Source organism: Schistocerca serialis, chromosome 3 (assembly GCF_023864345.2).
Source record: "Schistocerca serialis cubense isolate TAMUIC-IGC-003099 chromosome 3, iqSchSeri2.2, whole genome shotgun sequence".
Taxonomy (NCBI): Eukaryota; Metazoa; Arthropoda; class Insecta; order Orthoptera; family Acrididae; genus Schistocerca; species Schistocerca serialis.
The window spans coordinates 844,756,732-844,828,820 of NC_064640.1; the positions used below are offsets into that span (position 1 = coordinate 844,756,732).

Here is a 72,089-nt window from a genome sequence, read left to right on the forward strand (position 1 = left end):
GTTGCGATAATGGAAACTGACGCCATTGTTCTGTCCATGTCTTCTTTGATCGAACTATCTTCCTTCTTCCTCATGTATCTCTGCTAGGTTTTATGCGAAAATTAGGTACCGCGAGAGCCTGATTTCGAACTGAATGACTGAATGGATACAAAGCAAGAACATGCGAACTCTGTTTATTCCAAGCGCTTTTCAGCATCGCATTCGATACTTACCCGTTCTCTCCATTAAGATACGCAGGCAGTCGTTAAGGTGACTTAGTCACTTATATAATTACAACGTGTTTTATTCACCTTCGAGTCCTTCCTTAATATTCTTTCACTGGAAATGCTTTCTTGTTGACAACAAGAGAAGTGTGAAAACATATCACCTTATAAATTTCCACGCTTTAAAGTTTTTCGAACCTATTTCTAATCTCCTTCGCTAGTCTGTTAACTGAACAGTGTTCAGCTTTATTTCAATAGAGTTTCAGGGAGTGTCGCTTCAGGTATTTCAGGTTCAAAAATGCTTCGATCAACTGGGAACACACAAGATTTTTTCTCGGTGCAGACGACTTTGAGGAAGTTCTGAAATTATCTTAGAGAACTCCAGTGTCTTCAAAATGGCTTCCAGTCCATCGTGCGCCTTTCAAATTTTCACGTACCAAGAGCACTACCAAAGATGAAAATCATATTAAGTGCAGCGAAAGGGCTCATTTTCACTTTGGGCTTAAAAACTGGAATTCTTCAGATGTTGTTTACGATACTTGTGTACAATAATGTGAAGGCATCGCGAGTTGTTCATGACTTTGGGAAGATCTATAACCTTGACGTTGCAAATTCAGCGAATTACAGTGAGGATCAAACGTGAAAATTGGCACACTTTCATCTACTGCTGGTCTAGAGGGAATACTGTGTACCCATTCAACCTTTTGAGCTTAGACGCTACTCTAGAGTACAAGTGTATGATCAATGTTTTTTTATTAAAACTTTAACTATCTAAAAACCTTAATAACCCTTTATCCATTACATTCCTCGTTCTGTCTCCTAATACCATATGATGTTCATAGAGTAGCACTAGGAACGTACCATAAGTAGAAAACTCGTTCTTTTGTGTTCTATCGACGTTCAGACGTGCAACATTGCCGTATACGTGTAGTGGAATTCTACAAATGATTCGTGAAAACTTCACAGTAAGCTACTATGTCATAGTCTGCTATAAGCCACGAAGGAAGTACGCTTGACATACAATTTATTTCCGAACTGCCATTTCCACGTTTCGTTATCTTCAACGATTCTCAAATCAATTTCAAAAGGCATTTTTGTAAAAAAAATAGCCAAGGAAGATATAACGTGGCAACCAGAACCCGTCAGTAGCTTAGGAAAAATTCGAAGCTTCGCGTTTGTAAGAAATGAGCCGTTGGGAGATGTTAAGACCAAATATAACAAGAGGAGTGAATGTGTCTTAAATAGGAACCAGTGCTTACAGGCAGCCTATTTCCTAACACCCAGACATTAGCTATACATCACCAACGGTCAATTCAATGACAGCACAGAGCATAATCTGTTTCCCTTTATCAAAGATCAAAGCGAAACATCAGACTTTTTTTGAAGAAGAATCGGTTTTGTCACCAAAAATTTCTGAGCTGTAAATCTTCTATACTGCCGTTATCTGGGATAGTTCTGAATAACGTCACAGAACTAGGTGTCGAAGTTGTTAACTCACTGGTTTCGTATTCTGGACTATCGATGTACAATCTGCAAGGGGCCGTTCAGATTTAAAATTTCGTAGATACCGTAAACTCTAGAATCTCATTCTTTATAATGATAGGTTAATACTTCTGAGTATTTAAGAAGTTGCTTATAGCTCCAATAAAGTATTGGATATATACTTGTTGCCATAGCCATAAATCTGTTGAATGAAGGCAACATCGGACTCAGTTACGCAATTAGTTGCTGCTTTCATGTATTTTCCCAGAGCATGAAAATGGCAGCGAACCGACTTGGTGTGATACTATTCGGGGCGGTTTCACAGATAGTTGTTGTAGTCAAGGTGTGAAAGAGTTTTTTCCCGCCTTAAGTGCAACAACCGTCTGTCAAACCCTGTCGACTGGTTGTGTAACTAAAAAATATAAAGCCCAAGTGGAAAACACCGCCTTCTTTACTACTTTTTTGTCTCGTTCGCAAAAAATTAATTTTTGGTTCATTTTTTTAATCATCTGTTTACATATTTTAATTTACGAAGAATTATTAGTTACATACGGCCATTAAACTTGAAAAATGAACACTAACAGGGAAAAAGTTAATGTATGGTTTATTTGAGATTTCTGTCAACTAAATCGCTGCTAGAAAGGATGCTTTGTAGAAAGTCCATGTGCCAGCGTCTGTGAGAAGGGTTGTATGTTGCAGTGTTCTGACAATGCCAGAAGCGAGTTGCATTGATCTTCCATCCAGAATTCCCAAAAAATCAGTATGGTACATAATACAATTACAAAATTTGCAATGTTATCCTGCTTTTAGCTAAAATGTATTTACAAGCATGCTGGTTGTATTGAGAGATCAAAGGCCTCACATTTCACTATTTCCAAATTTAACAGACGATAATTTACACATTCGAATCTTTACAATTCATTACAATGCACGATCAACTAATTTAAGAAGCCATCAAATCACTTTTTTAAACGCACTGTTATGAATGGTTTTTCCCTATTTTGGGAACTACAGTACACTTCTTTCGGACCGACTAAGTTCTTGCAGCACTTCCATTACCACACAGTTTTCTGCCAGTTAAAAAAAAAAAGTCCATCTCACCAAACTGACATACGATTATGTAGGCCTACAGCTGTAGGAGGCGTACTACTCTCCACAAAAGAAATCAGCTTGTACATATCTATATATTCTAACATGAACTTTTACGATGTATTTAGACATTAGATGTGCTTCTCTGAGACTGCTATGAACCGGAGTCGTAAAATACCGATATCGTACGTCAATATGTGAGACATTGTCGCGACCTGGGAATGAGTTTTGGGTGCGCCACAGGAGGTAGCCAGTGCCACCTGTTGGCTGACGCACGCACCATCATACGATTTACGCGCCGCTTCTCTCACGCTCCAACAACAACGACGCCGCCTTAAAGTTGCTCCACGTTAAGTCAAGAAACTGATATGCAGCCGTAGTTTCGACTAGCTGCTTCAATTAAAGAAAATTTTCACTTACATAGGGCAATATTCATTCATGGAGCAATAACGCAAATCATGTAAGAGTCTTCATTTTTCACCCAGAGTTACATGTGGGCTAATTGCAACAGAACTTAAACTGTGTAACATTTTTTTGTCAGTTAGTCACTACCACACACCAAAAAAAGAAAATTCTGGTAAGAATTTTTTGATTAATATGATTTTATGAAATTAATTCTATAGTGCGAGGAGGCAGAGCGGGGTTGGTCTCAACTTTGACTGGTTCCAACCCCGACAGCAAGTTGGTCTCAGAACAGTGTAAACTCCAACCTTGCTAGCGAGACGCCGGGCGCCTCACTGCCGGCTGGTATCGCAGTAAGACAATAGCGATGTGGGCAATCAGTTCCGCCACAATGCCTTTCGGTATGACTAACTCGTTCTCTCGGCGGTATTTTCAGTTGGGAAGGAGTCCCTGGGGCCCCCAACATGCGCTCGGCTATACCATTGCGCCAAAAAAGGCAGACCCTTACCCCCACCTAAAAGAACGCCTGCCATTGGACGGCGCCGCCAGCCAATCAGCGCGCTCGTTCTATCCCGGGATCACGTTGCAGAGCTTTATAGGCGCTCGCATACTAGGCCCTGCCGACAGAACAGCTTTCGAACGTAAGTGTAACAAGTGCTGCCAGGTGATTGCTGTTTGGTGTGTGTGTGTCTGTCTGTGTGCTCTGCGGAGGGAAGCATCGGAGGATATTCAGTGTTCTACTCGGACCCCAGTGCTACCAACGTGATCCGAGTGCTGTGTGCCCCACGCAACATCACACTTCCTAGCTCTCGCTATACGTAGAGTCTGCTTCATTATCATCGTGTAACTAATAATTCTGCAACTTTCACTTCATCTATAACAACTTTTACATAAGTGTCTTCATTAGACAGGCACTGATTAAAAAGATCTCGCCAGCTTGGATTACAAAGTGTCTTCACTCCAGTAATTTGACATGGAAGCTGGGCGAAATCCTTAACAATGTTGAAAATATTGTTATATTATTAACAAACCTAACCCACAAAAATTTTAATGAAATAAGATACCGTGTGAAGATGACAGGTTATTGTAATGTGTATGTCATTGCAGTTTCTTTTGCCAAAAAATTGTCGCTGACATTCCTCCTTAATGAAATGGCTAACTGACCCACTGTTTATATGTCGCATGCATTAAAACGTTTTTAACACTATGTGTAAATACAAGGCAACAGTGCAAAGTGACAGTGCTGTTTGATGTGTTATTTGTGTGTTATAAACATTTGCATAGGTTTTTAATTTTGTCTACTACTATCACTGTGACACACACACACACACACACACACACACAGTCGCAAACACACGCACACACACACAGAAAGTAAGGAGATCAATTTGCGTGTCATCGCGGTGTTTTTTAATGAAGTGAATGAGATTCATCAACCATTACAGATTATGCGAACTTGATGTTTGAAGTCTTAGTATTAATGTTGATGAGATGAACTAACAGAGATCTCGATGGTATGGACGTCATTTTAGCACCTTGCAGTTTTGGTTTTTAAACTCGAGATAATTCAGCGCCTCGATACTATATTTCTTCCCAGTGTTGCGACAAAGGCAGACACATTTTTCTCCAATAAACTTGTTTCTCCGTTCCGCTCATGTTATTTATAATGCAGCTACACACGAAGCTGAGATAGTTGGTACAATGATGTTGTTATTTTCTTAAGTAATGGGAGACATATTCAGGTAAAACAATACACTTAGGATGAGTTTTCACCCAACGTCAAGCTCTTTTTTGTTTATACAGGAATGTTAGTCTGAAATTCGAGAATCTGGTTAAATACGAAGACTGAGTTGGTTTCCTCACAGTTGAGTATGAATGAGATATCGTTCATAGCAGCGACATTAGCGCCCTTAGTAATAGTTTCTTCACGTTTTTGCATCTCATGCAATAAATACCACTTGTGGGTATGTTAGAGTAATTGAGAAGCAACCTAGGTCATTTCATCATTAGTATCTTAGTGAATGAAACCGATTTTTGGAGTAATATAGAATCGATCCCAGTTAATGAAAGCATGTAATACGTGAGTAATAATTATAATTTATCAAAAACATTTCTTCATTGGCAAATTAGGAGAGACAAATAATACAAAAATGTTTCGGTGTGCAGATTGCCTATTTGTGTAACGTTTTAATTACTTAGACATGATACAGTTTTATTGTGAAATACGTAGTAACTCCGAACTTTATTAAGTTGGTAGTGTTCACCTCAGTGCTTTCAGAGATCAATATGTTGGCCTAAAGCGAGAGGTGACATGATGTAGCATTCGACTTTAGTATACTTCGTCGATCGAAAGACGTTTTATCTTCCGCTTCTATTGTCACTCGTTTCGTTTCTCACCCAGAATTTTATTCGGTCTTCAGAACCACAATGGTTAACTTCACTGTTCAATATAGTTCCGATAGGTCACCAAAAGGATTTTAATCGCCTTCTAGCAGCAAATGACAATAAGATACATGGGATGTCATTTTTCTCCCAGCCACGAGCATACGAACAATTAGCCGTTCCATATTCCAGAAAACCAGAAGGTAGTATTGTACTATGACTTTGGTCATGGTGAAGCGCACAACTGCGATTCTTATCGTTTTCGAAGCGGGGAAACATTTCGGGAATAAGGTCAAACTTTATGCACATACGAGGGTACAGAAACCACGAAAGTACACTGCAGTTCTTTTTTACAAATTAATCTGCAGATATCATGTCAAGATCAACGGACAAACTGTTGTTGTCCATTTACTCGCTGATGTAGAATAATTTTGAAATTGAGAATGGTAGTTACCAGTTTTCCGGTGGTTGTAATGTTAAACTAAGACATGTACATAGGAAAGAAAAATACAGCTTGTTTATATAAGCGAAAATATTTAACTGCTAATTAGTTTCTGGTTTCATCCTGTCGAGGAATATCTGAAGATGTAATATGTTGACTGATTGCGAGGAATTATATTTGGCACTGCTGGGCGGATTTGCAGTGATTTTCTAGCTATATTAATGTCCTCTTACAAGTGCAAGACTTTTATTTATATTAGAAAAGGCTACTAACCGTGGCATTTGTGCGGTTGTAATCGATGTCTCATCGTTGGCGCGAATCGATTCATTGCTACGGACATTTTTCGAACACTTCGTCAGCGCTATGCAACACAGAGTCACGAGCGCTGAATAATTAGTACGCCACGTATCACAACAGGTAGGCAAATGTTATCTGTTATGGGAATAATCACAGCTACTCTGTAGTAGAGATGAAATTGTGTGTTGCATATATATGTATATATTCATTGTGGATAAGTAAATTGCTGCGTGGTAGCTCTGGTAAATCTCACTTAGAAATTTCTTTGAAAACTGAATATGGCGAAGAGCTCGAAGATTTTTTGTTTGATCCAGAGATAATTCAGTTTGTAATTTAAGCAAAATAAATACAACACGCAGTGTTAAATTCGCATTAAGGTCAGTGTGCCTTGCTGGAGTTTTGCGTGCAACATAAAAATGGAAATAACTGTTGCCTGTGGAAACGATGGAACTGGCGTTCCTCAGGGTCGACTGAGGTATCGAGTGCGCTCGACAGGTTCGACCTGCGCGCCCTCTGCGTCGCAGATATCGCCACCACGAAAACAAAAAACTCTCGACGGAAAGCGACTATAGGCGCGGCGCCCGAAATGGACTGAGGACCTCTCGTCTAGAAACGCGTCGCGTAACGTAATACATCTATATATAAAGATTGGCAAGTCAATTGGTGTGACGGGCGAAGAGGTGAGGTGTGAAGGGATAAATACATTGGGGCCGCGACGGCGCAACTGGCACCTGCGCAGTGCGCGCCCGGCCGCGCCCAGAAATAGCGCAAACAAAAGTGCGCATACCCACGTCAGCCCAACAAGGCGGCCGAAAGCCAACACCGCAGGCGCCGCTATTTATACTGGCCGCACACCGCACGCCCACACCGCCTCACGCCAACACGCCTACATTTTTCCGGGAAATTCAGTGTCACTGCCGCGCATTCCTCTGCGCTACCCGATATTTGGCGCACGGGAGAAGGGGAAAACGTGCCCTCAATTTAAAGCGACTGACGACCGCGGCTCAGTCAGTACGACTGCTGCTTGCTGCTGATAGGTACTGTCACTGCCCCCATTTTGCAAATATCGTTGTCTCTATTATAAATTTTAATAGCCTCGATCGCAGTATGATCCAATAGTAACTAGATAACCGGCTTCGGTTGACCGATCGTCTTCAAATCATGTGAAGGCGGAGTACACAAAAACTGATGTAACTACGTTATCTTGTTTATTCGAAAGGAAGCGTATCTGTCACACTGTCGACGTGCCTTCATTGAATTAGCACGGAGATATGTTGACAGTGTGACAAATACGATTCTGTTCTGCTAAAAGAGATAACGTAGTTTTACTTCAGTAAGTTTAAGTGTCCTGTCTTGGTAAGATCAGAAGATAGTTGCTGGTCAACCGAAACCGGTTATCTAGTTGCTACTGGGTTTTATAGCTATCGAGACTCATAAAATTTCTAGTAAATAATACATATCGATATGTCTAATTCGTCTGCCTATGTCATGTTTTGCTAATCGTGTCTCTGTCCCACTGGCGAGTCCGCTTCGCTCCTTTCCCCCATCCATTAGCTACGTAGACCCGTTATTATCATGGAAGCATTACGACTAAAACAGCGTTTCTTGTATCATTAGTCCACACTTTGAAGCTACGCTAAGCGCGAGAATCACTGGAGCAATTTATCGCAGCTGCGCCACTATTTAACTCTTATTTCCAGTTTTATTTATTTTTATAGACGTATCGCCCGGTTCGGTCATGTGTTATAGATGTACAATGCACGGAAGAAACCTCGTGGATTATCCTCTATTTGCTCTGGCGCTCTTGATCAACTGTCTTAACCCATTTGGGTAATTGTTTAAGCTTTATACCAATTAGATCATAGTTGCCACAAAACTAATATCGGAATCCTCGTAGAGGGTCGGTCCAGGATGTGAGACGGCAACCTTTCACCGAAAAATCTGGTCCCTGCCGTTGCTCTTTGCGTATGCAAAGCACTGAGGTCGAAGAATGACACAATCGTGAAAGTTATTATTTTTAAACTTTCGTACTGTTAACTTCCTCTCTCTGTTTGCCCGCCTCGATCCGCAATAATTGGTTTTCGCGTTGCTATGCACTACTTGCAAACACAAATATGCACTGGTCACAACTGTGAATTAAAACCAAATAGTTAGGATCGGAGACAATGCTCTCCATTGTTTGGAGGCCGTTTGAACGCATTTCATTGCTTGGTACGGGATTTAATGTTCCTACAGCTGTCATCCCGTATGCGTCATTGTGATGGGAATAATGAGGAAGAGAAGAGTGAGTGATGAGCATATGATGTCGTCTGTTATTCATCGCTATGAAAACTTCCTTCAACATGTGAAAGAGAGCATTTTGGCCAGGACTCTAGACCACTTGTTACTTGGAAGGGCCCACGCCTGCCAACCATTAAACGTTGTCCTGCGTTGCCCGGCTGATATAACTCACAAGTGTTCCCAACAACTACGAGAGCATCTTATAAAGAACCTTCTACAGGATACTTATCTCGTGTTTGCGCCCTCGTGGAGGCATTTCACCTTAATAAGGAGATCTTGAATTTGATGTTAAGGAAATAAAATATTCCCTGATGGGAACCGTAACGTGTGAGTTGTGTAGGTACTTCACGACTTACGTCCATTCCAGGAGCAGTCTTAGTGCTAGACCATAGACTCTCCACGCGACATCTCGAAAACCTAGCGGATATTCCACACTGGCTAGCTCAGAGCAGAATAAAGGAGACAGAATGATGCATATTAAAAAAACCAACCTAACTTCAGTTTCATTTTCAATAGTGCTATGTTAGTGTGAACTACTGCGAGGCTACTGTTAGCTCCGCTAACTTCTAAGATTCTATTGTTGCACTACCAGAAGGATTTACACTGCTGAGATAGGAAAGAGAGTTTCTTTTAAGGATTACCTCATGTTCGCTAACAAAGTGCAATGAGACAAAGTTGGTGCTTTCAGATTTATTCTGGAGTCGGCCAAATTGCAGTGACTGTGAGTGTTTATTGTGGTGTTGCAGGAAGGCTCCAGGGCTGTTCCACGTGTCTGTTAGCCGGTCCGCCGCTCTCTCAAAATGCCTGGTATGCCAAAGAAGACGGAGGGGGAGGACCCCGACCCCACCCCCTACCTGTTCGTCTCTCTGGAACAGAAGCGCATCGACCAAACCAAACCTTACGATGCGAAGAAGGCATGTTGGGTACCCGACGAGAAGGAGGGTTACGTGCTGGGAGAGATCAAGGCAACTAAGGGCGACCTGGTAACGGTCACGCTGCCTGGTGGCGAGGTACGTACAACGGTGCTATCTCCTAAAAACTATTGTATAACTCACTGAAATCAATTCAGATTTATTCTCAGACATGGCACCGGCCATTTCAGTTTCCATATATATTTCTTTGACTATTTGTTTCTACATAAAACAGAAAAAGTCACCTTTTAACGTAATTTACTGGATCTTACGTTTCATTCAGAGCAAGCTCCATAGACAGGCAACATGTATTGCTTGCATTCGTGGCACAGCTAGTGACCATCGAAACTGGCGCATCGTTGAGTGACAATGAGGGACTGTTCGCATATCACGTCACCGTGAATGGTCTCGTGATATGCAGTCCAACAGCTTCATTCGCCGACTATCCCGTCTAGTTGCAGTGAACGGTCTTCTCACAATGTGGTCGTTCACTGTGCCCTGAATGCAGGCAACACGTTATGCCTCGATGCGAAGCTTTTCCTAACGCACGTTCACATGTACGCTAAATTACATTTGCGGAATAATGCGTCATTATTTAAAGTTATGAATAAGTTATTTTGTCCTGCAAATTGTTTTCTTCTTTGCTCCGGCTTGGTAATGCACTGCAGCAAGACAGAACTGACTTACTTTTGCTGAAAATCTTTGAAACGTGCTTGTAAATAAATACTTTTCTACACGTTGTGTATTGTTTGAGACAAAACTAATTCACTGACGAAATCTTCTCGGGATATCAGCCGAGAGCAGTGACATCTTGTAGCACAATTTCAGTTAGTTTTATATTCGTTATCTTAAAGTGACGATGACGAGTATGAAACTCGTTGAAACGTTGCTACAAGACGATACTGCCCTCGGCTGATATCCCGAGAAGATTTCGTAAATGAATTATTTTTGTAAAATACATATATTGTAGAATCCAAACTGACGGTAAAACTCGTTCAAAATATATACTGTTCGTGCCGTATCGTACAATAAACATCAAATGTATGAAGGCTTTTGTTTCCCATCTTTGTGCACCAATGACTCGAAGGAATATACTAGCTACATTTCACTTCAAAAATTTCACTAATAGTTTTCAGTTTTACGAAGTGATGCATCTGTGTAACATACGTGGTTTCAAATTTAAGACAATACCGGACAAAACATGTCTCTTCACTGTTGTTGTTATGAAGCGTAACGCAGATACAGTTTGCAGTTCTGTCATGCTTCAGGCCTCATTAAAATTTGTCATGAATGTTATCCCATGAGAAAACTATTTTGCGTTAGGAGAAAGTCCTCAAGAAGGATCAGCTATCTCAGGTGAATCCGCCAAAGTTCGAGAAGGTGGAGGACATGGCTGACCTGACGTATTTGAACGAAGCCGCTGTTTTGCACAACCTCCGGCAGCGGTACTACTGCAAGCTCATTTATGTAAGTGGCGCCTCCCCATCGGGGGGCGCTTTTTGCTTTCTTTTTCTTGTAACTCATCTTGTGTTTTTGTCTTTCTCTCTCGCCAACAGGAGAAGAACTTCAAGAAGGAACAGGTTTCTCAAGTAAACCCCCCTAAGTATGAGAAATGCGAGGATATGTCCAACTTGACATATCTTAATGACGCTTCAGTCTTGCATAACCTGAAGCAACGATACTACCATAAGCTCATTTACGTAAGTCGGTAACCTCTGCTGTTTAACCCTATCCTGCACATGGAGCATGCAACGAAGAGATCTCCGTGCACAGACGCACGCTCTTCCGATTTCCCAGACTACCTGTACGTTTGTCTTGCCCCACGACAAATCCTAGCCGTTTCCCGGAATTGCGTTTTGGCTAACCCCATCATAGCTGGGCAGCAGAACGCAACTGTGGTGTGAATTTGGTGGCCGGAGCAGCGCACATCGACCGTCGACTGTTCCGCGTATAAGATTTACTGTCGATGAATATCTTCCGAGCTTTCAACCAACCTTCACCGATAGCAATAGTACTATTGAAGTCTTGCTACAACCGATGCAGTATATTTAAGACACGGTTCTTCCGTGTGTATCGGTGAAGGGTTGGATGAGTGCTCTGGAAGAACCGATAATGTTTGTTTGTTTGCAGCCAACAGTAAGACACTGGAAACGTGGCTCTGTTGTTGTTCCTTTCACATGAATCCTTTCTAATAACAACACTTTCGTGTTCTACTGCTAGAACACTTGTTTTTGTTCTCGTGTGTGTAAGCGGAGACTTTAAATGTTTGAATGTTTATCCCTTTCTTTTAAAGAAGAATACTCGGTTTTTATGAGTATGTCTCCCTACCTTTGTGAAGCAGCGCCCGTAAAGACACGGGACAGTTACTTCAATTTTAGTTCCCGTGTATTAATGTCTTTTGTGCCATATGAAGCGTCCCTGTCACCTTGCGGAACCACTCGAGTTTCAGTGTGGCAGTTGCGCTTCTAGTCCTTCTGTTGTTAAATGTGTCTATATTCAGCGCCTCAAATACCAGACTGTTTGGACGGCACTGGCTATTTATGTTAATGCACGTTATGATGTTCGTGTCTGCACCTTCTGACAATATGAGTTTCAATTTAGAGTTTAGACTTTTTGTGTTTTGTTTGGTTTTGTTACATGTTTGTTGTGAGACTTCTTTCTACAAATTACGTTTAATTTTCACAGTACTATGAACATATAAGTTACCACAAAGCATTAATGAATATTTTGAGCAGAAAAAACTATTGTGTTCTTGGAGGTAGTAGTGAAGCTCCCACCGGTTGAACAAAATTCGTTTTAGAAAAGTTTCATGTTCATGAGGATTTCTTGAAACCATAGCATACATAACTCATCACCCTTTTCAACAAACTTTTTTTAAACTTCTTTTAGACCTACATTTTTTACTACCAATATAGAAAGTTCCTTCTTCTTCCTTTTATTACTGTATACTTTATATGAAGCATGTGATGTGGAAGGTAGATTTCTAAAACAAGATGACGTGTTGGTATTTGGGTTATTGAGTCATTTCCACAAAATATTGCACATTACGTTCTTTAAATATTTTGTATTCACTTTCTATTATGCCATACAAACTAACAGTAATTTGTTAAGGAGGGTGTAATATTGATTGTGGCACATCAAAACATTCGAGTTGCCTGAACTCGTTAAATATTTATCTTCTCATGTTTTGTAGAAAAAATACTTCTCGTATTGGCAAAACTTTTTAGCCCAAAGCAAAACAATAGGATATTCCATTAAATGGAGTACAATATGTTGCCCGTACTCTGGGGACACACTACCTCCCACATTATCCTACATGTTGCCTCGTTACGCAGCACAGAACACTAAGAGTTTAACTGAAACAGGTAGGATATGTATACATATGTGTGTCTGAAAGCAACTGAGGAGCTGAGTTTGTACTTTCCATGTGCAGACCTACTCCGGCCTCTTCTGTGTGGCAATCAACCCCTACAAGCGCTTCCCTGTCTACACCAACCGCTGCGCCAAGCTTTACCGAGGCAAGAGGCGTAATGAAGTGCCACCCCACATCTTTGCCATTTCTGACGGCGCCTACGTCAACATGTTGACCAGTAAGTATATAATTCCTCTATTCACCATAGCTTTAGTCTATGTACTTTACGCAGATACTTAGCGGCACGCCAACTAGTTTCCAAATTCAAAGTATTTCTCTCGCATGTGAAGATAGTGTACACTCCCTACGTAGTCGTAACAACTAAATTCTGTATATTAATCTGCAGAACATACATCAGTTCCATTTGTGAAAAAGAGATGAGTTTCCAGTGAAGGTATTAACTTAAACTCATAAGCAATTAAAACATAAGTTTTGACCATTGTAATAAGCTTAGAACATCGCTTTTGCGTTCATTTGTCGACGTAGGTGTTTACTGGCACGCTGAACAATTGTTAATATGTATCACGCGAGTATAGCGTCGTATGTCTGAGCTAAAACACAATGCATTTTCATTAAGCAAAAGCGTCGCTCACGTAGCACACGAAACAAAACTTAATTTCTGGTGTCATAGCGTCCCATACTGGAGACTCTACGCTCTTTCACACAAAACAAGAGTAGTGCAATATACATTTCGTATCCTATACTCCCTGAATGCAGAATCAATCCTGCTATTTCTTACCAAGCTGTCGTGCGCCAAACTTGCATAATCTTGGAAGGCTGAGGCTGCTTCCGACAAATGATACTCTCTCTATGCTAGTAATTTCATGGCAACAACAGCAAAAAACAAAGTCTGTAGTTACTCGTACGCTATGTGTTTCTCACACTGAATGGAATAAGTAGAACAGCTATCTACAGAGTACCTAGCCACATGTCATGCCATACTTTCTGAAATAGATAACTCGAATCTCAAAACATTGTAATAATTATTAATGAGCCACTGTCACTGCTACATCTTGCGCTGTGTGGTGGAGTGTATTTTGTATATGTGTCACTTCGCCCTTTACTTGTTCCAAGGAGGAACATTTGTTGCTAAGCTTACGTGTAGACTCGAATCTCTCTAATTTTACGTTCGTTGTTTTTTCTCGAGATATCTGCTCATTCCGTTAAGCATTTTGATAGTCTACTCGTATAACAAACCCAAAGTACAGTAGGAAATACTAGATGTAAAACTGAGTAAAAGTCTGTTAATATGTTCTAACTTTCTTCTTTTTTCGTTCTATTTTACAGACCGTGAAAACCAGTCTATGTTGATCACGTAAGTATCTTTCATTATTTCCAACACAACAACATTTTACAAGCTTTATCAAGAAGCAAACATACTGTCAAACAGTAACTTTCAAATGAATTGTAGTTCTATGCAATGAACTGATTGCTTTCAATGAATTAATTAAACAATGTGAGTTTTCACGACTGGATTCTGGGACTTCTGCTACGGTCTTAGACATACTTTTCATCGAACGTTTAGTTTTCTGCTACATGACAGACCTTCAGAGCCTGTGGAGATTAAGGTTCAATTCCTTCTAAGTATACTGCTCGGAAAATATGTTTCTTTTCCACGTTTCACTGCAGTTCTCGCTAATTCTGCAGTGAAAAGTTTAAATGAAACATGTTTTCGCAGCAGTAAACGTGCAGAAACTGTGACATTTGTCCCCATAGCCTCTGATAATGTTTCCCGCAGCAGCAACCAAATATTATGCAGAAAAGTGTAGCTAAGTCCCAAGAATCTCACGTTACCATAGAATGGACACCTATTTTGTTATTGTCTTGTTGTATGTAAAATCCTCCAAAGTTGCTATTTTGTGTGCAGTTTTGAATAACGCCCAGACTCATATTCAGTCAGTCAACGGATGTGTTTTTAATTCCTTAAGATCAAATACAAGGAAAAAAAACTGTGTACGTATTTTCCCTGCCGAAAAATGTAACATATTTTTTTTCTTCTTGTCATCCACAGAGGAGAGTCTGGAGCAGGAAAAACTGAAAACACGAAGAAAGTAATTTCGTACTTCGCCACCGTCGGTGCCAGCTCGAAGAAAGATGAACAGCAGTCTTCGAAGAAGGTAAAGCAGGACCATCCTTTGAACTACGTTCTCGCTTCTTCTGAGTCGTACGGCCGCTAAAACGTCAACCTGTTATTGTCTGTTTGCAGGGCACACTGGAGGACCAGGTCGTGCAAACTAACCCGGTACTTGAGGCGTTCGGTAACGCCAAGACCGTGCGAAATGACAACTCCTCGCGATTCGTAAGTTTATACCATTTTAGCTCTTAACGAATATTTTCTACTTTTACGAAAAACAGCTGACTGATAACTCTGTCTCTATCTCTCGAACAGGGTAAATTCATCAGAATTCACTTCGGTCCTTCTGGAAAGCTGGCTGGAGCTGATATTGAAACATGTAAGTTACGCCTTAGGCATTTGCCGAGAGTTTTAGAGACAGGTCTCGATTTGCCTAATTATAGCAACGGATAATAACTAATCACTAACTTCCACAGATCTGCTGGAGAAGGCCCGTGTCATCTCACAGCAGCCCTTGGAGCGTTCATACCACATCTTCTATCAGATGATGTCCGGCGCTGTCCCTGGCCTGAAGGGTACGTATGAGTTTCCGTTAAACTCCTCAGATAGATATATTACAACATTTGCTATTTAAAATGGTATACTTTAACAGTAAAAACGTATTCAAGCCATATACTTCAAAAACATAATAAGTGATACTGTACTGAATTGAACTCTAATAGAGCTAAGTGTAATTAAGCCATCAATCCATATACTTCAAAAACATTTAAGTGATACTGTACTGAATTGAACTCTAATAGAGCTAAGTGTAATTAGAACTGAACGTTGAAATATCTTGCTTTCATTCGGTCTCCGTCTCTTCACTATTCAATTATTCTTGATTACAAACATTTTTATTGAATATAACCTGTTTTTTCCATGTCGCCGGGTGAGGGAATGATTACAATCGCGTAATAATCAAGGTTAAAAAATTGTGAGTGTTTGAACTGTCTTTCACTACAATAATAAAATGAAAGTAATATCACTTCTTAATTGCCCTCATTAAAAAGTGCACTATTTACAGAAATTGCCTTTTTTTTTTAAATCGAGAACTTTAAGAGAATGATTGTCATAATGGTTATTTTTTGTTTTAAGTGCGACTTGATTCAGCAGTTGACAGTAGATTCGAGTCTCTAGAAGGCGCATATAGTATCAGGTAGAAACAATAGCTGCAACGGAGGAACAAGACTATGTGTTTCTTTTGTGTACCTTGTGATAATGCATTCTCTCCCAACTCAACAGAAATGTGTCTCCTCACCGACAATATCCAAGACTATTACTACGTGTCCCAAGGCAAGACAACTATTCCTGGTGTGGATGATGGAGAGGAACTTCAGTTTACGGATGTAAGTTGCCCTGCAGACCGGGGCATGCTGTCAGGGCACATCCTCCCCTACTGAGGGCGAATTTATCACAAAGCTTGCTGAGCCAAGGCCCGTCAATACCCTTCCCAATACAAGCGTGTCACGAAAGACACAGTCACCCCTTTGGACACCCTGCCGTCTTATACCCCTCTAATCAGTCCCGTATTAACTGGTGTCTGAGACCACATTTCTACTCTACCAATCTAAGACTTATCATAATACCACAATTTTGTCAAACCTATATTTTATATAACATTTGTTTTACTGATAACACTAGCCAACATGTTCGCTGTGCTCTTGGACAGCACAACGAACAGGACTGTTGGTGTGTGTGACCATAACATTTTCACAGTCGTATTTTGAACTGAACGATCTGTGACCTCCCTACAGAAATCTGTCTCCTTTCCAACGACATCAATGACTATCACTTCGTCTCACAAGGAAAGACCTCTATTCCCGGTGTAGATGATGGAGAGGAAATGCAGATTACCGATGTAAGTCTGATCGCAGAAGTTGAGTCTGTCTAGAAACAGCGCTTCTCTGTTACTGAGCAGTACGTGAGCAATTCCATTGAAGTGAAGACCCGCAGATTTTAAAATTGAAATTTGAAACAGTATCGTGGCCTCTATTTTTTAAAAATTTAGCAAGAGCTACATCCATTGAAATAATTCTGAAAGATTTGAAGTGAAATGAATACTTAATTGCTAATACGCCCTTGGAATTTCATTTTAGAACTTACGGTTACCTCACATACCGAAATGTATGTGAACTTACGCTTAATTAATCGCAGTTATAACGTAGCTTATTTCTTCTGAGTAAAAGTGGTTGAATTTCATCTTGGTGCTTACTCAATAATTTTACGAACAGTTTAATGGCGCAATGAACAAATGCTAGTAGGAATTCGTCACGTACTGTTCGGAACATCGGCTTGCCGCATACTGGATTTCGCTGTTGTCATAACCCAAAGCTCTTACCCGGTTCTCGGGAATTAATAACGCCTCGCTATTAACTCATATAGATATTATGGACATTAAACCTGACGCATGTGTGGTTTTTTTTTGTGACTAACTCTAACAACTGACGGAATTACGCTTGACGCTTGACGGCTGACTCTGAGAAGAGAAACGTTCTTAGATGGACCAGACACGAAATTACTGTACTTACAGATCTCGCTAAGAAAAAATATACAAAACATACCAACGAGATTCCAAAGGAATCGTAATATCTCAGCTGCTCTACGGCGTGTCTCAGTAGGGTAATTGTTTGCTGCGCTTACACAACTAACTCGCTTTTTTTTCTCTCATTTTCACGAGGAAGCAGCTTGCAGTATGGCAAAGCCTCCATTTTTGCCACTCGCGTCAATGCCGAAACGTTCTTTTTAGGCTCTACTCGACTTAGTAGCTCGAGTTTAATTGTTTCTCTTGTACATATACATTATAAATTGCTGTTTTAATTCATCTCATCCCTTATTCTCTTTTAACTGTGTATACTCTCTCCACTATGCGCACAAAATAACTGTGACGATATTCTTCTATGTTGAGAAGCTGACACGGACGTAAAGTAACAATGCTGAAATTAAAGATTGTTTACAAGTGCGATGTACGTACTTACTAGCAACAAATGAGGAATGCTCGCAGTTATTTTGGAGACGCCGTAAAATTGAAAGGGCTTTCTAGCGCGCAGTGGAGAGAGGCAGAGTGTAACACGTTGACGCTAAACGCCAGAATGTTCTTCTCACAGACATTTGCTTATTGAGCGACAACATCTATGACTACTACAACGTCTCCCAGGGTAAGATTACCATCCCCAACGTCGATGATGGAGAGGAAATGCAGTTGACCGACGTAAGTTGCTCACGTTACCCGATGTATTCGCCCTGTCCTCCCAGTGGCGGACTCGGTGGTTCGAGTGTCTCGCTGCACATTATTCTATGTTTCGGTGGAACATTACCCTACATGTGTACCCTACCATTGGCAATTGCACCCCTTGAGTGCACGAACCATGCCGCCGACTTTAACGCCCTTCGCCTCGTATACTAACCTTATGCCCAGTACTAGCTGCGAGGAACCACTGACACAGCCGTTCCTGCAGCTTCAGCGGCTCTTCTCCGAGCTGGACTGTGAGCATCTCGTACATCGGGTTGTGTGTCGACACACTCCCGTACCAAAGAACTGTTTAAAAGACTACATTTGCGACCCTTTCACTATTTGAAAATTGTATTAAATATTCCACGCCACTCGTAGAAAAGATACCTCTAACATCTTGAAGTAGCAATGTTGTAGACAATTGACATCCAAATAACACTATGAAGCATTGAACATTGGATGTAACACGACTTGAGACACGAAAACGCAACATCTGTTTGTTACTTGGTAAGTACGAGCTAACTGCATGAACTGATGGTGTCATGTTGCTAATGGCATATCTGTCATTATGCTTCATCAAAAACTAGTGTTTTTGGATATTTATATCTTTTGTTTACTGGATTTTTTTAAACGATAGAAATGTTTCTTCGTAGCGACTCTTTGTAAAAAAGATAAACGTATTTTTTTTCCAAATTAATGTCTGTACATACAGTCTCATTGTGATTTAAAGCTGTCTCAGTTCGAAAATTTTTACTAAATCAAATATCGGCCAAATGGTTTTGATTGTGCTCCCTGTGACGATCTCGACAAAGGGATCCTGGCAGGGGCACCGTATATCGCTCGCAGTCTAAGTGTGCTTGTGCGGGTTGTAGGAAGCCTTCGATGTGCTGGGTTTCACCCAAGAGGAGAAGAACGACGTGTACAAGATCACAGCTGCCGTCATGCACATGGGTGGCATGAAATTCAAGCAGCGCGGCCGAGAAGAGCAGGCTGAGGCCGACGGCACAGTTGTAAGTACCTCACTTCCTGCCTACAACATCTTATCTTGTTTCCTTCTCGCAGCAATTTTCGGGTCATAGAATTCTCATTATTTGCCACGGTAAAAAAAAACCTGTCCATCATTGGCTTCACTTAGTTTATCGTCCATAAACTGACAAGTTGCTTTTCAAAATGAACTTAATTTTAGCTGTAATCTGCTCTTTAATGTTAAAAAGTTTGTTTGAGACTAATTAGAGAACATTTGACAGAAGCGGTATTTATGAGATTTTCTGCCTACAAAAGCCAACAACAATCGCATATTAAGATTTCAGTGTCCACTTTTCTACTGCAGTCTGCCAGCGACCTTCACTGACCACTAAGCAATGTTTTCTTGATGCAGGAAGGTGAGCGCGTCGCCAAGTTGCTGATGACCAGCGCTGAGGACTTGTACAAGAACTTGCTGAAACCAAGGATCAAGGTCGGAAACGAGTTCGTCACCCAGGGTAGGAACAAGGACCAGGTGAGCTTTAATCAACACCTACATTTTTCGTACATTCAGTTATAGTAACACAGCTTGAATCGTCTGAGAAACCAAAAAAAAAAAAAAAAAAAAAAAAATCAGTTTAACATTTTTCGAAGTCTGCAATTTCTTTAAGAGCACAGTTCTTTGGTTGATATTTTAAAATGTATTTCTATATGCAGTTCCCTACAACGACACTATAGTTCTTTTACTTGTATCTTGCATTCTTGTTCAGCCCCGGTAATTGATTGCCAAGGTTAAAGGGAGCGGCGAATGGAGAAGTAAAGTTCATCTGTGTTACGTCCGCGATATTTTGTGTACCATGTCTAGAGAGCCCGTCTGTGTTACAGGTCGCCTACTCCGTAGGTGCCATGTCCAAGGCCATGTTCGACAGGCTGTTCAAGTGGCTTGTGAAGAAGTGTAACGAGACACTGGACACTAAGCAGAAGAGGCAGCACTTCATTGGTGTACTGGATATTGCCGGTTTCGAGATTTTCGACGTAAGTTTAAATATGCATTTTTATACATTCACTCATTTCTGGAACACTGGACGCTATTTCACATTGTGGATCTTGATTATAGTCATTACAAATAGTCACTTGACCTTTATACTGATTTTATTTCTTCATTTTTACATCAATTACGTACACAAAAAGTTCTTAATATATTAATAAATTTATATTGCCAGAAAACCATTTCCTTCATGAATAAAGCGCCCACTCCTAGCTACACATAGATTTTAACGTTATGTATTACATAATTTTTAAAGTGGGAGGAGACGTAGTATACTATTTATTATTGATTCATATGAATATTTTGTTAATTCAATTCATTACTTCTCACAAAACAAGTTTAATTACAGGTGCTCTTGGTGCAGTTTCTTTGTTCAGTATGTCATATATGTTCTAGCAGATTCACCATTACGTTCCTGGAGCCATTTTTAAAGATTTATTTTGTGTGTCTTGTACATTGTTTGTTCTTCATTGTTTCCTTATATGCTTCTGCATTTATAGAGAAATTATACGCTGTACTTGGATAGCTGAAATTAATTCTTTTATGTGCCACGTATAAGCAGTCAGCTTCTGCTTAAACCTTTAACACTTGTCACAACAGAAATGAACAAACTTGTTTTAATCATTTGTATAAATAAATCCTTCTGTTGTTGTAGTAGTATTCAATGTTATTATTTTAACGTTGAGTCATTAGCTACTTTGGAAGCTAAGCAAATTTAAAGTTAATGTGTAATAAGTACTCACATCTAACAGTTGCCTATTAAATAATAAGTAGACCGCTGTACATAGTTCTTACTTTTTTGTGCATAATGTCACTCATACTTAGTATTCTTTAGTCAATGTTATCAATTTAACGTTCAGTGAAAAGCGCACTTCAAACCAACTTCTGTATATATGTAAAAATCAAAATACAGAATGTACAAAGCTCTAACCGTAAGCATTTCTACAATTAGCAATCAGCTGTATATAATTCGGCTTCTATTCACTATTAGAATTAAACTCATCTGTATATAATTCAGCTTCTATTCACTATTAGAGTTAAACTACTAACGACTACATATACATAGTTCGTAGTGAATGTGTTTTAACATGACGCATGTTTTATAGTACAACGGCTTCGAGCAACTGTGTATAAACTTCACCAACGAGAAACTGCAACAGTTTTTCAACCACCACATGTTTGTGCTGGAGCAGGAAGAGTACAAGGCTGAAGGAATCAACTGGGCGTTCATTGACTTTGGCATGGACTTGCTAGCTTGCATAGAGCTTATAGAGAAGGTAGAACTAGCTGCAGATTGCTGAACTAAACTTTGCCTCAGACGAATTATGCTTAACAAGACAACTCGGCTTTTGTCTGTCCAAAAAAACAAGAAGCTTTATCTGGCTCACTCACATAACTGCAATAGTAGTCAGAATACATGGTAGTAGATCATTGACTTACATTGTTTTGTCGAATGTTATGAATTCCTACGTCGCTGAATTCGAGTGTAGGTGTTTGCAGTGCTAGGCCATCTTAGTGAAAGTACAGTTAGTGGACTGTCAAAAGCCGGGATGTTACAGCTATTTGGTCTAAGGCTTGCAATGTTAGCCGCAAGATAATCCCAGCTCTGCTCTGAAAGCAGGAAGGTACGTAGTAAACGCGTAGCAAGCGAGGCTCAAACCCACTCACACGTGTCAGTAACAAAGGACTGGCTCTAACACTGCTGTGAAGCATGCAGCTCTAACATTTCTGCTTATTGCACCTGCTGTAATGCGCCTTTGTATGAAACACAGTTTAACGGCTTCGAGCAACTCTGCATCAACTTTACCAACGAGAAGCTGCAGCAGTTCTTCAACCACCACATGTTTGTACTGGAGCAGGAAGAGTACAAGACTGAGGGAATCGTCTGGACTTTCATTGACTTTGGCATGGACCTGCAAGCTTGCATTGAACTTATTGAGAAGGTAACCTCCTGCCTGTAGGTGAACGGCTCGCAGGCACATCAGCCGTCTCCGTGTCCTCTGTGTTGTTCTTTTGCAGAACCCCTCTCTGAGACCGAGCGGGACCACATTGTATTTCCGGGAACCGTTGAAGAGCAGCTCGATGGTTTCCTTGTTCTTTTGTGTGTCTTGCAGTCTCCACACACACGTAATCGGCCTCGGCAGTCAGCAAACCAGACAGTTGAAACAGCACGAGACCTGTAACAAAATTGCCGACGGCCGTTTTACCCGTAGTCAGTGGAGACTGAAAGATATTTATGTACCCATGTGTTGCACGTTCCGTTTAAAACCTGTGCCATCGGAACTGGACACAGTGTTTCTAACTGTGTGTACCCCGGCCCTTAGTTCAATAGCTTCGAGCAGCTGTGCATCAACTTCACCAACGAGAAGCTGCAACAGTTCTTCAACCACCATATGTTCGTGCTCGAGCAAGAAGAGTACAAAACCGAAGGCATCGAGTGGGCATTCATTGACTTTGGCATGGATCTGCAAGCTTGCATTGAACTCATTGAGAAGGTAACCTGATTGCACAAAATGTGTGACGTATACCTGCGTAAAGCCGCCACAAGACGCAGCAGGGTGCACAGGAAGGTTAGCTTCGGATGTGTTCCAACCATGACTCCATGTCGATTGATGTTTGTTTTCGTTTGTTTTTCAGTGTTATCCCAAGAACCCAAACAACCGGAATTTTTCGCACGCATTGGTCGATCTATTGCCTCCACACAGCTCTTCTCTGAAATGTAATTCTCTTTTTTTTTATCGTAGCACTAAAAACGTTCGCCAAAAGGAGATATTTCACTAAGGCGACTGGTTGTTACTATCGAAATACTATCTCTGTCCAAACAAAAGGACACGCGAGATTTGAAGAGAGAAGGAGGTGATGGAGAGTTCCATATTGTGTGTCAGTGTTGTGTGCATCGCATGTCCTCTTAATTGTCTTTTCCCTTGGAACTTGTGTTTCTAACCTTGTACCCCCCATAGTTCAATAGCTTCGAGCAGCTGTGCATCAACTTCACCAACGAGAAATTGCAGCAGTTCTTCAATCATCACATGTTCGTGCTCGAGCAAGAAGAGTACCAGCGAGAGGGCATCGAGTGGACCTTTATTGATTTTGGCATGGACCTTCAAGCTTGCATAGATCTCATTGAGAAGGTAGAACCAGGGGGCATTTAAGGACACATCCCCCTAACAGTTGGCACATAGAGCGTTTCGTTCAACTTGTTTCGGTGCTCGAAAACGTTTACGAGTCGCCAGTGATTACTGCCTCGGTGTAAGTCGCAAAACCGTGCCAAGTTGTACGAAGCGCCCTGCCATTGTCGTGTTACTAACGCTGTTTGTTTATGTATTGATGTGATAGAACTGTTCTGTGAGACTCTCTTTCAGCTCTGTCTGTGGCGTCATGCTTCAGTGTGCTCTCGACGTTAATCACTAATCTTGCTAGGAGTGCTGTACCGGCAAGTACAGATTGTCCCAGAATTCTCAAACATCTCTGTGTTCAGCACTGGGACGATCAGAAGGACGGCCGATTCAGCACCCTTCCTGAACTATTGTGAATGTCAGTGTCACAGTTATTGTGTATCTTCCACTGTTTGTCTCACTGTTACCTGCACCTTCTCCTCTGTGACCGAATGCAGCAGAACGGATTTAATCAACTTTGCGTGAATTTCACGAACGAGAAACTGCAGCAGTATTTCAATCACCACATGTTCATTCTCGAGCAAGAAGAGTACGAGAGAGAAGGAATTCCCTGGGTCTTCATTGATTTCGGGCTGGACCTCCAGGAGACCATTGACCTTATAGAAAAGGTAGTCCTATCATTTATGAGCTTCAAACGTCAGAGTAGGACTTACTGACAGGCTCTTATATGGAATATATATCGTACTCCTTCGGGTTTCAATTCATTTAATATTGTATCCTTCTTTACATCAAAAGCTTCGGAATAAAGAAAAATTGAAACGCGTGGATGATATTTTTTATAGAGGCAGGTGATTAAAAAAAATAAATATTTCGATTAAACAAAGAAATAGTTGACACAGGTTAACAGAAATATTTTATTATCATTGTTGTGAGACATATCAAAACAGGTTGTAACTATATTATCTATTGCTACGTAGAAGAAAGATGTTAATTTACGAACCGCTAATGTCGTTATATATTCCATAAATTTTGCAGTTAAAATTTTGCTTACCGAAGTAGATTTGAATGCACTGCATCTCTCACATGCATACGCTACACTTTGACGGAATCGTAATAACGTCGAAACGCAGGTTCCTCAATGCCGCACCTCGGAGTAGTGCTAACAAACTGCATTTCGATGAAAGGGAACCAGATGGGAATCGTAGTGTTTCTTCACTAACTACACTACTCACATGCCAAAAGTAGACTGCAGTGTCTAAACGTTCAACGTTAAACGAACTGCATTAGAATAGAAAATCTTCGAACCGGTTTCCACACTTTTTATGATTTGACTGCAATGAAAACAATATTTTATATACTTCTCATGATCATGTCATCTAAAGTTTCAGGTGCAAACGACCGTGACGAAAGTAACAAGTCACCAACCAAAGAGCTGGTTATCGCATTTAACACAAAATGAATCGCTGGCGGACATCGAATGCTCTATCCTGTCCTTGTGTAGACCTTCTGTGTGTATTTGCATCTTTGTATGCGTAGTGTAGGCTACTAATGTAACATGCTGAGTATCATGGCAAATAAACAAAATGTGACTTTTTCTGGGCCCGCAACTCATGCAAGAGCTGCTCCCAGTTTGCATGTCCAATATTGCTGAAGCACTAAGTAAAGACACAAATGAAAGATAATGAGAAAAGTAAATGAAACTTCTGGACTGTTTGTTTATCTTTTCCTGTTTTTATTTTGGAATCTGTTCACAGAATTTTCAGTACATAGCAATTAATTGATTGCTCTTCCCTTTCACTCAGTTCTGACCCTGAATCTCAAAAATGAATCTTTAAACTTATTTTTTTATTTGTGAAAGTGTTTCAATAAAGTTCAGCACTCCCTGTTACCTTCGGAAAGTCACCTGCCATCGTCCAGAGGTAAGCTTCAGTTGGTAGTAAGCTAACGCTGCGCTGTGTGCCGTTGTATGGATATCTCAAAAGTTCTATTTCTAAGGGAACATTTAAGAACGCTATTGCTATCATTCACGATGCTAGTATTTGTATCGCATTTTATTTAGTGCAAGTAACTAATCTTTAAGTATGACAGGCAGCCTGCTTGAGTGCATGATAAAGCGCCTCAAGTAGTTCTTCGGCTAATAGAATTTGCAGTATTACTGAATATTTTTCTTGAGATATAACCATCGCAAATGTTCATTTCTTCACGTGTAATTAAGATCATTATTGTCGAAATAAAAAGTTAATACTTTATATGCTTAAGAAATGTTCCCTATTTGAAGTAAATGAAGTGATCAGTTAAGTAAAACATTAAAAATTCTTCTGCGGTTGTAGTTCTGCAAAGTGAATGTATTCATCAGCGAAAGAAAATTGCTTGTAAGGTCGTAATGTTTTCTTACTTTGCACATGCAAATTTTCGACTAAGGAACAGAGATTACTGCGCACTCTTTTGTGCCGATTCATTCGAGCAGCTTTCTTTCGCTGATTCGTGAGGAGAAGGGCAATGCCAAAGCAAGTCTCTCTGTGTGCACAGCCTATGGGTATCCTGTCAATCCTGGAGGAAGAGTCTATGTTCCCCAAGGCGACAGACAAGACCTTTGAGGAGAAGCTGATGAACAACCACTTGGGCAAGTCTCCCAACTTCATGAAGCCGAAGCCGCCAAAGCCCGGTCAGCCCGCTGCCCACTTTGCCATTGCTCACTACGCCGGAACGGTAAGTCACGCAGTCAGCGGACTTGAGCACTCGAATCTGTGCGCGGCCAAACACTTACTGACGGTCCTCTGCTTCGCCAGGTGTCCTACAACATCACAGGGTGGCTTGAGAAGAACAAGGACCCCCTGAACGACACCGTCGTCGACCAGTTCAAGAAATCCGCCAACAAGCTGCTGGTAGAGATTTTCGCCGACCATCCTGGACAGTCTGGCGGTGCTGAAGCCGCTGGTGGTGGCAAGGGTAAGAGAACATGTATTTCCTACAACTACTTATGGAATATAATCTCAAGTATTTTCTTGCGCAAAGCGAGGAAATTCATTCCTCTCATATTCTTAAGTGTGTGTGGCTGTCGGAGTGAAGAAATTTTCATTAGATACCACCCCAGGAAGGCGGCTGCCATCATCGGAGCGAAGTGCTTGTGTAATCGTTTACTGTATTCGGCCTGAGTTGAATTGGATTTCATCGAATGCATCTAGAGTCGATCAACTACACATTTATCAAAGTCTACTGGCGCACTAAATGGAAAATTTCTGAGATGTCACGAGATTAAAAAAAAAAATAAAACCAAACCGCTACGTGGGTTTCCCTTGGGGCTATGGGACTATAACTTTCCGAACTATCAATCGTAATCGACATTTTCTATTGCGCTAGATGCCTCTACTTGCTTTTCTGAGTCCGCAGCTCGTGGGGTCGTGCGGTAGCGTTCTCGCTTCCCACGCCTGGATTCTCATGTTCGATTCCCGGTGGGGTCAGGGATTTTCTCTGCCTCGTGATGACTGGGTGTTGTTTGATGTCCTTAGGTTAGTTAGGTTTACGTAGTTGTAAGTTCTAGGGGACTGATGACCATAGATGTTAAGTCCCATAGTGCTCAGAGCCATTTTTTTTTTTTTTTTTTTTTTTTTTTTTTTTTTTTTTTTTTTTTTTTGCTTTTCTGACTGTAGTGACACAAATTCTCAGTCTGTGGCGAAATCAGCCGTCCCTGAAGAATAGTGAAATCAACCAAACCTAGCATCTCATGTGAGCGATAAACGGGTCACGATCTCTCGGACACTGATATGGAAAGGCCATCCGTTAGTTCTTTCTTATCCTCAGTACCTTACATGTCTGGTCTTTATTTTTTGTTTGTTTTTTAGTTTCAGCTATGACAATAGCTTTTGAAAGTCACAAGAGCACAGGATTTCTCGTCTTCCATTTCACTATTTCGCGTTAAAAATAAAACTCAGATGGCAAATGGCAAGTAATTTTGGCTCTGAAGATATTCGTTCATACATGTATTTTGCTTTGGAGCTCAAAGACGAAACACATTCTAAAACTGAAACTGAAAATTTCCTGTAGACAGCATACTATTTCTTTCAGCTATAAATGGATGACGCAAAACACACACACACTCACACACCTAACACGAATCAGAATTTCTATGTACATATGATCTCCTTTTCGATTTTAAATGCGTCACACATTAAGGAGCTATAGCTCTAGAACTACAAACTACATTTTACTACACAAAATATTTATGAACAAGCAATTTCATTGACAAATTGTGAGCTCTAAATTCTCATTTAATTGCTCTATGTTTAGGAGAATTCTCTCTAAGAATATTTGCAGAGAATGATCTACAAAGGTACACGTTCTCTTTATTTTTCTCAAGACAAAAAGTAAGTTGTCAAATCCTGCAGTGTTACATATGTTTGCAGCTGCTGGCACGAAGCGGCACCTGGGTTCTTCATTCCAGTCCGTCTCCATGAAACACAGGGTAAAACCAAGACGTGACCGTCACACAACTTACACCTCTTGTAGACTGTACTTCCACAGCCTCATCTCGCATCTCTTACAGCGCGGCTACTTGCCTGCCGCCTAACACACTCTTGTCGTTATTTTATTTTTGCAGATCGTAAGCTACAGCATTTATTTGTTCTGTCTCTCTTAAGGGCCACTTGCTCTAATGCTGCTCTCGATAGACTTCCTTTTCCTTGTAACAATTTTGCGTTGTGTCTTACAGGTCGGTTATATGTATATACATACTCACAGCTTTTTACATCATTGTTTAAGTGCATTTCTATGTATAATGTATGCAAATTGTTCTGTTTATTTTCTCGCGCCTGTACTAAAACTCCCAACTATCGCTTTATTGTTCAATAGGTGGACGTGGAAAGAAGGGTGGTGGTTTCGCCACCGTGTCTTCGTCCTACAAGGTGCGTCAATTCCCCACTCTCCAGCTCCTGTAAGCTGTCGCCCAACAGGCGACGCTTATGGGAGTTGTCTGGATATTGTGATTTCACCCACAGCCCTTTTTAAGACAATGAAGTGTTCAGTAACGATTTTTACTCTACGTGTGGCCGTAGCTTGGGAAGTTGCCATTAAGATACGGCGTTAGCCCGAGACGTTGCGAACGGGCAGCGCCGGATCATCGGCAGAGTCCCACCCTGACGGCCGTGTGTTGTGTTACGTAGTTTGTAGCGCGCCGTCTTCCAGGACAAGGACTGGCGACAGCATGAAACCACCACCGGCCAGCACCAAACACGGTGACCTCTAACTGCTTCTCTGCCTCGCTCCTCCACTAACGCTAATCTCTCAACAGTCTCGCTAACTCTTAAGTTCTAAGGATCTGTGCATTTTTTATTTCACTCATTAATTACCGATATTGATAATTTTTGTGCATATGGGGTGTTTACGAACTTAAGACCATCTATTACCAGAAGGGACGGGTAACAACTGTAGAAAGAATACCTTAGTCTTTACGTAAAAGTTCCTTGCCAGAACTGGATTTTATTGTTGCCACCAACACTAGTGGCTATTGTAGTGTCTAATAAGAAATTTACTAACTGATCTAATTATTTGATAACTGGGTGTCTGAAAATACTAACAGAATATGAACCTATTACACTTTCTTTGGGTGACAGTGGTATAGAAACGTTTCCCACAGTTGTAACATACTAGCTATCTCGGAATGGAAGAAACTTTTTTCTGTAACCTCTCCTAAATTACTGAATAAGAAGGATTTGGCAGTTATTTTCCACTGTAGCATAACCAAACATTAAAAGTACGAAATATTTTCTACAGCTCTGAAAAATTTCCTTTTTATACCACTCTTCTGTGGAGTTAAAATCTTGTTGAGGGGTGTAGGAGAGTTTGTAAAGGTGACATGTTCAGAAAGAGTGTGAAACGTAGAATGGCATTTTAAAAGATTGCTATGGTTCCACAGGAGCAACTGAACAACTTGATGACCACCCTGAGGAGCACGCAGCCTCACTTCGTGCGTTGTATCATCCCCAACGAGTTGAAGCAGCCAGGTCAGTACACGGAGCTTCGAAGCAGTATCTCTACACAAACGAAAACATGTACCATTCACGAATTGATACAATGAAAAATACAACTGATCCAGTTAATAGCAAAGCAATTTTGTAAAAGGATATTTCCTGGCTACAAACGAGACACTAAGTTGTGAACGCTTGACTGTTACGCACGGACCACTGTTCTCTTTGTGTTCGCAGGTCTGATTGACTCTCACCTGGTAATGCACCAGCTCACCTGTAACGGTGTACTTGAGGGTATCCGTATTTGCCGAAAGGGATTCCCCAACAGGATGGTCTATCCTGACTTCAAGCTCCGGTAAGTTCTTAGAAGGAGAACCTAGTATAAACACATAAAAAACATTCACAGTCAAGTTCAAAAGCATTCAACTTTTTTAATCTGATAAACTCTTAAACCAAATCATTGAAAATTTTCATCATGTTCCTGTCTCAGTCTTAGTATTTTTGAATGGAACTTTCATATTCTACATATTTACAGTGATTTTACGAACTATATTAATTATTCATGACGAACTATATTCATTACTACAGCAGAACTCCATTAAACGATGTCTACGGAAAATTAGCAATGATAATTTAAAAATCTAGCAACCTTTGTAATATACTAGCTGCTTTAGCACATGCATTATGCTTATTTAAGGTGTCTTTTCTTACAAGTATGATTCTACAGCTTCGTGTAAAAGAAGATAATGTACGTGGATTTTTCAATAACAGATTTTTTTTAAAAACTTTCATTTGTATTTATAACAAGAATAATGAACTGAAGTACATGAAGTTTAATAAATTGACGTTAGAGTGTAAGTTATGTAAGTTGTTAGAATGAAACGGTACCCGGGTTGTCTGTGATAATGTGTATATTTTTTCCCCAAGCTATATGATTCTTGCCCCTGCCATCATGCAGGCTGAGAAGGAACCCAAGAACGCTGCTGCTAAGTGTTTGGAATCTGTCGGTCTTGACCCCGACAGTTACCGTATTGGACACACCAAGGCAAGGATTATTTTAAAACATCACGGAACCACCCAAGAGACAAAACCAGGTGGTCCCGGTGCATTTACTTTCAATTTTTTTTAACATCACCGATGAAAGGAATTTTGATTTTTTCCTGGTGACGTCAAAAGCTCCCTACTTTGAAACACAAAAACCGATTGGACCATGGATTTTCTTTTTTCCCTGCCTTGCCTCTAGTACCCGAACTATTTCTATAATATAGAAAAACAGTTTTCTGTTTGAAATGATAACCTGACTGAAACTCAGGAATCATTTTTAACTCCTCTTAAGCGTAACATCGAAAACCGCCAACTACGGCTTCGATGTTATTGGTAACAACATAGCTTGTTTCTTCCCTTTTTGCTGTTTCCCCAGAGCCCGCATATGACCTGCAGCAAACGAGACACTGGAGACGTAATTTATTACATAATCCCCAAATTTTACACAGTTCTGGGACAAAATGTAACTTTTGTGTATTTTTTTACTCTGGAACACGCTAGATACAAGATTCTAGCTCCCCAAGCCGTGGATGCTCTTAAAGGAGACGACCCAAAGAAGATGGCCCAGACAATTCTGGATGCTGTGAACCTTGACACCGAGTCTTACCGTTTGGGTCACACCAAGGCATGTAACCTTAAAAATCGGGGAAGATATGAGCTTGCTAACATATTACTTTCACGAGGACATCAAACTAAGTACTTGTAGCAAATTCTGAAGCAAATATCTTCTCCGATTCTCTGTGATGTGTGATCTGTGTGCCGAATCACTGAAGCCTATGAAGACATTGGGCCACCAGTGAAAACATAAAACCCTATTTTATGTGTTACTTTTTATCTAGTTGCAATTGTATAAATGTTCTAATATCTGGACTGCATCCCTTCGTTCCTAAAACAAACCCACCAGTGACAGTGGGTCAATTTATGTGTGTGTGTTTTGTTACTGAAAGAAAAAACTTGCAGTTTTTTAGATGTGTAAATAAAGTAGATGTTGCCTTATCCTTACCCTAAAGAGGCTGGTTCCCAGTTTTTGTCACGGGACTCAGTGCTGGAAAGCAAACTGGATCACATTTATTTACCAGACATTAGATACTAAAGAGGAAAATTGCCTCTGTTGTGATAAATTATGCTCTTCGGCAAATTTGTTGGTCTTAGTCCCTGACAAGCTGAGGAACCTGCTTATCCTATACACACGGTGAAACCCAACCACGACTTGGGCCCATGCTATATCCACCGTGTTGCATCTCCAGATACAAAATCCTCTGCGCACATCTTGTCAAAGAGCCAATGGCAGCCGAGAAGGCGACGCAAGTCATCCTGGACCACGTGAATATGGACGCTGAGCAGTATCGAATGGGTAAAACAAAGGTATGGATGGCAGACATCAGCCTCTCACAGATCTGTCCAACGAAATACAGCTTAACTGAAATGAGCAAACTTTGCTCGTAATAGTACACTGTGAAGTAAATGGCTGAATGCCTTCTATATCTTGTAACCGGCCTAAGTTAAACAATATTAAAAGCTTTCAAGTCGTTGTCGTATAACAGGAACTGCATTTGCTTTTATCTGTATGTCTGTTCTGTTACCTAATAAGTGCCTGTTAACTTACATTAAATTTCATGATTTGAGGTAATAAGTATCTTCCTCTCAACTAATTGACGGCTGGTTACAACTGTTGAATTATATCTATGAAGTAAGACGATTTGCTAACGAAGCTTCTCTTAACAAAATATTTCGGTAGTGCGGGTACAGCAGTTCCACTTTGCTATGCAGATGATATTCATATCGTATTTGCAATGAAACCCATTCACCATTTTCTATTCAATCAATTGAGGTATTGGCTTCATAATTTTCATTAACGCGCTTTCCAGAGTATATTTTAACAGCTTATTATTATTCCCCAGAATCTGTTTTAGGCACATAGTTTTCGTTTGTGCATGGTGCTTCTGCATGATAATTAATGCAGTTTTTCAGTACATAGGTGCTGCTAATTTCTTCGTTATAGCTTTTGGAGGCGTAGTAATACCACTTCAGGTATCAAATACATCAAATGAGCTTTAAGTAAAGACATATGATTTGAAGTGTATCAACCTTATTACAAGTAGCAGAGACTAATTCTACGGTACACTTACCTGAACAGATCTAAAGACGAACAGATTACTGAAAATAGTCTAATACTCTTCATATCTGACAGGCTATTCCAAATTTCTGGTCTTTTATCTACGGATCAGCTGTGAGTTTAGAGACCCCGGTTCGTATCACGTTGCTCCATTTTAGTGACTTCGCCAACGTACAAAATTATTTTTCTGGTAGCATTTAACAAAGAGTTCATGAAACAAATAAACGAGAAAACGCATATTTCAGCTGTGACCGTGTACACGGAAAGGAGTTTCAGGGCGCAATTTCACTGCGTATCCTCACCTCAGAAGCAGTGGTCGAATAGAGAGGGAAGAAGGGCTTTCTAACACGACTTATATTACAGTCATGGAGAACAGGGCAAAATTTTCACTATTTTTTTGGTCAGAGAACAAAACGCGTTTCATGTTTTGATAACAATTGTTGGATCACTGTTTCACCGTACTATGAAATAAAAACGAACATGATCATGAAACAGGGCTATGGCAGCAAAATAAAGCACAAATTTGCGCCACAAGGGGTATTAGGAGACAATTCCTTCCGCCGACAGTTCGTGGTTAGAACGAACCACTGTTTATAGGTGTTCTTCAGAGCTGGAATCCTGGGTCAGATGGAAGAGTTGCGAGATGAGCGTCTTGGCAAGATCATCAGTTGGATGCAGGCCTGGATCAGAGGTTACCTGGCAAGGAAGGAGTACAAGAAGCTCCAGGAACAGAGGTGAGCCAACACTACCTACTTGAGTGCTCCTAATAGTTTAGTTTTCCGCAAGTTACTATTAGTGTCCCAGTTATACCTCAGAGTTAAATTATTATTTTCAGTACAGCTTGGAATGTGCTTTTTACCAAATTATTTGTGGGGAAAAACTAGTTAAATACTTGTCAGTTAGGAAAGACTGGGTTGTGATGTGAGATGTTTCAATTACTTCACATTCTCTGAAAATTCTGCAAAACTTAAAATAAATATATTTTACATTTTAAAGTCAGATGATGTCACACTAGTAAATACTCCCAGAATCACCTAGTAGCCAGTAACAAGTGTGTATTTAATTGGCCGCAAACTGAATTAAATAGCATTCAGAACACTTCACACATAAATTAGTCATGCGCTTTATTCCAGTGCATTTTTATTTTAATGTTACATACTCGCTTTTCTGTTCGATTAGAAACTTCTGCCATTAACAGTTTTGGTTTTCGCTACAGAATCGATGTTTTATTCCCTAGTAAGAGGTTTCTATACGTGCGGTCACTCGAAGCATAGCCAACCGTGAAATATCTTTGAAGCAATTGATTATAGTCCGTTCCACCACCGAGAAGTAGTAACTTGGCTTGAGATATTGAGTAATAAACATTACTCTGTATTTCAACTATTAAATGGTACGACGTTGGCTAGGCTCTAACACGGTTAATTTGTGTGAAGAGTTGTTGCGTTTTGTGATTTTCTACTATACAATTGCGGTTTGTGTGTGTGTGTTGGCAGAGTGGCCCTCCAAGTGGTACAGCGCAACCTGCGCAAGTACCTGCAGCTCCGCACCTGGCCATGGTGGAAGTTGTGGCAGAAGGTCAAGCCTCTGCTCAACGTCACGCGCATAGAGGATGAGATTAAGGTACGTCCTCCATCTCCCTGTTTCATGTATCACTTAGTCGCTCTACTTATTTTAACTTCAAATCTGTCTTCTTCCAATTATGATTCGAGCAACGTCTCTGAACGTGATGCTGACGTTGCTTTCCACTCTGTCCTTTCATTATAAGCCATTACCCATTGGAATGCACAAGCCTAAAAGAGAATCAAAGTTCAGTTCTGTCCTATTGCTTTCTCTCGATCTCATAACCAGTAAATGCACTTTCCATCTTTTCTTGTAATTCTTCACATGCTATTTCTGGAAGCACGACAGCTGTGGCATACTCACGGGGAGAAATTTTCTCGTCGCAAAGAAACTGTGCAAACCGGTGATGTAGAAACTGACGACAATGGACGACGTGGGCCCCAAAAAATATAATTTAAGTATCATTGCAAGTTATTCCTACTTCCAATTCCGCCCGATGACTAAAACTCTGCCATTACGGTTCCATTAGGGTCTCGAACTGTTATAAGACTGTGAGATTCACCTCGCTCTCACTGGTCCACGCATCGTATTCTGCTTTTGCCACAAAATGCCTACTGCTACCTCCGAAATGTAACGTCTGAAAAAAAGACCGTCCGATTTTCAGCATGTCCTCCACTTTTGATATAGTCTAAGAGAGGGTGATTAAAACATTTTGTATTTCACGTCGGAAAGAAACTGTACAAACCGGTGATGTAGAAACTGATGAAAATGGACGATGGAGGCCCCAAAAAACATAATTTAAGTATCATTGCAAGTTATTGCTACTTCCAATTCCGACCGATGATTAAAACTCTGCCATTACGGTTCCATTAGGGTCTCGAACTGTTATAAGACTGTGAGATTCACCTCGCTCTCACTGGTCCATGCATCGTATTCTGCTTTTGCCACAAAATGCCTACTGCTACCTCCGAAATGTAACGTCTGAAAAAAAGACCGTCCAATTTTCAACATGTCCTCCACTTTTGATATGGTCTAAGAGAGGGTGATTAAAACATTTTGTATTTCACGTCGGAAAGAAACTGTACAAACCGGTGATGTAGAAACTGATGAAAATGGACGATGGGGGCCCCAAAAAACATAATTTAAGTATCATTGCAAGTTATTCGTACTTCCCATTCCGACCGATGACTAAAACTCTGCCATTGCGGTTCCATTAGGGTCTCGAACTGTTGTAAGACTGTGAGATTCACCTCTCTCTCACTGGTCCATGCATCGTATCCTGCTTTTGCCACAAAATGTCTACTGTTACCTCCGAAATGTAGCGTCTGAAAAAAAGACCGTCCGATTTTCAACATATCCTCCACTTTTGATATGGTCTAAGAGAGGGTGATTTAAAAAAATTTAGTATTTCTCGAAGTCATATGTTTCACTACCACTATTACGCATTCTATCGTTTAGGTGAATATGCTGCCCAGACGCATGGGCGTAAGTGACGTTTTTGGAGAGGGCAGAAGTTCGTGCAGCACTAGGACTCGACTAGGAATGTCTATCAGCCTGTAAGTCGTCTAAACTCACGGACAGATCAAAAGTATCTGTCTACCACAACAGGCTCCAAGTTCTAACCCCTGACCGGCCCACATTTCAATCTTTCGGAAAGGTTCACTCCGAACACTCCGCCGAGAATTAAATGTTTTATCAGGAAGCAGATGTTATAATTGAGAAATCAGTGTCTCAGATCGCCATCTCCCATTCCAGCGGGCAAGTGAAATTGCTTTCTGCAGAGAGGCCCATTTTCAGTGGAGCTCTCGGTTCCTGCCGAGTTATTCGCAGGTGAGGTTCTAGTCACTCGCTAATCCGTTAAACACGACGGAATGTTCCCGTGTTTGCGAAGGATAACGAAAAGGTAACGTGGCATCCTATTTCTGGATATCACCGCACATATCTCGTGGGCCACTTGGACCATCCCGCAACCCACACACGAGCCACATTTTTAGGTGTTGCCAGCTAAATATGAACCTCCCCTCCAGCCTGATTCCTCGTTGCTCCCCACACGGCCCACGGCTTCCAGGAATATGTATTTTTATTTGAGCGCGTGCCAGCGCGGCGCCCACGCAGGCCTGCCCCCCGGCGACCAGCGAGCGGCGCGCTCCAGCGGGCCTCAGTCCTCGCTAGCCACCCGAACCGAACACTGCCCCAGCCGACGCTCCCAGACATGGACCCCCTTGACACTCCTGACTGTGGTTTGCAGAAACTCGAGGAGAAAGCACAGAAGGCACAGGAGGCCTTCGAGCGGGAAGAGAAGGCGCGCAAGGAAGTTGAGGCCCTCAACTCCAAGCTGCTGGAGGAGAAGACGGCGCTACTCGCCCAGCTGGAAGGAGAGAAGGGCTCTCTGGGTGAGATCCAGGAGCGCGCCAACAAGCTGCAGGCCCAGAAGGCGGACCTCGAGTCTCAGCTCAGGGTGAGTACTTCGCTTTTCTTGTAGGCACAGGGACCCACTGAACACAGGGCGACTACACTTGCACTGGTGAAAGAGTTATATTCCAGAACAGGCCTTCGGAACAAATATCTGTTTTTTTTTCTCTGAATCTTCACTCTGGATACACAACATCAGGCCGTTTGCCATGGCATTCGCAAGACAGCAGTTATTGAACAGCAACGAATGTCACTGTTCCTTTGCGATCTTCTTCAGATTCACACACACTAGTCGAAATTAGTAGCGGGTAGGACTGACATTGTGCAGAAACCAATAAAGCTCAACTCAATTTTTAAGAATAGTGGAAATGAAGGAGTGCGATACTTTCTTCACTCCGAAGGAAATACGCGCATTTAGTCACTTATTTACTGTAAGAAAGCATTTTTCGAGAATTTTTATGAAACTGAAAGGTCACTTGATTCCAGAAATCTTCTGGTGTTTCACATACACATCATACAACTCATTAGATTTTTCTTAAAACACTAGAGGAGAAACCGAGTCTTCTTCAGATTCACACACACTAGTCTAAATTAGTAGCGGGTAGGACTGACATTGTGGAGAAACGACTAAAACTCAACTCAATTTTTAAGAATAGTGGAAATGAAGGAGTGCGATACTTTCTTCACTCCGAAGGGAATACGCGCATTTAGTTACTTATTTACTGTAAGAAAGCATTTTTCGAGAATTTTTATGAAACTGACCGGTCACTTGATTCCATAAATCTTCCGGTGTTTCACATACACATCATACAACTCATTAGATTTTTCTTAAAACACTAGAGGAGAAACCGAGTCTCAGTCCTCAGAAGAGTGAGAGCAATTCGGATAATTTCAAAACAGCAACAGAACATGCACTCTAATTATTCATTCGATTAAGTGTCTAATGTGGTAGGTTCAATTAGGCAGCTGCAATGTCTCTGTTCCAACAAAAATAAAAAGCCCACTTGATTCCAGAAATCTTCTGGTGTTTCACGTACACATCATACAACTCATTAGATTTTTCTTAAAACACTAGAGGAGAAACCGAGTCTCAGTCCTCAAAAGAGTGAGAGCAATTAGGATAATTTCGAAACAGCAACAGAGTACGCAGTCTAATTATTCATTCGATTAAGTGTCTAATCTGGTAGGTTCAATTAGGCAGCTGCAATGTCTCTGTTGCAACAAAAATAAAAAGGGATTTAAGTACAGTAGGGAAGTAGGCTCTGTCGTTAACCTCTGGATACATATTATACTGGTATAAAGACAGATTCACGAATCACTTAAGTAACAGTCGAGTAAATGAAGCGTCATGTTATACGAACAGCACCAAATTCTCAATATGACACTACGAAACTCTTACTAACAACGGCGTATCAGAGCGCTTCTGTAAATGTCAATCTTAGGTGCAGAACAAGGCACCGAGAAGTCGGTTTCGAGTCGAAGCTACGAATCCCACAGTTCCAGAAAGTATTCACTTTACATTAGTTGCATTACACATGACAATTTATACCATACACTCACGATATGTTGTAATCAAACTGTACTTTAGTAACTATATTTTTTCAAAACTGCACCCGCCGTTAAAAGTACTGTAGAAATTAATTTTATATGTTATATCTCGTGAAATGACTTTCAGTTAATTGGTGAGCATAACAAGTAAAGTGGACAGCGACAGCTCTTAGCCGTAGACTTTACAACAGCTGTTAAATTAGTTGGCAGTAGGACTAGCCACTGCTTGCCAACAGGGTGGATAAGAGTGACATATAGCTAGACTTTGCCTCATTCATTGCTATTCTTCAATGGATCTGACAACGCATGCATTAGTGCAAAATGTCTGTAGCTACATAAACAGCAGTTCTATGTAATAGTATTTCAGCGAAGGTGGTCAAATCGACGACGAGACATCTTTCCAGGGACGACACAAGTCTAAGCCTCAAACTCTTTAAAGCTTCTGTTTCGACTGTAATACTGAAAAGCAGTTCTAAGCAGAACTGGTGCACTTTCTTCAGGCAAAATTTTTGGGCGTGTCCGATTTACAAAATTAGTGAGGTGCTTTCCTTTTAACCTGTTCCTAGCAGATTTATACATTCAGAAGGTAAACGAACCGTCTGACATTAGACAGTGCCAGCTCCCCCTCGTCAAACAGACCTTCAGGCAAACAGAAATACACAATCCGCGCCCAAGCGATAAGCTCCAATCCTGGCATCGTTCAACAAAGTGTCAGCCTTGTGAAAATATACAGTTTATTTTCTCCAGAACGTAAAGGCCTCTTCAGGTAAATCTACGTTAGTGCGGAAGAAATATTATTCTTTCAGGGTATGAGTCATCGGAGTTAAGAGTTTAGTATTTCCGAAGATTCGTGTCAGTAGTCCACAATATGCGCACCTTTTTTAAAAAGAGGAAATGGAGGGAAAAATTGATTTAAAAAGTCATATTGAGAGAAACTTTGTTTGGTACGTGAAACTCGATACTGGGGTAGGTAAGCTGGCCGTCAGCCATTGGCTATTTCGAGAAGCACCTGAGTCAGTCTCGGGTTACACTTGAGTAGTGCGTGGCAGCGTGGTGGAAACCGGAACCGGCCAGCCAGACGAAACGGATATAAGCACTTAGACCGTTCGCTGGCTGTGCCACTCGGAAACGGTTCCCACTATAACGTTATTTGGGAAGGTGGAACCACTATCACGAAACACGAATAAAATAATCAGCTTAAGAAAAATAATGTAACCGTACAATTCCAATCGCGTCGTCAATACTGCAAATACTATAAGATTCCGCATTCTTTATTTCTCTCCAGCCGATGCTATGATTTCTGGTCAGTAACAAATTGCTTTCTAAATATTAAACTAGTCTCGAGTGAAGTGTTTTACAGTATCTCGGTACGCCTGCATAATTCTACGTTAATTTCATTAAAAGTTTCCTTTCCTTCCTAAAACGCTCATGTATGCCACACCCTATGTACGCGTATTCCGTAAGCGAGTGTACAGGGTGTGGTTGAGGCATGTAGGATACCATTATGTCTCTTTGTCACTGCGTAGCATAAATGTGGGATGAAGTAATATGTTCGCTGACTCTTCTAGGAACATTCACTCCTAATATTTTAAGAATAAGATTTTCCGTGAAGTCAGAAGTCATAACTGTTTTTGTGTAATTGTGGAATTTGTGAAATACTAGGAAACTTTTCAGCCCGTACATTTTTCACATACATTTTTTAACAAAGGAGTAGCTTGTGTTTAAGTAGACGTTGACTGTATCAAAAGGGGCATTTTGCGCTTACACTGGTCTAGCAGGATTACACTGAGCATTGCCGGCCGGAGTGGCCGTGCGGTTCTAGGCGCTACAGTCTGGAACCGAGCGACCGCTACGGTCGCAGGTTCGAATCCCGCCTCGGGCATGGATGTTCTAGGTGACTGATGATCTCAGAAGTTAAGTCGCATAGTGCTCAGAGCCATTTGAACCATTTGAACACTGAGAATCCACCTGGTTCCTTCCGAAAATGAGCCGGGTTCAAATCTGGGCCGTTGCTAATATGGATTACATCTGTGAACTGGTATCAAAAAAGCATGAAAAATATGTGTGCGTCTATCAGAAGCGGCGAAATCGGAGACGTTGCGCTTGAAAATAGAAGAAGGGATACGGACAAATGCCGACAATAGTTTGTACAGTATCACATGTCTGATGAAGCTCCAAATATTTATGTGAAAGGAGCGGGTGCCCGAGAACAAAGTCTAGACGCTGCGGCCGCACGAGACGCTCGCGCCCTGACTCACGGCTCCAGGAGCAGAAATAGCGCACGTAAACAGCTCCGTCGTGAATCACTGCTCCATCGGAAATAGTCCAGTCCGTGCTGTAAATGCTGCACCTCCACGCCGGCTGAATTTATGTCGTTCATATATTTATTTTCTTCCAGCCTGGTATAGCTCAGGTATGCGGCTGTCTGTCGGGAGTAAATTAAAACACGATGCGGCAGTAGAATGGCACGATTGTTACAAACGTAGCAGGGAGCGTACAGGAGAGAAGGAGGTTTAGCTACGGGTAAAAAAAAAATGAAACGCGAAACGAAAGGCAGAACAACTGACTGGCTGTGAGTAGAAAGGGACATCAGACGCAATCCTTGGACCTCAACCAATGTGGTGGGGATTCTCAACAGTTGATTGTTGAGGGAGCCAGTGAGATGTGAGATAGGGAGCTACTGCGAGGCCCGTTATGAGTGACGGGAACCAGTGCGCGCTAGGAATAGCTCGGGGGCAGCCGTGTGCCAGCACAGCAGGCGCGCCTCTTCCGTCTACTGCCTCGCACGACAGGAAATATCAAATCAAAGAAAATGGGACGATATTCTCGCCGCCGCGCCTTCACCCTGTTTATAAACGTCCTCTGGAAGCGATCCACGAGCGTCATCTATGATGGAGTGTTAACGATGTGAGGGAAGGACTCGCCAGCACACGAGGCGTGCCTGGAATCGGTTCAAATATTTTTTTTAATGGCCACCTTCGCGAAATATCACCCACGCCTCTGCTGTCCTCGTCTTAAATGGATACGCACCTCTAGCACGAATTAGCACTAGTAATTAAAACAGCTGAGATGTGTACGATACTTATAAAATATTGTCCAGTTGCGGACTGCTTTGGAGGGTGGTCCGTGTAGCTCGGCCTGACTCGCTTTTCTCTGCCGTAGGACACACAAGACCGTCTCCAGCAGGAGGAAGATGCACGCAACCAGCTCTTCCAGTCCAAGAAGAAGCTCGAGCAGGAGATCTCTGGCCTCAAGAAGGATGTCGAGGACCTCGAACTCGCCGTCCAAAAGGTAATCGTCCGGTACTTGAGCTACTTTATTGCAATTTAGACGACGTTTCCATTCTGTAACAGATATCACATAACTGCTCGCTTTAGGCGCTCAAATTCAAACGACAACAAATTTTAACGCCTTCTCAATAATTCTGATCCAACTTTCCAAAAGCATTGTTAAAGCTTCAACGGTAGCTGAGTAGGACTCGAGCGAATACACTAAAAATTACGTGGACGCTTTCAGTCTGAGCAAGACAAGGCCACCAAGGACCACCAGATCCGCAACCTCAACGACGAGATCGCCCACCAGGACGAGCTGATCAACAAGCTGAACAAGGAGAAGAAGAACCAGGGTGACATCAACCAGAAGACTGCTGAGGAGTTGCAGGTAAGCGGCCACGCCTCTCCTGCCTACAGTGGTGCTTCCGAGTGCGGGTCATTGCGAGTAACCGCCTGCTTTCTGCCGTAGGCTGCTGAAGACAAGGTGAACCACTTGAACAAGGTGAAGGCCAAGCTCGAGCAGACGCTGGACGAACTGGAGGACTCTCTGGAGCGTGAGAAGAAACTTCGGTGAGTTGCAAAGCGATCAGCAGCTCTCCAAGTACTCGATGTTGCTACCATGCAACGATTAGTCTGCATGCCAAAAATTATGCCGTTGCTCCGAGTATTCCAAATTAATCAAAAAACTAGCATTCCAGAAATGGTAGTAATGTGAATTCGTAGCAGTTTTTCGTGTTACATTTCTGTAAGGAAACGCAAATTAAACCTAAATCCGTCACTTCAGTACTAAACCTGAATCTGAGATCAAAACTCAGTCGTGCAGGCTACAGCGCCCTGAGGAGATTTTTTTTAACCTATACCACTACGTGTTCTTCATGCTAAGACTCTGCTCTATTTGCCTCTGTGTGGGCAACTTTGAGAACTTCAGCACTAGCCCTTGTCTACAGTGTAGCTGAATACTGTTCACCAGCCTGGAGGAGAAGTGCACACGTATCTAAAGTGGATGTCCAGCTGAGGGAGACAATGCGAATAATCTCGGGAACACTCAGGGCCACCCCCTGTGCATGGCTTCCTGTACTAGCGAACATAGAGCCTCCAGAAATCAGACGATCACAGCTAGCCCTAAAAACCTACAGGAAAATTATAGACAACCCGGACCTCCCTATCCACCAAGATCTGAAACCGACAAACAGGCTTAAATCCAGATCACCCTTTTGGAAAATCGGTGAAGAACTACAAGCCTTTGAGCCGAGAACGGCCTGGAACGAAGTATGGTCGGCAAGTGAATTTAAGAACAAAAATTTAGTACACGATCCGAACAAGAAGATTGATGGCTCCATCCTACCAAGAAGAGTGTGGACAGCTCTAAACCGGGTCAGAACGAGTGTTGGGAGATGTAAACACCTGATGAACAAGTGGGGCCTGGCAGACAGCGCTGTATGTGAGTGCGGTGAAATACAGACAATGGACCATCTACTCGTGTGCAAAGTGTATGGCTATGGTGGTGAACTCATGGACATACATAGACTCAGTGACTCAGCCATAGAGTGGCTCAAACACATATCTAATATAGTGTAGAATTATATTGTTTTCTTTTTTAGTATATAGTGATAAGAATATTGTAAATTATGCCTCTGTGATGCCGAACGAGTAAATAAAAACTACGTGTTCACAGTGGCGACGTTGAGAAGGCCAAGCGAAAGGTTGAGGGTGACCTCAAGCTGACCCAGGAAGCCGTGGCCGACCTCGAGCGTAACAAGAAGGAACTCGAGCAGACCATCCAGCGCAAGGACAAGGAGATCTCGTCGTTGGCTGCTAAGCTCGAAGATGAACAGTCTCTCGTGTCCAAACTGCAGAAACAGATCAAGGAACTGCAGGTACAGCTTCGCGAATGCGACCACAATTCCCGCTGCGCATAACAGTGACGTCCAACGGAGTGGGTGTTCAATTTGAAATTTCTCGTTGCAGGCCCGCATCGAGGAACTCGAGGAAGAAGTCGAAGCTGAACGCCAAGCGAGAGCTAAGGTGAGTAGCGTCGCTTACATCGTGCTATTATTTGAATTCGAATAACACTTTTAAGAAAATGATAGTATAGATATGGTTCTGACGATGGTCTTAGAATGAATATTGGTGCTTTATGTTGTGACTTGGCAAGACAGCCAAGCCACTATGAGATAGCCGAAAGGCACGCGTTTAAGCTCACGCAGGCTGGCGTGAGGTCTGGAACAGTTAAAAGAGTTGAGTCTAGTAAAAAAAGTACGTAGCTTCTGGAATACTTAACTTTAATCCATAATTGGTGAACATCGGTCTGACGGTACATGCATCACAAGATAAATAGCAAAAGATAATGGCGCCTTGCTAGGTCGTAGCAAATGACGTAGCTGAAGGCTATGCTAACTATCGTCTCGGCAAATGAGAGCGTAATTTGTCAGTGAACCATCGCTAGCAAAGTCGGCTGTACAACTGGGGCGAGAGTTAGGAAGTCTCTCTAGACCTGCCGTGTGGCGGCGCTCGGTCTGCAATCACTGATAGTGGCGACACGCGGGTCCGACGTATACTACCGGACCGCGGCCGATTTAAAGGCTACCACCTAGCAAGTGTGGTGTCTGGCGGTCACACCACACTTTAAATTTCTTAGATTAGACGCATTGTGACGCTGGTTATTGCAAAGACGTGTAATTCCTCAGCACATCTATATTCGTACTAACCTCCAGACAAGAGGTCCATATTTTATTAAGGAACAGTAGCATGTTCCCTTCAAGGAGCATTCGGAAGGACGACGGTTCAATCCCACGTCCGGCCATCCTGATTTAGGTTTTCCGTGATTTCCCTATATCACTTCAGGCAAATGCCTTTGAAAGGGCACGGCCGATTTCCTTCCCCATCCTTCCCTAACCCGAGCTTGTGCTCCGTCTCTCATGACCTCGTTGTCGATGGGACGTTAAACACTAATCTCCTCCTCCTCCTCCTTCAAGGACTGAAAGTGGAAAAGAACCATCGTGCCGAATACCTCCAAACGCGTTTTAGTATTTTATACTCCAGTTAACATGAAGTGAGTCTTTACACTGGTAGCAGCAGTACCATTTAATTTTCCACGCTGAAGACGAGATTCCAAGTTTCAGGAATCGTTTTACGCGTGCAATACCTCCCTGCAGTAGCTTACAGACGAGTTCTCTAGACATCTATGTAATACACTGGTATTAAAAGAATAATCGTGCAGAAAGATGTGCAGATACTTTTGACTTTCTCGGGGATCCGGAATATTCGAATTACGCGAATATGGGACGTGATGAGACTTTGTAAGTTTCATACCTCGTAGATAAGTCATACTCTGCCAGCAGTCTCCTATCGCATCGCTACCTTCCGCGATTTTTTTCATTTTTGAATTTTTTTAGCTGCCTCATACAACTAGAAACGACAACGTACCTTGATGTGAAAGTGTACTACCGAGTTGGTTACTATAATTTTGTTATATCAATGGTTCCCGAGAGCCCGATCTGGCCCACGAAAAGTGCGTTTGTGGCGTGCGCAGGCTGAGAAGCAGCGCGCCGACCTGGCCCGCGAACTGGAGGAGCTGGGAGAACGCCTCGAGGAAGCCGGCGGTGCCACCTCCGCGCAGATCGAGCTCAACAAGAAGCGCGAAGCCGAGCTGAGCAAGCTGCGCCGCGACCTGGAAGAGGCCAACATCCAGCACGAGAGCACGCTCGCCAACCTGCGCAAGAAGCACAATGACGCCGTCGCCGAGATGGGAGAGCAGATCGACCAGCTCAACAAGCTCAAGGCCAAGTCTGTACACTCAGCTCATTCGTACATTTATCATTTCTGTACCTGGAAGTACAGCACCATTTACTATCTCACCTTAAGAGTACAAGATAATTCTCTAGAACAGTTTACTTGTAACCTGAATGAAATTTTCACTCTATAGCGGAGTGTGCGCTGATATGAAACTTCCTGGCAGATTAAAACTGTGTGCCGGACCGAGACTCGAACTCGGGACCTTTGCCTTTCGCGGGCAAGTGCTCTACCGACTGAGCTATCCAAGCACGACTCACGCCCCGTCCTCACAGCTTTAATTCCGCCAGTACCTCGTCTCCTACCTTCCAAACTTTACAGAAGCTCTCCTGCGAACCTTGCAGAACTAGCACTCCTGAAAGAAAGGATATTGCGGAGACATGGCTTAGCCACAGCCTGGACGAGGTACTGGCGGAATTAAAGCTGTGAGGACGGGGCGTGAGTCGTGCTTGGGTAGCTCAGTCGGTAGAGCACTTGCCCGCGAAAGGCAAAGGTCCCCAGTTCGAGTCTCGGTCCGGCATACAGTTTCAATCTGCCAGGAAGTTTCAGTTTACTTGTAACTTCAATATCTTGCTATTATTGACTAAATATGTGTAACATGTTCTTTCCTTTTACTCGGTTCTCCACAGTTTCTGGGGCTCGAAATGTAAATTTAATACTAGTTTTTTGTTCAATGCCCTGTGATAAAAATTTTACATTCCTTCGGTGCTCAGAACTTTTTTATGATGATACACATCTGAAGTACACAAGTTGGGGACTATTACAATAAAAAATTTGCATCAGATATTGTTACATAGACAGGTAAATTGCATTTGCCGTATATAAAGCTTTGTTATTATTATTTCAGAGTAGTACATTAAATTTGAAAATTAAGAAAAAAACACGCTTAAGAAATGTATTTTAACAGAACTCTGGAATACTTGTATTTCACCTTGAGAGTACAAGAGAACAATTCTCTAGAACAGTTTACTTGAAACTTCAATATCTTGACGCCGGCCAGTGTGGCCGTGCGGTTCTAGGCGCTTCAGTCTGGAACCACGTCGCCGCTACGGTCGCAGGTTCGAATCCTGCCTCGGGCATGGATGTGTGTGATGTCCTTAGGTTGGTTAGGTTTAAGTAGTTCTAAGTTCTAGGGGACTGATGACCACAGATGTTACGTCCCATAGTACTCAGAACCATTTGATTTTTCAATATCTTGCTATCATTGAGTAAATATGTGTGACATGTTCTTTCCTTTTACTCGATTCTCCACAGTTTCTGGGGCTCGAAATGTAAGTTTAATACTAGTTTTTTGTGCAGTACCCTATGATAAAAATTTTACATTCCTTCGGTGCTCAGAACTTTTTTATGATGATACACATCTGAAGTACACAAGCTGGGGATTATTACAATAAAAAATTTGCATCAGATATTGTTACATAGACAGGTAAATTGCATTTGCCATATATAAAGCTTTGTTTTTATTATTTCAGAGTAGTACATTAAATTTGAAAATTAAGAAAAAAACACGTTTAAGAAATGTATTTTAACAGAACTGTGGAATACTTGTGTTGTTACAAAGGAGGAAATTCCACGGGATGAGGGCCTCATAGTTCTAGAAACATTTCGTGACAGGACTTCAAATGTTTTCAGACTATAAGTTAGAAATACCCGTTATGTAAAAGTTAAAATTTTTAATTGGCATCAGTTTCAATATTCTTTGCAATTAGACAAGTATATGGGTACACATATTAAAAGAAAATTTGGATGTTCCTGTCTTAAAATTTCGTTGAGATTGCCTGTTAGAAAACAGCATAAAGTGGCCTTGTAATGGAGTATTGGAGGGAAATAGTGTAAGGAATGAGATGAAGATGACTTTTCAATCCACAGGGCTGAGCATGACCGCTCTGCAGCTATCAATGAGCTGAACAACGTGCGCGGCGCCATTGACGGCTTGGCCCGTGACAAGGTAAACCCCCTGCCTTCGCTGAGCCCAGCATGTCCCCTGTTCTGTTCTGTCCCCTTAGGAGCCCCTCCCGACCCGGCGGTGGGCGAGTGTCCCCGTGAATCGCGGACCCTGGCCCAGCCCCGAAAACTTTTCCCTAGCAGTGTGTTGACCTATTCTTCTTGTTCTTAATGCTCCGCAGAGCCGAAAAGGACAAAGCTCAGTTCGCCTCAGAGCTGAACGACCTACGAGCGGGAGTCGACCACTTGTCCAACGAGAAGGTATCCAGTCAATGTCGGTTGGCTGAAAGCAAGCTATAACAAAAGGCTTCCATTGCTAATCGTTGCCGGCACAATTTCGCACGTTTCGTGCTTCTTTCCTTTGAGACGGCTGAAACTTTCAACTCTACTGCAGTAGCCCGTATACTCTCTCAGAAGGGTTAAACAATTAATTTCACAGTATTATTTGTTACAATCCTTGTGTAAAAGCGAACTGCTTAAATGTATCAGAAAACAAAAGTAATTACAAAATTTTACGGCTACTGCCTCAAAGGAAATGTAAACACCGAAAAAGCGGCTGAAATTTGATTAATAAGCTAATTCCGCTAAATACTGAAAAAATAATGAACGACGCTCAAGTGGCTTTGCTATGATATGCAACAACATATGTGGTAACATCCTATCTAATACCTGTGTATTAAGCGACTCATTTGTTTGTTGTTGTGTCCTATTTCGTGTACGTGTTGTGTGGTCGTCACTAACATGTTTATAACCAGTTAAATATCCTTTATCTTTTACATGTTCCAGACACACCTCTACTTTATAGGAACAATATTACGATGTTTGTAACAAAAGCGTTTCGTAACAAATGCCGCAGTTAAAACACAAAGCCGTAATCTAAGTAACAAGAGTGTTTCATAACAATTGTTGCAGCTATAATTTAATAAAAATTTTATACAAAACTAAATATGTTCAATAACAAGGAGTTTGATGAGCGATAACATCTTGCTCACTCACAGCTGTTGGTTTACTCTAGGTGTCTTAACAGCATTTCTGTATGAAAGGTTGATACTGCTTTTTATTCGTCACAGTTTTACCGAAACTCTCAAGCGGCATTTTAATATGCTTAAAATCAATATAACTTGATCAGTTAATATATGAAATCGGAAGTAGTAGAAACTCACCGTGTTCACATTTGCCCAGGCCGCCGCAGAGAAGGTTGCCAAGCAACTGCAGCACCAGCTCAACGAAGTCCAGGGCAAGCTGGACGAATCCAACCGCACGCTCAACGACTTCGATGCCGCCAAGAAGAAGCTGTCCATCGAGAACTCCGACCTCCTGCGACAGTTGGAGGAAGCCGAGTCGCAGGTGTCGCAGCTGAGCAAGCTCAAGATCTCGCTCACCACGCAGCTCGAGGACACCAAGCGTCTGGCGGACGAGGAATCTAGGGTCAGCACACTTACTACATCGAGCAAAGAACCGGCCCTCTACTGACGAGCAGTCGATATTTACAAGAACTCCTTTTCTACTTTGCAGGAGCGCGCTACACTGCTGGGCAAGTTCCGCAACCTGGAGCACGACCTGGACAACGTACGCGAGCAGCTGGAAGAGGAAGCCGAAGCCAAGGCTGACATCCAGAGGCAGCTGTCCAAGGCCAACGCCGAGGCACAACTGTGGCGCTCCAAGTACGAGTCCGAAGGTGTGGCTCGCGCCGAAGAGCTCGAGGAAGCCAAGTAAGTACCTACAGCTGCTGCCAGCGCCAGAAACTCTCCAGTTTGAAACCAGCAGACCTCGAGAGATATGATGTAAATACTACAACACATTCACATTACTGAGTAGCTAACCGTTGTACAACTATTTGTGCAGGCGTAAGCTGCAGGCCCGTCTTGCTGAGGCTGAGGAGACCATCGAGTCACTGAACCAGAAGGTCGTCGCTCTCGAGAAGACCAAGCAGCGTCTGTCCACTGAGGTCGAAGACCTGCAACTGGAGGTCGACCGCGCTACTGCCCTGGCCAACGCCGCCGAGAAGAAGCAGAAGGCCTTCGACAAGATCATTGGCGAATGGAAGCTCAAGGTCGATGACTTGGCTGCCGAGCTGGACGCCAGCCAGAAGGAATGCCGCAACTACTCGACCGAACTCTTCCGTCTCAAGGGAGCGTACGAGGAGGGCCAGGAGCAGCTGGAGGCAGTGCGTCGCGAGAACAAGAACTTGGCCGGTGAGTACCCCTGCAGGCGCCACCAGAATGCGGCACCGTCACCACCACTTTCAAAATCTCGTTACAATTCGTAACGCGAGCATTGTCTGTGCTTGCTTACAGACGAGGTGAAAGATCTGCTGGACCAGATCGGCGAGGGTGGCCGCAACATTCACGAGATCGAGAAGGCAAGGAAGCGACTGGAGGCCGAGAAGGACGAGCTGCAGGCAGCTCTGGAGGAGGCCGAAGCCGCCCTGGAGCAGGAGGAGAACAAGGTGCTGCGCTCGCAGCTGGAACTGTCGCAGGTGCGCCAGGAGATCGACCGCCGCATCCAGGAGAAGGAGGAAGAATTCGAGAACACAAGGTAATATGAGCAACACTTAGGCATATCGAATTTCCAAGCCCATTCCATTAAGGGCCGGCCGGAGTGGCCGTGCGGTTCTAGGCACTACAGTCTGGAGCCGAGCGACCGCTCCGGTCGCAGGTTCGAATCCTGCCTCGGGCATGGATGTGTGTGATGTCCTAGGTTAGTTAGGTTTAAGTAGTTCTAAGTTCTAGGGGACTGATGACCTCAGATGTTAAGTCCCATAGTGCTCAGAGCCATTTGAACCATTTTTGAACCATTAAGGGGCTAAGTATATATTCTTTAACAGTTTGGACTTCATTCTGCTGTATCCAGACAGAGCACTGCAAATTGTAAAAGTAATGCTACGCTATTAATACAGCTGCGGTAGAGCCTCGGGTGTATTGAATTAGCTATAGTGAAATAGAGCGTAACTGGACGCCAGAAAAAGGAAGTGATTATGACTCTTAGCTGAGGACGTCCAGGGTGGTTGTGAAAACAACAGGAATAGCAGAGATCGATCTAAGTAGAGCTACTTAAAGTCGTTTAGCAATGATAGATGGGAATGTGGGGGTGACTATGGCATCATTATAGATAAGATGAGGGGTTGAACTGAAAAAACACACTGAGGATCTGCTGAAACGTTTGAGTTCAGCTACTTATGCTATTAGGATTATTGCAAATTTTTGCGATATACATCTGAGTAAATTAGCTTATCGCGCCCATTTTCATTCTCTGCTTTCGTATGGCATCATATTCTGGGGTAACTCATCACTGAGTTAAAGAGTGTTCATTGCAAAAAAAGCGTGTAATCAGAATAATTGCTGGAGCTCATCCAAGATCATCCTGCAGACACTTATTTAAAGAACTAGAAATCTTCACTGTAGCCTCACAATATATATATTCACTTATGAAATTTGTTATTAACAATTCGAACGAATTCAAAAGTAATAGCAGTGTACATGGCTACAACACTAGGAGAAAGGATGATCTTCACTACTCAAGGTTAAATCTAACTGTAGCTCAGAAGGGGGTAAATAATGCTGCCACAAAAGTCTTTGGTCACTTACCTAATAGTATCAAAAGCCTGACAGATAGCCGTATAGCATTTAAAAGGAAATAGAATGAATTTCTTAATGGCAACTCCTTCTACTCATTAGATGAATTTTTGGATATAGTAAGTGGGTGAGTGTCATGTAATATTTTGTCTAATGTAATATCTTGTATAAACACCTTTTATTAATCTGACACGTTCCACATCATTACGAAGTGTCGTATTCATGATCTATGGAACAAGTACTAATCTAATCTAAAGATAACGACCCCACCCGAACTCAGTATGGCGGCATCCTATCTAAGAATTTCCGCTACGAATTCTCGGTAACAGACTGCTTACCGCCCGGCAGCACCCTTGGACGCCGCAAACTAGACTGTACTCCACTTTTTGCAGTGATCGAATATTCTCGCATTCAGCTACTATATACATATACTTCTGCTCTTTCTCGACAGAGCACTAGAAATGCCTTTGTTTACACCCCACTCTCTTATCCATAGACCACGTTTTTGGGAATCAGTGATCAGGTGTACTGAAAACTCAATGTTCGATGTTCTCCCACAGGAAGAACCACCAGCGTGCTCTCGACTCCATGCAAGCCAGCTTGGAGGCTGAAGCAAAGGGCAAGGCTGAAGCTCTGCGTATGAAGAAGAAGCTCGAGGCCGACATCAATGAGCTGGAGATTGCTCTGGACCACGCCAACAAGGTAATTATACCTCTTTTATCCAACGTCCCGACGCAGATGTCACTAATATCGAGTACTGCATGAGAGAAATTGTTCAGGGAGCCATTGCATTAGCTACGGGCTCGAGCGCTAGTACATCGCTGCCTGTCCGTTTCCGCAGGCCAACGCTGAGGCGCAAAAGAACATCAAGAGATACCAGCAGCAGCTGAAGGACATCCAGACCGCCCTGGAGGAGGAGCAGCGAGCCCGCGACGACGCCAGGGAGCTGCTGGGCATCTCTGAGAGGCGCGCCAATGCGCTGCAGAACGAGCTGGAAGAGTCACGCACTCTGCTGGAGCAGGCCGACCGCGGCCGCCGACAGGCCGAACAGGAGCTCAGCGACGCGCACGAGCAGCTCAACGAGCTGTCTGCGCAGAACACCTCCATCTCCGCCGCCAAGCGCAAGCTCGAGTCCGAGCTGCAGACCCTGCACGTAAGTAGCACTGCCTACACAGATTAACTTGGCCAACCGGTCTTCAGTGGAATATTACATAAACAGTAAACTGCCTTCGCCTACAGATATCTCTCACCAAGAGCTGTCGTTGTTTTCACCTTTATATTCACTACAGGGATGCACCCGCCAGGTTAGCCAAGAGCTGCTTCCTGGACTCGGGTAGGCGCGCAGGCCCCGGCTCGAATTCGCCCGGCAGCCAGTGTGCCGGCCAGCCTGGATGTGGTTTTTAGGCGGTTTTCCACATCCTACTCGGTGAATACCGGGCTGGTCCTCACGTCCCGCCTCAGTTACACGGCTCCCAAACATCTGAACACATTCGCACTGTTCCATGGACTGCACTAGACACAGACAGTTGGGGTACGCTAATTCCGTCCTGGGGGTACAGGATGGCGGCAAATCCGATTAACCTTGCCGACCCTGTGTCATTGCGGGAAAAAGGCACAAGCCAAAGAAAGAATTCACTACAGGGGTGTACTTCAGAACTAAGAAAGATTTCTACAGGCCCTAACTTATTACTGTACTACTTGTTGGAACGACACACAGAGTAACGACACACACTGAATGCAATTCAGAATTTTGGTACGAGCATTTGACAAACTTATCCTGTCTTAGGCTATCGAGCATCTCAGTTAACCAGAGACATCAGTTAAACTGTTTTCCGAGAAAAATATCCCCTAGATCTACACAGATATTTTGTCAACCAAGCAACTAGTCGTGAGGGTATATTCTTTTCTCGAATATCCTGTAAAATAGTGCATTAGTAAATCGTGAAAGAGCTGAGTGACTTGTAAGAAATACGAAGCTACATTGACTGGATTTTTTGCTCGCAGTCTGACCTGGACGAGCTGCTGAACGAGGCCAAGAACTCCGAGGAGAAGGCGAAGAAGGCGATGGTGGACGCAGCGCGATTGGCTGACGAGCTCCGTGCCGAACAGGACCACGCGCAGACGCAGGAGAAGCTGAGGAAAGCCCTCGAGCAGCAGATCAAGGAACTCCAGGTACGAGTCGCAGGCTCTCGGGCCCACTGGTACCTGTTTGTCCGTCCAGCGGCAGCTCCAACCGCGTCTGCCTTCATAACTTCCTTGTACATAGCTTCAGTATTTTTGTGGACGTTTTCTGTTGCTCAAACAGAACTCCGTAAATATTGTCCCTATGTATCACTAGAGTTTCACAAGAAAGCTCTCAATTTTCTTTTTTTTATACAGATATATAGAAAGCAGCTTCATTTTAGGCGTCAGCTCCATTTCTCACCTCTCCGATTGTAAATAGCTCCGTTGTTGTTGTTGTGGTCTTCAGTCCTGAGACTGGTTTGATGCAGCTCTCCATGCTACTCTATCCTGTGCAAGCTTCTTCATCTCCCAGTACCTACTGCAGCCTATATCCTTCTGAATCTGCTTGTGTATTCATCTCTTGGTCTCCCTCTACGATTTTTACCCTCCACGCTGCCCTCCAGTACTAAATTGGTGATCCCTCGATGTCTCAGAACATGTCCTACCAACCGATCCCTTCTTCTAGTCAAGTTGTGCCACAAGCTCCTCTTCTCCCCAAATCTATTCAATACCTCCTCATTAGTTATGTGATCTACCCATCTAATCTTCAGCATTCTTCTGTAGCACCACATTTCGAAAGCATCTATTCTCTTCTTGTCCAAATTATTTATCGTCCACGTTTCACTTCCATACATGGCCACTCTCCATACAAATACTTTCAGAAACGACTTCCTGACATTTAAATCTATACTCGATGTTAACAAATTTTTCTTCTCAGAAACGCTTTCCTTGCCATTGCCAGTCTACATTTTATATCCTCTCTACTTCGACCATCATCAGTTATTTTGCTCCCCAAATAGCAAAACTCCTTCACTACTTTAAGTGTCTCATTTCCTAATCTAATTCCCTCAGCCTCACCCGACTTAATTCGACTACATTCCATTATCCTCGTTTTGCTTTTGTTGATTTTCATCTTATACCCTCCTTTCAAGACACTGTCCATTCCGTTCGACTGCTCTTCCAAGTCCTTTGCTGTCTCTGACAGAATTATAATGTCATCGGCGAACCTCAAAGTTTTTATTTCTTCTCCATGGATTTTAATACCTACTCCGAACTTTTCTTTTGTTTCCTTTACTGGTTGCTCAATATACAGTTTGAATAACATCGGGGATAGGCTACAACCCTGTCTCACTCCCTTCCAAACCACTGCTCCCCTTTTATACCCCTCGACTCTTATAACTGCCATCTGGTTTCTGTACAGATTGTAAATAGCCTTTCGCTCCCTGTATTTTATCCCTGCCACCTTCAGAATCTGAAAGAGAGTATTCCAATCAACATTGTCAAAAGCTTTCTCTAAGTCTACAAATGCTAGAAACGTAGGTTTGCCTTTCCTTAATCTTTCTTCTAAGATAAGTCGTAGGGTCAGTATTGCCTCACGTGTTCCACGAAATCCAAACTGATCTTCCCTGAGGTTCGTTAAGGTAGTCAAATTTAAATTGTTCTCGTTCTCGACATTATAGAATTTTCCCGAGGAGACTAACAAAGGTTGTGGAACTCGTCTGCAGGTACGATTGGACGAAGCCGAGGCGAACGCTCTCAAGGGTGGCAAGAAGGCAATCCAGAAACTGGAACAGCGCGTACGGGAACTGGAGAACGAACTGGATGGCGAACAGAGGAGGCACGCGGACGCACAGAAGAACCTGCGCAAGAGCGAGCGCCGCATCAAGGAGCTCAGCTTCCAGGCAGAGGAGGACCGCAAGAACCACGAGCGCATGCAGGACCTGGTCGACAAGCTGCAGCAGAAGATCAAGACCTACAAGAGGCAGATAGAAGAAGCCGTAAGTAGCAAATTTGCACACCCTGTCAAATCTGTTTAGCCTCTCGCAACTGTCTCGAGCTTAATTTTAAACGAAAAGATTTTCTTATCCTGCAAACAGCTGTCCAAACGCAGGAGTATGAGACGGTGACGTGTGTTGCAGGAGGAGATTGCAGCCCTGAACTTGGCCAAGTTCCGCAAGGCACAGCAGGAACTGGAGGAAGCGGAAGAGCGCGCAGACTTGGCTGAGCAGGCCATCGCTAAGTACCGTGCCAAGGGCCGCGGGGGCTCCGCCGCTCGTGCACTCAGCCCACCCGTGAGTACACTTCATTTCGTTAATCAGTGACTTCAGGGAGATTCGTCGCAATCTCAGATTGCATGCAGATGGCGCAGTTGTTTACCTGAGAACATTATAGTAGTACCCAGTAAGACTTCAATCAAAACATCGGCAGCGAGTACTTACACGAAAGTACTATAATTCAGTAACGATGCAGAGCGCACAGTGTGTAGTCTCGCGGTAGCGTTCTCTATTCCCAAGCAGGGGGTCCTGGGTTCGGTTCCCATCGGGGTCATAGATTTTTTTTTTTTCCTGCCTCGAGATGACTGGGTGTTGTGTCGTCTTCATCATCATCATCATTCATCCACATTACGGTCGGAGAAAGGCAATGGGTAAAGGAGTATGGGACTCATCGTCATCACACATCTAGAAGCATAGAACTGTGGAAGCCGTCAGTCGTCAATCATACAGAATAAGTTGCAGATAAATAAAATGGCAGGCTTCGATTTACTGAAAGAATACTGCTCGAGTAATTGTGTGGTATCTATTTGAAATTGCACCGCAGGCAGAGGGGGGAAGTTTCGTCAGGAGCTCGACTGTAGGCATAGTCTTGGAAATTCTAAACTGATAGGCACTAGCAAATAGACCCGTAAAATCTCGTGGAAACTAACTTAGAAATTTTCGTAAACAGGTTCCTGCCCTCAAATCTACAAATAGGCTACTGAATTAGAAAATAGTTGTACGTTATGTTGTTCCTCGTGGAACCAAACTTGGCAGGAGAGAAAATGAAAGAACAGCTTTCAGTGGCAATAAAAGTAATAGTGGTAGCTTAAGTCATTGCTAAATTATCGAAGATACAGTACTTTATAAATATTTCGTAGGATTGCATAATGTTTTAAGATAAAAAAATCTTGTATGCTCTTAAGACTACTTTAAACAAAATTTAAATCAACAGTAAACATCTCGTTTTATTTTTCATATTTAGTAATATAGAAAAAATGCAGTATTTTGGGAAGTGCTAGAATGGAGTTTGTTTTTGTTCTGCAGCCAGCGGCCAAGGGTCGCAAGATTCCTGGTGCCGAGTAAACGGTGGGCTACCTTGTAAGTGCTTGTAAGCGCTCTTGTGTTGGTTGTGTGTCCTTCCTGAATGCTCGTGTCACACATCAGGCAAGCGGCCCTAGTGACATTCCCCAGGCTCAGCATGACTCCTCGTGTCTTCCCACAATACGCACGTGAGACGTGCATCATCCTTCTGCAAATATCTCAACACGAGTGAAAAATCTTATATTTTTTGCACTCACTGAGAAATTTCTCGCATACCTCAGACTCGGTATTGCTGCGGAGAGCTACGCAGCCGTTTTAATTGTGCCTTCCCCGTTCGCATGACCGATATTGCCTGAAAATGGTTTACATAAAGCATGGCCTTCGAGGACACCTGAGACTTCGAGTTTGCTTGGAGAGCGACTATAGTTTTACGTGTGGTTTGAATGATTGCTTTGTACAGAAATGCTTAAAGTGGTGTTTTCCTAAACAGTACAGTGATACGTTGGAACAGAATGGCTTCAGTACAACTATATAAAATGTTCTCTCTTTTGGAATGGCATTGACCATTCACTCTCTTTATCTGAACCACTGGTTTCTCAGTTCTTTTTCGTCCCAGATGCCTGTTACTTTCAAATTACTGAAGCCAATAAAAAGTTTCCAAAAACACTATATTTTTACAGAGAATATTGCTCCACACTTATCCCTTCACGTAATGCCTATAACCTGACGACTTTTTGTAACAGTGTATGCTGTGGTGTGCAGTTTGTTGGTTCCTTATTTTGACATTCTTGGAAGCCGTTTCTGGGCTCCTGTTTTACACTTATGACCAAATATACAAAAGCACAAGAATGTGGTTCATTAATGGATGAAAGACATAAGATGTAAGGTCTTGCAGAGACTGATTGTGTATGAGAGTTTAAATAGCTGCAGTGTGTTAGTAGTTTCTTCTGCAGTAAAATACAGGAAGTTTACAAAATTAAATACATTGACATCTTAATTAAAGTCTTTCAAATAATCAACAGATTTGTGTATCACAACTCTGCTTTCTGGAGTGAAAGTTGCTCCCCTCAGTACAAGGAAAAAGCGTAAATGATGCTAGCATCAACTAATAAAATAGAAAGTTGTGTACGCAGTGCTGACGTAGATGTCTTATGTTGCAGCCACACCGGCCCGCCATCAGGCCGCAACTGGATGGCAACGCCTTCCCACCACGATTCGACCTCCATCCTGAAGGCGAATTCTAATGACCAGCATTTGGGAGTGCCATGCAGTTATATGATGGAAGCTTGAAAATATTTTATTTTATATTTTGTTTGTCAATAAATATATTTAAGCTATATATATGTATACTTGCTCGTATATGTATATGTATACTTATTCCATATTATCATCGTGTCACGTGGGATAAGTGAGATTGTCATACTAGTGAGCCAGACCTTTGCCAAAGAAGCAGACACGTTCAAATCAGCCCTAATTCTTCGTTCGATTCTGGTCCCTGGCTCGACTAACTTGTGTGACTGATCACTTAATGTACGTGGCTACTCAAGGAACCAATAAAGAACTAATTTTGCTATTCTGTGAGCATTCTTATTTGTAGAAAAATTATCACTACCTGTACCCTTTATTGTAGCAACTTAACTTTGAAGAGTGTAAGACAAAAGTTATCTGTGCCAATATCAAAACTTATATTCACACTCAGTTGGTTTTTAGTAAAGTAAACATGCGAAGAAAGACAGAAGACTTCAGTAAATATAAATTCAAATACACACACAATGAAACTGAATCACAGTTAGCAATAAATGTAGAAAAATGTAAGTTAATGCAGATGAGTAGAAGAAACAAACCCATAACCTTCAAGTACAGTATTAGCAGTATGCTGCTTGACAAAGTCACATTGATTAAATATCTAGGCATAATGTTGCAAAGCAATTTGAAATGGAATGAGCATATAAGGATTGTAGTAGGAAAGGTGATTGGTCAACTTTGATTTATTGGGAGACTTTTAGGAAAGTGTGGTTTATCTGTGAGGGAGACAGCATGTAGGACACTAGTGCAACCCATTGCTGAGTTCCTTTTGAGTGTTTGTGATCTGTACCAGGAAGGATTAAAGAAAGACATTGAAGCATCACAGAGGCTAGCTGCTGGATTTGTTACCAGAAGGTTCAAACAAAATGCAAGTATTATGGAGATGCTTCGGGAACTCAAATCGGAATTACTGGAGAGAATCGACATTTGAGGCTGACTACAGAATGATTCTTCTGCTGCCAACACACATTTTGTATAAGGACCCTGTACTCTGTTTGTGAGAGGAACAGAAAAGGAAATGACTAGTAGTGGTACAAGGTACTCTCCACTGCACACCATAATGTGGCTTGTGGAGAATGTATGTAGCTGTAGATTTCAGCATAAATTTAGCCTTTTGTATGTTACAAATGACTGTTAACTATTCACAAAGGCATGTACAGTTATTACACTATGCCATGTGACCCTGTTGGAATGATGGAAGCTTCATACAAAGGACCAATCTGACCACTACTGCTGTTTCATTGTTTCTGCTGTGATGATCCACATCTCAGCATGGTACATGCATAGGCAACATACAGTGTATCACTGTATTCTGTGTCGGTAATACTTGATTTCAAGAAAATGACACACAACTATGTTCTTGCACTTTTCAGTAACTGGATGTTGTGGTGCAATGATTAAGACTTTGGCCTCATATTCATAAGATGTAACGATAAAATTCCTATCTGACTAATCTGACTCAGTTCTTCCGTAGTTTCTCTAAGGAGCATGAGAAAAATGCCAGAATATTTCCTTAAAAAGGACACAACTGACAAATTTCCCCATTCTAATCCAATACAAGACTGTGCTTCATCTCTGTTTAAACCAATAACAATGGTATGTTAAATTACCTCTTACTTTCCATTGTTCAGTATCCATGAACAGGTGTTTCTTCACTTAAAACCATTTACCCCCTTACTTTGTGTTATTAATTATCTATATTCTGTAGCTGTGAACTTCACTTGCCACTGGATAATCTTTTAGGGTACATATAAGAAATGCCCCCCATAAGGAATATACAAAATATCTCATAGAAGGAGATACATGAATTTAAAATCCATATACATTATACTGTTCAATACTCTTCTCACAAATTCTCAAATTTGTACCAGACAAAAAATCTGTATGAGAGCTGTCTTAATTCATGCTATGCAAGTTTTTAAATTTTACAGTCTGTACACACACACACACACACACACACACACACACACACACACACACGAGGAAATAGAGTGAACAGACTTGACCATCCAGTGCCAGAACATGCTGCTGAACACAACATTCTCTAGTCCAATGGCAGCTTCACAGCCAAGCCATCTGGATACTTTCCTCAGCACCAGCTTTTCTGAACTATGCAGGTGGGAGCTGGCCTTTTGACATGTCCTTTGCTGCTGTAATCCCTTGGCCTTAATCTCTGCTAATCCACTGCACCCACACCCTCTACCCAACAGTCTCCCCTTCCTCTGTCCAGTAACCCCTTCGCAAACCATGATTTCATGTAATCATGGTTGGGTGCTGCACCAACACCAGTGCCTGTGTGTCATATTCCTATCCTGTGCATCTGCTGCCTCCCTCAGAGCTGCCAGCTATGACTCCCCAACCCATCCTCCCACTTCCAGCCTCTTTCTGTCACAACCTACTTCATCTGACACTACCCCACACCCCACTCAACCTACCTAACTGCAATCCTAGCATTGTGTGTTCAGTCGACACAATGTAGCTGCAAACGTGTGTGTGTGTGTGGGGGGGGGGGGGGGGGGCACGCACATGTGTGAGAGGATGGGAAGAGGTGGAGTGGTCCCTTTTACTCCTAAATTATTTAAATTGTACCATAACTCTGCTTGCCACATTTATTGATATCAATTGTCATATTGTTAACAACATTATTGTTATCATGCTACCTACTTTCATTTATTTATTTAGGTTCTGGGCAACCATTTGTGTCAAAGTCATGGACCATGTTACTACATATACAATTTAGAGAGGAGGGATTAAAAAAGAAGAAATTTGTAATAGTATACACGTGTGTGTAGTACAGCACCGTGAAGGACTATATACATATAACTGTACTGGAAGTAAGCCTTTGAAACTGAAATTGACAATCTTTGAGGTTTCACTGCCATCTATAAGTCCTGCCCAAAGTCTGTTGATAATGAAACCTGCAGAGCAGTGTATAACAGTTACAGAAGATTTATTTCATTCTAAATTGTTTGTTTAACCCTTGGATGCATGAGCGTTCGGACTGACGTTAATGGGGGCCTCAGAAGCCCCCATTCGGATTTCCACAAATCTGATTATTCCCCAGCTTTGTTACATTACTTATTATGAAATCTTACTGTTATAAAACATGTCTGTAGGTAGTTTAGTTAGAAAAATATTAAAGAAAAGGTGTGGACAATAATTTCAGTAGAATAAGTTTTAATTTTATGATTACTAATTTTATTATTATTGTATACAATAACTTTTATTGATATTCAAATAAACTATGAATACTATACATTGGAGAGGTACAATGCAAATCAGTATGCATAAAGCATCCACATACAAAATAGAAAGAAAGAAAATGGCTAAGTTGCATATAAAATGGGCACTCCAAAATTGAGATACACAGCATATAAAGATTAGGCTGCCTGTCCCTAAGTTTTACACATTACTGGAAACAAGCTTCACAAACAAGCACACTATGTTCATTGCACATATTGTTAGAACATTTTGAACAACACTGAGCAGTTTTCCATTTCAGGTCATGTGGGCACAAAAAGCATTTTCTTCTGGGCCTTTTTCTTTGGTGGTTGATATCCATTTCCTGGCACCTTTTGCTGCCACATCTAGCCATTGTTTGTATGACATTTCTTTGCAAATTTCAAGTTTTGGCTCTGGACTCCATATGTGAACAAATAATTTGTAGGGGCAAGTCTTTCAAGAAAAGCCTCCTTTTATGTGATTTTCCATTGTGGTATTCAGGATCTTGTTTTTTGAATAAACAGAAAGCATTTATTGCTGCTACATCCATTACATTATCTCATAACACAAATGGCCATCTCCTTGTCTATCTTTTGCAAGTGTATGTACAAACCTTTTGATCAAGATAATCTAAAACTGATTTTGTTTTGTTATAAAATAGAATCATTTCTGGTGTCTTCTTTTTATGAATCTCATCAATTGTGGTGTCATGATGCATGGAACTTAGCAGCAGCACCACACTCTTATTCTTCTTTGGTACGTAGCTCACAATAGTCAAATCATCTCTGAATCCAAATGTTGAAGATAAAACCTCTTGTGTCTTACATGGTTTCATTTCAGGTGGAATTTGTGGTTTGTTATGAAGAAGAGTGCCAACTCCTGTAATTTTATCCTTCAATATATTTTGAAACAGAGAAACTCCGGTAAAGTAGTTGTCCATTGTGAAGTTGGTTGAGCTCCCTCTGAGTGTCTTTGCCAGACCACATGAGATGCAATTATTAGCACAAGGGTGATCTAGAGTTTTTCCTGAGTACACTAGCCAATCTATAGCATATGATGTCAAAGAGTCACAGAGCCAGAATATCTTTATTCCATATTTTCCTGGTTTGCTGGAAAAAAACTGTAGGAATTTACAATGCCCTCTGAAAGACACTAGCTGTTCATCTATTATGCAGCTCTCTCCTGGATGAAACTTTTGCCTGCAGTTGCTTATGAATAGTTCCCACACATTGCAAAAAGCTGCCATATTATCGTCGTGGCTCCTAGATTGTGGAGGGCATCTATCATCAAACCTTATGGCTCTCTTTATTTCTTCAAACCTGTTTATAGAAAAAGTTGCCATATAAACAGGGTTGCCAGAAGAGTCATGAAATAATTCGCTTATAGGAACATCTCAGCTTCTGCCATGTTTGACCTTTTCTAGCTGCTGAGCATTGTACTTGCAGATTTGTGCAATGAACTATTTCATCCAGAATATTATTTGTGATGAAGTAACTCCAAGCATCTTTTGGTATTTGTGTGTGACTTCCCCTATCAGGACCTGGAAAAATTTTCATTATATTATGCATAAGTGTTCTGCTAGAAGGAGGCAGTGTTTTGCTCCACTGAGTCCCATCACACCCAATAAAAAAGTTTGTAGGCAGTTGTGTACTTGCTACATCATTTGAATTTGCTGGCGGCTGTCTGTTACTGTGCCAGATTTTTGTTGATAAGCTTACTTCATTTACATCAGAATATTCATTACTACTTTCTTCAGATACTGAGCTGTCTGACAAAGGTGTATATGGAGGATCAGTTTCATCTTAGGAAGTAATACTAGATTCACATTTGTCCAACCATTCAGAAATAATCATTGAAGCATTTGGATCATCTGTATTTACAGCAGAATTACGGTCTATCTTTCGAGATGTACAGCATGATTCCATACTGTAAGAAAAAAACGTTCCTTGATTAGAAAGAGAGTCCAAATAATTACATTGTCAGAGGAAGAGAGAAGAAAGGAAAACAGAGAGAATAACAAACACAATTACTTACATCAGTTATGAGAGCGACTTCTTTCACATTTAAGGTCAGCTTCTACAATGAGTAGTAAGTCCATTATTTTTGTTGCTGGATTCTGACCTGTGCAACAAATGCCAGTATAAAAATATCCCAGGTACCAACACTTATAAACGGGGAGAAAAGTGCTCACTCAAGCATTAGATTACATCAGGCCTGAACGGCCCCCTTCATGCATTATGCGCACAGCATTAAGAAAACACTGATTTCATAAAATATTTGCAACATTAAATACAACTTTATTGTGTTTCTTAATCATAAATTTATTATTAAAGATTACATAATGTAAGGTTCAATTATATGTGATTTTAATATAATTAAATGGGTGATTAATTAACTCCCAGGCCTCCAAGGCCCCCATCATGCATCCAAGGGTTAACATAATGGATAGGTAAAATATCTACTCACCAAACAGCGGCAGGAAAACACACATATAAAAGGTAACAAAAGTTTGCAAGCTTCCAGAACCAGTGACTGCTTCTTCTGGCAGAAGGATTGAAGAGGAAGGAAGAGGGGTGAAGGAAAAGGACCGGTCAGGTTTAGGAAAATGGGTAAAAATCAGAAAAGTCACCCGGAACTGCAGGTCAGGGGAGACTTATCAGATGGGATGGGAAGGAAAGATTAATTGTTGGGGATTGCAGATCATTCTGAGCATCTTTTTCTGGTCTGAGAATATCATTTATGAATATTGCTTCAAAACACAATACCATCAAGAGGAACACAGTTCAAATCCCGATCTGTCCATCCATGTTTACATTTCCTGTGGTTTCCCTACATTAATTAAAGTATCATCAGTATAATTATTTTAACATACATGACCAGTTAGTTCTCCCTTTTAGTAATATTCAAATTTCTCTTCCATTTCTACTAATGACACCATCACTAACTAAAACCAATCTCTTCCCAAACAGACCATGAAGACCCAAAAGTACCAACCAGCCACCATGTCATCCTCAGCCCACAGGCGAATGACACCATCAACAGGATGTAAAATCCTAATCTTTGTTAAAACTTGATAAAATGTCAAGTGAAGATATACATGTGTGACAACTACTAGTCTAATATTTATTTATTGCAGTTCAGTGTCCCATTTGTGTTTATAATAACTGCCAGGTTCATCCACATATAGAACATATTCAGATGTATTGTTGCTGCACAGCAGCTCATCAGTTATATGTTCTGTGACAGCCTCTGCCGGTTACCCCATTGAGACTGATGAAGGCTGAGCATGACACACACAACTGAGGGGTTGCGCTGCAACTACACTCCTGGAAATGGAAGAAAGAACACATTGACACCGGTGTGTCAGACCCACCATACTTGCTCCGGACACTGCGAGAGGGCTGTACAAGCAATGATCACACGTACGGCACAGCGGACACACCAGGAACCGCGGTGTTGGCCGTCGAATGGCGCTAGCTGCGCAGCATTTGTGCACCGCCGCCGTCAGTGTCAGCCAGTTTGCCGTGGCATACGGAGCTCCATCGCAGTCTTAAACACTGGTAGCATGCCGCGACAGCGTGGACGTGAACCGTATGTGCAGTTGACGGACTTTGAGCGAGGGCGTATAGTGGGCATGCGGGAGGCCGGGTGGACGTACCACCGAATTGCTCAACACGTGGGGCGTGAGGTCTCCACAGTACATCGATGTTGTCGCCAGTGGTCGGCGGAAGGTGCACGTGCCCGTCGACCTGGGACCGGACCGCAGCGACGCATGGATGCACGCCAAGACCGTAGGATCCTACGCAGTGCCGTAGGGGACCGCACCGCCACTTCCCAGCAAATTAGGGACACTGTTGCTCCTGGGGTATCGGCGAGGACCATTAGCAACCGTCTCCATGAAGCTGGGCTACGGTCCGACACACCGTTAGGCCGTCTTCCGCTCACGCCCCAACATCGTGCAGCCCGCCTCCAGTGGTGTCGCGACAGGCGTGAATGGAGGGACGAATGGAGACGTGTCGTCTTCAGCGATGAGAGTCGCTTCTGCCTTGGTGCCAATGATGGTCGTATGCGTGTTTGGCGCCGTGCAGGTGAGCGCCACAATCAGGACTGCATACGACCGAGGCACACAGGGCCAACACCCGGCATCATGGTGTGGGGAGCGATCTCCTACACTGGCCGTACACCACTGGTGATCGTCGAGGGGACACTGAATAGTGCACGGTACATCCAAACCGTCATCGAACCCATCGTTCTACCATTCCTAGACCGGCAAGGGAACTTGCTGTTCCAACAGGACAATGCACGTCCGCATGTATCCCGTGCCACCCAACGTGCTCTAGAAGGTGTAAGTCAACTACCCTGGCCAGCAAGATCTCCGGATCTGTCCCCCATTGAGCATGTTTGGGACTGGATGAAGCGTCGTCTCACGCGGTCTGCACGTCCAGCATGAACGCTGGTCCAACTGAGGCGCCAGGTGGAAATGGCATGGCAAGCCGTTCCACAGGACTACATCCAGCATCTCTACGATCGTCTCCATGGGAGAATAGCAGCCTGCATTGCTGCAAAAGGTGGATATACACTGTACTAGTGCCGACATTGTGCATGCTCTGTTGCCTGTGTCTATGTGCCTGTGGTTCTGTCAGTGTGATCATGTGATGTATCTGACCCCAGGAATGTGTCAATAAAGTTTCTCCTTCCTGGGACAATGAATTCACGGTGTTCTTATTTCAATTTCCAGGAGTGTATAATAAATCTTACCAGAATGAGATTTTCACTCTGCAGCGGAGTGTGCGCTGATATGAAACTTCCTGGCAGATTAAAACTGTGTGCCCGACCGAGACTCGAACTCGGGACCTTTGCCTTTTGCGGGCAAGTGCTCTACCATCTGAGCTACCGAAGCATGACTCACGCCCGGTACTCACAGCTTTACTTCTGCCAGTAGGCAAAGGTCCCGAGTTCGAGCCTCGGTCGGGCACACAGTTTTAATCTACCAGGAAGTTTCATAATAAATATTATTAAATCCTGCCTAGTCATCAAAAATGGGGTGTCTAGGAAACTGCATTCAAACAAATCATATTAATGAATTTTATTACAAAATGAGCAATTATAATACTTAACTTTGTGTTACACAGATGTGTCGCAAGCAAAGGGTGATACGCAAAATAAGCAAAGTTCTTCAGTATGAACAATCCTAATACAAGTGAAGTAATACAGTTGATGCCTCTATTCAGGTTGCTAGTCTTGAAGCTTCTCTTTGACTGGGCCGCAACCAGTTGGGTGCAGCGCTTATGTCCTCTTTGCATAGAGGCCGCGGCTGTCGCATTGTCGTCCTGGAGAGGGGTTCTGTCAGCATGCAATTGGCTGACATCTTGTCACAGCCCTCTCTGTCCTATCTTTCTCAACTGGTGTGCCGGTATTTGACTTAATGCCATAACATATCTGAAAGTGTTCTAAACCTGAATGAAACCAGTGCTCTTTATAAACACAGATGTGATATGCACTGCAGTAACCTACCTACTTACCTTTGGATTTTTTTCCCATTAGGATTTCAAATATTTGGTTCCACTGAGTAATCTTTCATCTAGTCATAATGAAATATCACTATAATGAGAGTTCTTCAGCAAAAATTTTATGCACCATGTTTTATTGGAGATAAATGACAATCCATTTTCAGTAAGCCACCTGTTAATGTTACTAATCACCCTATTTGCTAAACAATTTACATTCTTTCTGTTCCATGTCTTTCATAATGACAGTTGTCTGAATCTCAAATGAAAGAAATATTTGTATCCTATGTTATGGTGCTGACAGATCATTGATATGTATATCTACACAGTGAACCAAGAACAGAAACCTAAACAAACTATGTGGCCCCTTTTGCAACATCCCACTCAGATTCATATTTCTTTCTTGTTCCTTGAACAGGAAAATGCCCTTAAAGCATTCTACTTTCCATATATGAAAGAAACACAAGTCCATAATACTCCATCTCACAGGAAAAATACTAGTACAGCCAATGTAATTTAAGGTCTTCCTAAATCAATGGAGATACAAATTATTCTCCACTTCTCATTCAATCTTGAAAGTACTTCACACAAAGAGAAAAATAAATTGCATTTTCTGTTGCTGCCCCTTTCTGAAAGCGATGTTGTAAATCTAACATTAGTAATTGACGCTGTGGTACATTATGACTCATTTACAAAATGTATTCTTAAAAAAATGAAGTAATGAAAGTGACCTGTAACTGGTCACACTACCTCATTTGATAAAGTAATTATACTAAAAATTAATCTGCCTCCATAGATCAGTGGTCAGCTGATATTTGGAGGAACGATATTCTGTTCCCAGTACTGTAAAGGTTTTTCCTTGGTGGCCAGACTGGAACAGCTTGCACTCAGCCTTGTGACGACAATTGAGGAGCTGCTTGGGTGAGAAATAGTGACTCCAAGGTCACAAAAGCTGTCAATGATGAGGAGAACAGTGAGCTGACCCCACGCCCCTCCATTCTGCATCCAGTGACACCACTGGCAGAGGATCACATGGTGGCTGGTCAGTTCAGCCATGCAGCCAAATTACAGAGCTTTACCACTATAGAATATATTAATCTGTCTAGAAGCTGATTAGACCTGAAAGACACATTGAACAGGTAACTAACTACATCACGAATGTATGATGTGCTGATCACAATAAAGCTACTTGATAATACACTGATGGAAAATTTTTTTCTGCACTGAGAAGGAGTTGTGCAATATTAAATGAAAACTGGTGGGCATGTATCTACACCTGAAAGATGATGTCAATTCAAATGTCATGCCAGTCACATAAAAGTGGTGCTACTAACACCACTATGAAGGTGAAAATCAGGTTCCTTTAAACACGTGCTGTAATGGTCATGAGAGTTAGTTATCTTTCAGACTGGATATGGTGAGTTGATGTTAGACAAGAAAGCCTTTAAGGTGACAGAGATGCCATTATCGACACTTCACTGAGTTTGAATGAGGCCATGTAATAGGGCTATGAGAAGCCAGATGTTCCTTCTGTGATTCTGGAGAAAAACGTGGCAGCAATGTAGCCACTGCATACAGTTGCTCGGAGTGGTGGTCACGTGACCTATACCTGGTCACCAGAAGACCAGGCTCTGGACAGCCAACTGGCACTATCGAGAGGGAAGACTGTCATAATTGGCATACAGCTGTGTCAATTATACTGCATCTGCAGCAGCAATCTGAGCAGTGGTTGGCACCACCATGACACAACAAACTATTACAAATTGGCTACTTTGAGGACAGCTCTGAGCCAGATGCCCTGAAATGTGCGTTCTACTGACCCAAAAACCACCATTTGTGACCTCAGTGGTGTGAAGCAAGAGCTCATTACAGGTCAGGGTGGAGGTTTGTTGTGTTTTCTGATGAAAGCTAGTTCTGCCTTGGTGTAAGTGATGGCTGTATGTAGGTTGGAAGGAGGCCAGTTGAGGACCTGTACCCAATCTGTCTGCATGCTAGACACACTGGACCACACCTGGAGTTATGGTCCAGGGAGCAACTTTGTATGACAATAGAAGCACTCTCACGGTTATCCCAAGCATCCTGACTGCTGATTTGCATGTTAGTCTGGTGATTCGACCTATTGCACTGCTATTCATGACCATCATTCTGGGGAGTTTTTCCCAACAGGATAACACCTACCCACATACCACTGCTGTAACCAACTTGCTCTGCAGAGAGTTAACATGTTGCCTTGATCTGCTTGATCACCAGCTCTGTCTCCAATTGAGCACATATGGGACATCATCGGATGACAGCTCCAGCATCAGCCACAAACAGCCTTAATCATCTCTCTATTGACCAATCCAAGTGCAACAGTCATGGAACTCCATACCACAAACTTGACATCCGCCACCTGTACGACATAATGCATGCCCATTTGCACTCTACATTCTCATGGTTACACCAGTTATTAATGTACTAGCATTTCACTTGCAATGGCTTATCTCACAATTACATTAAACTGTGATCTTGCCATCTTATCCACTGAAATATGTTACTGAGAAAAATGTATTCCCAAAACTTCATTACTCTACATTAATTTTTTTTTTTTTTGGTATTGTGATTTTTTCCATTAGTGTATATCCGACCTCTTCAGATATTTACTCTTTGATGATTTAGTAATTGAGTCACTGTCACCCTTCCAGTTTGTTTCTTGCAACTGCACATTTCCTGCAACTGCATGTGACATAACTCTGTTGGATCATAATATTTTAAACTTGTCTTTCCAAGAAAATTTTTATTTAAGCTGCAAGGGATTAACACAAAGTGGTCATTGAATAATTTGTACAACTCTAATGGTACCGTACACTAATAGTTTCATTTTCACATGGACAAGGTGAAATATTTGGAGCACCTAATTTCTGTCCTGAAACTTGTTACATTATGAACAACATAATGGCTTTTTTTCTGAGAGCCACTGTTTTCTTGATTTAATGCTTTGCTTAGCCTATATTATGACATTCTACAGTACTTTGCAGCTTTGTTAGCAGCAAAATTCAACAACTAAGTTGTGAGTGTTTTCATATTTTGTTACAATTTCCAGTCATTTATTAATTTAGAAATGAATAAATTAGTTGTTGATTAATCCATTATGTCTTCCTTGCATGGCTTCTTCTTACGTGTTATAATTATTTCAACACAACATTTTAGCTTCCAGATTTCTTAAGCTCTCATGAAGCATCTGTTAATATTCTCATTATTTGCAACAATTGTTTAATTTGAATTAAAATTTAAATTATTTTCCCTTCACTGCAGTGCTATAGCACAGTATTATTTTTAATTAGAGTAAATTCAGCTATACTTGAATTTTTTATCTTGTTATTGTTTCAAGTATCATTTCCTTCAGATTATGTGCCATACATGTATTTTGGTCTGGAACCAAAGTGATCTTCTGCTCATATTTCTTCATTGTAACTAGTTCCTTAACTCACATTTCATATTACAACTGTAATTCACATATGTTGTGTTGGCAGAAGAGCCAACACCGTGTTACAACTGGAGGCCGAAATGCACGCGTTTTAGCTAACGCAGGCTGGCGTGAGGAGGGAAGAACTATACTGACATGAGGTCTGGAACATGACAAGGAATAAGAGTTCAGAAAAGGGACGTAAGTAGTTTGATACTTAACTTTAATCCATTAATGATGAACGTCGCTCTTGACAGTACATGATTCACAACATTATCTGTTAATAATACATTTTTGAAGAATATGGCGCCTTGCTAGGTCGTAGCAAATGATGTAGCTGAAGGCTATACTAAACTGTCGTCTCTGCAAATGAGAGCGTATGGAGTCAGTGAACCATCGATAGCAAAGTCGGCTGTACAACTGGGGCGAGTGCTAGGGAATCTAGACTAGACCTGCCGTGTGGCGGCACTCGGTCTGCAATCACTGATAGTGGTGACACACAGGTCCGACGTATACTAATGGATCGCGGCCGATTTAAAGGCTACCACCTAGCAAGTGTGGTGTCTGGCGGTGACACCACAACATATTGTCCATTGATCAAGAATACTGACTGTGCAATTAGCTGACTTCATGGGTTGGCATCCAACTCCTTTTGTGTCAATATCTTGAGTGCACTTTAAACTTATCAAATCATTATTGTTATTATTATTATTATTATTATGCACTCATGATTACTATTTTCTCTTCATTTCTAATTCCCAAAAATAAATCACACTACTTTTTCTTTATATTCCAGTACCTCTTTATACTACTGTTCTCCTTTGCACCCAAAGTCTTGTCACAGTTTTTTCTTTTTCTGTCTGCAATATTTCATAGAAATTTGACCTGTACCTGCTAAAATTTAGTCCCCCAAACTATTCCTGAGATTCTGTCTCACTCATGAAAACCCATCACCTCCTCCCCTAGCCCTAACACCATAAGTGTCAAGTGACCGTAGCAGAAAAATATCCACAATCTGTACATTTCATGTTGCTATCTGCCATTGGTTCGTTGATTTAGGGGAGGGAACCAATCAGCGAGGTCATCAGTCATGTCAGATTAGAAAGGATGGGGAAGGAAGTCAGCTGTGCCCTTTCAAAGGAACCATCCCAGCATTTCCCTGAAGCAATTTAGGGAAATCACAAAAAACCTAAATCCGGATGGCCAGATGCAGGTTTGAACTGTCCTCCTCCCATATGGGAGTCCAGTGTGCTAACCACTGCACCACTTTGCTTGGTTTGCTATCTGCCATTCGCAATCATGTTTTGGAGGTGAATTGTAGACTATGTTTCCAATCAATGCACTATCAGTCTAGGAAATGACAATTTTGGAACATTTTTCCTGCTACAGAACTAATGTCTCTGGGAAACATTTGGAGACAATCATAAGTGGCATTAGCACCAACCTGGTTGCTAAACTTCCAGGGAGCTAACCACTGCTACTTACAGTAATACTAACGGTATGTAGACAACTAAAGTGGCATAGACTCATTACTGCCTACCATTGTAGTGACACCAAGAGGTAGAAACATGCTATGCAACTAGCTGTTCCTGCCACCTCAGAAGATCTGTTCACCAATGAGTTATTCATGTTTCTGTGACCCACTGAAGTCTACATAATGTCTCTCAAGCTAGGCCCCAGCCTCTCTCAATACAGGTCATAAATACATGTCACTCTCATAACTTCGATTCTTATTCACATATCAGAATTATATACTATTTCATGACCTGGATTTGTGGCCACATATTATCAAAATTCAGTGCTATGAACAGTTGCTAACAATGAGGAACACTCAAAGTTGCTCAGCTGTCCACTTCTTTCAGTAATTACTTGCTTTCTGAAAGCTCTACTGTCTTTGTATGTGGCACTTTATTAAGGAATTCAGCTATGATTAATGCCCCTCACTAAACTATTAATACAGAATACGAATAAGAGCGCTGTGCTACACTATTTTTAGATGCATGGCTCATCTGTGTCTCTACTGGAAACTCTCCAGCATGAGAGACATGTTTCCTGTTTCCCCAAAAATCATAATAACACCACTCTCTCAAAAGTTAAAAGCACAGGATGAATTGAGAAGTAAATGGTGGAGTGACAGTATTAAGTACAGCACAAGCTGTAACTTCTGCAAGCTGTAAATTCTGTGCCTGTCAATTATTTTTCTCTTGAAGACTATTACATATGTGTGTTCCATTATCTGTACTAATCATGGAATTCTTTAATTTTATGTAAAGCTGACGTAACTTATTTCAAAGTAATATACTCTATATTTGGTATATTTTATGTATCTTTGAAGTGTTTAGCTTTACACTAGTAACAGCTTTCTGCCTCTACCTTGCTTTCAGATGCATATTTATTATTGTCATTTAAGATTAGATTAGATTAGATTTACTTTCATTCCAACTGATCCACAGTGAGGAGGTCCTCCAGGATGTAGAACATATCAGAAAAACAATAATACATGACAAATATTTACAACTGAAACAAATAAGCTAATGTACCTTCCATAATGAACACTATATGAAAAATCATTTTGCAAACACTAATGCAATGAATTTAAAATACAAAAGTTTTTTTTTATTTATAAGGTTATAAGGTGATAAACATGTAATAGAACTACTACAATACTTATTTACAATGAAACACATTACTGCACTGAAATGGTGCAGAAGTTAT

General features: G+C 41.9%; 1 protein-coding gene and 1 non-coding gene across 25 annotated transcripts; one reads left to right on the plus strand and one right to left on the minus strand.

Moving 5' to 3' along the window:
* Positions 1 to 9,323: 9,323 nt before the first annotated feature.
* Positions 9,324 to 57,471, plus strand: LOC126470931 (myosin heavy chain, muscle). 24 transcript variants are annotated; one of them, XM_050098973.1, is made up of 40 exons: positions 9,324 to 9,587; positions 11,045 to 11,188; positions 12,922 to 13,078; positions 14,188 to 14,215; positions 14,912 to 15,017; positions 15,107 to 15,199; positions 15,290 to 15,353; positions 15,451 to 15,549; positions 16,768 to 16,871; positions 19,115 to 19,252; positions 19,621 to 19,740; positions 20,091 to 20,240; positions 21,360 to 21,530; positions 25,899 to 26,078; positions 26,159 to 26,318; positions 28,218 to 28,270; positions 29,281 to 29,368; positions 29,570 to 29,687; positions 30,878 to 31,001; positions 33,090 to 33,226; positions 33,986 to 34,112; positions 36,301 to 36,510; positions 41,175 to 41,303; positions 41,529 to 41,672; positions 41,754 to 41,854; positions 42,960 to 43,161; positions 43,253 to 43,309; positions 44,817 to 45,070; positions 47,203 to 47,281; positions 48,203 to 48,448; positions 48,536 to 48,732; positions 48,866 to 49,215; positions 49,318 to 49,558; positions 51,156 to 51,297; positions 51,437 to 51,748; positions 52,600 to 52,767; positions 54,324 to 54,596; positions 54,738 to 54,890; positions 55,899 to 55,952; positions 57,056 to 57,471. In XM_050098973.1, the coding sequence occupies exons 1-39, from the start codon at positions 9,378 to 9,380 to the stop codon at positions 55,935 to 55,937; spliced, it is 5,868 nt and encodes a 1,955-aa protein (XP_049954930.1). In that variant the 5' UTR covers positions 9,324 to 9,377; the 3' UTR covers positions 55,938 to 55,952; positions 57,056 to 57,471. The 24 variants fall into 24 exon arrangements, with proteins under 24 accessions (XP_049954930.1, XP_049954938.1, XP_049954922.1 ...); XM_050098981.1 differs by lacking the exons at positions 11,045 to 11,188; positions 30,878 to 31,001; positions 55,899 to 55,952 and adding exons at positions 10,812 to 10,955; positions 30,260 to 30,377; XM_050098965.1 differs by lacking the exons at positions 11,045 to 11,188; positions 55,899 to 55,952 and adding an exon at positions 10,812 to 10,955.
* Trnas-cga (transfer RNA serine (anticodon CGA)) lies at positions 45,254 to 45,328 on the minus strand. Its single transcript has one exon. It is a non-coding gene; the product is annotated as a tRNA-Ser (tRNA).
* Positions 57,472 to 72,089: the final 14,618 nt, after the last annotated feature.

What these genes read in the sequence shown, in the direction of transcription:
- LOC126470931 (XM_050098965.1), top strand. Translation starts at nt 9,378, where the DNA reads ATGCCTGGTATGCCAAAGAAGACGGAGGGGGAGGACCCCGACCCCACC. An exon ending in AACCAGTCTATGTTGATCAC is followed by an intron (nt 14,216 to 14,911) that starts GTAAGTATCTTT and finishes TGTCATCCACAG; the next exon opens with AGGAGAGTCTGGAGCAGGAA. An exon ending in CTGAGGCCGACGGCACAGTT is followed by an intron (nt 19,253 to 19,620) that starts GTAAGTACCTCA and finishes TTCTTGATGCAG; the next exon opens with GAAGGTGAGCGCGTCGCCAA.